This window comes from Lissotriton vulgaris, chromosome 12 (genome assembly GCF_964263255.1).
Source record: "Lissotriton vulgaris chromosome 12, aLisVul1.2, whole genome shotgun sequence".
Lineage (NCBI taxonomy): Eukaryota > Metazoa > Chordata > Amphibia > Caudata > Salamandridae > Lissotriton > Lissotriton vulgaris.
Window position 1 is genome coordinate 650372213 of NC_141700.1, and position 72089 is coordinate 650444301.

A 72089-nucleotide genomic window follows, 5' to 3' on the forward strand; every position below is an offset into this window, starting at 1 on the left:
TATCACCCGAGTGTCCTAGTTCCATGTTGTAGAGTGTGTCATGATACGTAGGTGGGGATCAGTTCTTAGTTTGTAAAAGAATGAGTGCTGGTGCTAAAACTTCTGCTCCAGTGGTTGGTGCACGGAATACCAAGGCTGCGTAGTGTTGAATTCACCTCAGGTCTCTTTAAAACTGCTGCCCCTTTATTTCACTCATGATGGTCCCTGCTTTTTGCTACTGCATACGTTTTTCCATTTGTGTTTTTTCGCTCTGATGATAATGGTCAATACCTAATGAGAAGCAATAAGTGCAGATCCCCACAAATAAGTGCTGGTGAGCCCCACCGGCAACCACCAGCTCAAATTAAGCTCTAGCTGGGGGATTGTGGCTTTTTTAATCCTTGATTCATAAGTGTTTTTCAGCATTATGGGAAGGTAAGCTACATTTGACAAAAACAGACTTACACTTATAACATTGTTGGGATATAGGGTTTCCTCTTAATGATGATGATGACAATGTTCAATATTTAGGCACATTTACAAAAAATTAAAAGATAACATTGCAGTAAAAAATTAGATTTCTTTTTTTCAAAATGACAAGATTCATCATGGGAAAATTACATTTATTTTTTTCATAATCAAAAGTGTGTATGTCATGGCAAAATGTTCTCACTTTCCAAACTGATAAACTGATGTTCTGAAGTTAAGGCTAAGTATAGGTATGTGTCCGATGCCACAAATTAAATACAAGTCTCAGAGACTGGGAGGGAATGGTTTTGGAATTGTGGGCTTGGTATATAAAACTGTGAAACACGAATCCTCCGACTTTCCCCTCATTAGGGGACCGAGACAGGGTTGTCCCTTGTCCCCGCTCCTTTTTGCCTCCTGCTTGCGGCTTGGGTTCGATGGGACCGGTGGATTTGTTGCTTGCGCTGGACACTGGATTGGGAGGACAAAATTTCATTGTATGCTGATGATATCTTGCTTTATCTTACTAATTCAAGGGGATCCCTGATGTATTTCTGGGATATACTTGCTATTTTTGGGAGATACTCAGGCTTCGCAATCAATTGGTCAAAATTGGTTCTTTTCATTCTCAGAGGAGACCCGCTGGTGGTTCCGCATCCTTGCCCGATACAAATTGAACAGGTAGGGTTTAAGTACCTCGGCATTTATGTTACACTTGATCCCAAACTACGATTTGCTAACAATCTGGGCCCCCCTCTGACTCGAATTATGGGCGATGTGGCACGTTGGAAGGCACTTCCACTCTCCCTTTTGGGTAGAGCAGTGCTTTTTAAGATGATGGCCCTTCCCCGGTTTTTGTACGCACTTCAAAATGCGATGGACCCGATCCCGGCTTCATACTTCAAAGACATAGAGACCTTACAGAGGCAGTTACTGTGGGTCGGCAAGCCCCGTATTGCGTTTTCTAAATTAACTCTTCCTTGGTACAATGGGGGGATAGGATTACCGGATCTGCGAAAATATTACTGGGCTTCTCAGTTAGCCGCAGGGAATCACGCTATTTATGGTTCCCCCGGAGACCCGGGATACGCCATGGACCACTGGCAGGTGCCAGGGGGTGACTTTACTAGAGCGCTCTATGCTAGGCCTGGTCACTTCCCCTTAGCGGGGCCCACGCGCAGGCCGTTCAGGTGTGGCATGCGGCTAATAGGCATCTTAAGTGGGAGGGGAAGCTCACACTTGCCACCCCGTTGTGGAGTTCGGAGAAACTGGGAAGTCTTTGAAAGACTAAAGGTTTTGATAAATGGGACCTCATCAGGATCACACTGATTAAGGATATCTGGGGAGGGGGCACGGTCCACACATTCCACTCCCTTTAGCAACAATATCACCTTCATGACCTTGAACACTATCGCTATCTTCAAATTAGCCATGCATTGCTCACTCATATCCTCAAAGACACGCTACTTCCTGACGCTTCCCTTGAAGACCGGGTGTTAGACGGTCAACTCCCTGAAAAGACTATCTCTTTAATATACAGAAAACTTATAAATAATATGGAGTACTCGTTGGTACTTATAAAATCGCACTGGAATGACGATGGGCTGGAGCTTGATGATGAGGACTGGCGAGAGGTGGTTTCCTCTCCGCGGGTGGTAGCGATACAGATGCGGCTCAGGCTGGAGCAATTGAAGATTTTGCACATGTTGTATGTCTCGGGCCGGTTCTGATCTGGATGGGTCGCTAGGAGGATGGAGAATGCAGGAGGGGATGTGGGGAACTTGGAACATTCATACATATTTTATGGCACTGTACGGTGGTGCAAACGTATTGGGGGAAGATCCACGATAAGCTACGGAGGCCCGTAGGTGTATGCTGAATGTTTGGGAGCCCACAGACCTGAATGCACATAGGAAGCAGTGGGTGACATTGGCATGCATGATAGCGAAGCGCAAAATTGCTCAGTTGTGGGGAGCAAACCAGGCGCCCCCGGATAGAGAACTGGGTGGAAGACTTAGATTGGTGTATGTTTAGGGAACGCTCAGTGTATGTGGCTAGGGGGTGTCCCAAGAAGTGGGGAAGGTGTGGGAGGCATGGAACCATTACCATGGGGATGTTTGCGAGCCCCCGGTACGCCCAGAAGAGGTAGAGGTGCGCGAGTCCCCTTGATCCATCTTTTCTATTCCGTATTATTTCCTTTTGATGTCTGGAATCAACTGATGTAACTTTGCTACAGTTCAAATGTCACCTGATGTTTTCTTTTTGTTTTTTGCTTGTTTTTCTCTTCAATAAAAAGATTAAAAAAAAAAAACTGTGAAACACCAGCAGGACTGACTTTAGGCTTATGATGGTTAGTTGTGAAGATCAAGTTCGGATCAACTGATCATTCAATAAATGAACTACATTAAACATTTGCTGTCTGAAATACACTCTCAACATTACTCTCACTATAGGTAAGTAAATATATTGTTCTGAGAATTTTAAAGATACATTGTACCGGTTGAGAAATTGATGGAATATTGTGTTTTTTTTTATCCTTGAAAAATTTAGAACAGGATGAAACCAGTTAGTTGTTTGTCTCACTGTGTGATTTTCTCTCCAATACAAGAAAAGAAGTGCTAGCAAAGAACCAAAATATATCAAAACGATATGCTAAAAGATGTATTACATTCAATGAAAAGACTTTCCATGATGAAACTCTCTGCCGCTCAACTTTGAATGGTGTGCAGCTTCAACAAGCATACCAGACTTTCTGGTCCCCATCCAATACTGATTGGCACATGCACATGGAAAACTGTGGTTACAGAAGGCATATGTAGTGTGCACAATCTTGTATTACCTACTGTAGCTTGTATTTTATGTAGCAAATGTATGGCAGAAACTCTTGGATTTAGGGTGACACTTGTTTGGTTTACGTTGCAAACTACAGGAACCTCCAGCAACCCTTAGAAAGTAGGTCTGACAGCTCTGTAGCCACACATTGTGCACTTCCAGTAATATGCTGGATGACATGTAACCTGTGCCCACCTCAGCCCTTTTGCCCAGGGGGAACGTTTTGGAATGCCAGACGAATCGTGTTATTCTTGTGCTAACGAAATTATGAGATTAGGTGGTCCATGGAAGCAAGCTCGGTGGATAGTAGGTAAGGATCGATCAGGAATCCCTTAGGTCTGTCAGTGAAAAGAGACATTTGGAGTGAAGTGGCAAAACCAATTGAGATGGAGGTTTAGTAGCACTTGAAAAACTAGCTGTGTGAAGGAACACTTTCAGTTTAAAGATAGGGAAGGATGTAGGAAATTGTACATTGACCAATTGGATGTTGCATTACGGCAAATAGCAGAATAAATATTATTAGAGCTCACAGTCTAAGGCAAAGTACGGGTAGAATGAAACACTCAGAAAGAAATATTGAGAAAGTAGTTCTCAAGAACAATAGGTATGCTGACGCAGTGTTCGGCAAGTTTGGCTATCAACCCTTGGCATCACCAGAAAAGGAAGTGGCCAAATGTGCTTATGTAATGACCTTAGGGACTTTAATAAGGTGATATTGGTGTTACCAACTTAAATACCTAAATGAAATGTTGACTACAAAAAAGGATCCACACATTTCTGGCATGTTGGGTTTATCTAGTGCATGGCACCAAATGAGCATAGAGGTGGAGTCCAAAAAAACAAAAAAAGAAGGCCTCAGTAGAAAAAGAAAGTCAAGAGGATAAATAACAGTTCATTCAGGTTATGTCATGGACAGTGAATGTGTGACCTCAGGAGAATGGATTTAGGGTCAAAATTTGCCTTTTTGGAACGTGACATCGGGAGTTTCCTTTGAAGATCATATTATAATGGCCAGGTTCACCTTAGTAAAACTGAAAGGTGTACAAAACAACTTGATTTGTCTAGGGAATGAGGGACATGGAGCAGCAAGTCTCACTAAAGCAAGATGATGGCTGCTTGTAAAATGAAAAGAAGAACTCTTATAATGTGGACTGAAATTGAACTAAAAAGTAATGGCAGTGCTTAAATAGGAATTATAGAAGTGCAGGTACTCAATCTTTAGAGTACCTGTTATCTTCTACGAAGTGTCGGTACTCTCCCATTAAATGTATTCCAGAAGTGCAGGTACTCTCCCTTTGAAATTAAAGAAGGGCAGGTACTCAGTACCGGAGAGTACCGGCTCATTTAAAGCACTGAGTAGCAGAAAATAACTGAAGTGACACAGAGCTTTAAACTACATTCAGGTTTAATGCTTATATATCTATATGCATATCAATATATGTCTCTGTAATTGTTTTAAATTATTCAATTATTAAACATATTTATTATGTATTCCCTTGTTGACTTTTTCATTATGTCTTGAAGATGGCTGCCAGATCCTGCGTACAAATTTCATGATATGCTGATTCCTTTCTCCCCTACCACAAATATACTCAATAGTATTGGTAAGAACAAAGCTCTATAGACATTAAGCTGATTAACTGGAAAACAGTACCAAGGGCTCCATATATGACGCTTGTTTTCGCTAAGAGAAAATTGTGTTTCTTTGCTGAGTTTCCTATTTTTCAGGACAGGGCTTGAAGTTGGCAGGAGGTGTCATCTCCTACCAGCTCAGTTTGTAATTTGCCCCTTGCTTGTGCATACTGTGATTTAATCAGCTTCGCCGTGCCCTCCTTTTAGGTCTGTTGTTAGTCAAGACCTTTTAATTTTAATATAATTTTATGTAATATACTGGCTTTAAACAAGCCCTCTCTTCATTTATTGGTCGGTTATTGTGTCCTTGACATATTCTTCTGCTAACTTTACAACATAGCCTAGGGCAATGGATTAGCCCTCTTCAGTCATTGGCTAACTTCACGGTGAATGACGGCATTCTGGCCTATCACATGCAACACATCCATACACAAAGTAGTTTCTTTCAGTGCAATGGACTGCTATGCCAATGGGTGCTTTTTAAGGATAAACAAATATTTCTGCTTCCAGCTCCTCCTTTTTCAGATTGATAGGCCAGACAGCTTTCCAAAAATAACGTTTTGCAAAACCCATGACAAAACAAAGCAAGCAATGGCAAAGCCAAGGAGTGGTATCCAAGACCAGACTCTGCAATTGGGTATGTGAATGCTTATTTGCACTGTGCCTCTGCTTACAGGGCGGAGTCCGTTGAGGGGCAGTTGAACTAAACTCCGATTAGAAATATGTTTGCCATTCTCAGGGGCTGAAGACTGTCCTGAGTATGAAACCGAGGTGCTGAGTTTATCCATACAGCATTCTGCACTTTTTTTAATGTGCTTGGCAGAAACCTGCAGAGGCTGACACGGGCAACATTTTCTCTGTCTTTGTGTACTTTCAGTCTGCGATCCAAGTAAAACAGAATTACTCGTATTTCCTCCAGCTTAAGAAAAACAAAGCTTGTAAGTATTTATCAAACAAAACCACCATTCCCTAATGTAAAACTGGTTTTTACACTATTTCTGAATCACCCAGTCATGAAACATCCAAACAAACTGAGGGAGTGGAAGAAATGTGCTTTGCATTATCCCCTTTCTTTGGGTTTCCCTGGAGATGTGAGGGGTTGAGCAAGTGCATTTAGAGCACTGATAGGCATGTCACTGGTCAGAAACGACCACACCTTGCTGGAGGATACACAGACAGACAGAAAAAAAGTGGCCCCCATTAGTGAACCGCAAAATGCAGCAGTTTTTAACTTGGAAAAACACGCTGTATAGAAGTTTTGCAAGGTATTCTAGACTGCATACATTTGAGCTTGTTGAAGGCAATGTTTATTTTAATATCTCAGAAATCAATAGTAAAAGCAGGCCCGGATACTGTAAAAAGGGCCCACAAACAGCCCAAAAAATGGCCCACACACCGATCTGTCAGACCAGCCCATTGGGCACTGCTGATTGCCTTATAGACTAGTACAACCCTGGCCACCTTCCCATCATTGCCCTCCAGAAGCCCATGTATGTCTACTGCTCTGTTGAGAATTCACCAAAAGAGAACACTTCAAGTGTAGCGGTGTGGGGTGTGCGACAGGCATGTTTTTAGTGTGTGCGCGCATCAGCATACATGCTTTTCAATGTTATGGCTATGTGTGTTTGCGTTTGTGTGTGTTGTATACGCCAGTATTTATACTTATGTATTTGTCTCTGTATCAGTAAGGTTGTGGGAGTGTGTGATGTGTATCAAATATCTGTGAAAGCATGGCATAGGACTGAGAGGGACGGGACCCAGTTTCCTGAGATGGACATATTTTCTGTATTCTATCTTCTCAATCTCCCAATCTGTCAATGTTCCTTAGTCCCTGATTCACATCCACATATCACATGTGTGCTGACATATTTGTAACTTTATTCGCCCCTTCTCCCGAAAGGATGACAAACTCACACAAACAACCACTTTCCCCAGTTATTCGAGGACTGAGTTGGAATAGTGTTTGTATGTATGTGTATGATATTTATATATCCATGAACTTAGCCAAAGGCCGCGGAGCACTGTACATGGTCAACGAGAAGCATAAAGTCAACAAGTAATGGGAGAGGAACAAGGATTGCATTTGGTCAATGCTCTGTGATGTCATGTTTTTTAAGGAGGTGACTCTTCAATTCTTTCCTAAATTAGAGCATCTTTGAACCGGTCTTGATGGTTACAGGGATGTTGTTCCCGATCATGGGAGCCAAGTTGGAAAAGACCTGCTGTCTTTTCTTTTCTTTTCTTATTTTTTTACATTTCAAAGTCTGTTCACTTTGTAGTCTGTAGTCTGTGGGTTTCGTGGCTGTGGGTGTAATTAACTTGTCTGCATGATACGTGGGAGAGCTGATAGGGATGGATTTGTAAGTGATGGAGCTGGTTTTGAAGATGGTGCAGATTCACAAGGGGAGCCATTAGAACTTCATAAGGAGGGGGGTGATCCTATTCCTTCCAATTTGGAGTCTTGGAGGCCATGGAGCAGGGCATGCTCAATCAATCAGTCAATCAGGTGACTTGCAAAGCATGTCTACTCACCCTAAGGGTCTCAAGGAACTGAGGAGGGTGAGGGGAAACAGCTGATCTGTTGAAATCGCTGTGATTCAGTCAAAGAGCCAGGTCTTAAGGAACTTCCAGAATTGAGGCAGTGACGGAGATTGCCTGAGGTGGAGAAGCAGGGTGTTCCAGGTCTTTGCTGCAAGATAGGAGAAGGATCTTCTCCGGCCATGGATCGTATGGTAGCCAGGGCCAGTTGGGTGGAGCAGAGGTCTCTGGTAGGTGGGTGAAATGTGAGGCAGTGGCTAAGGTACGCAGGTCATGTAGACCTTTGTAGGCGTGTGTGAGGAGCTTGAAGGGGATTTTTTTGTCAACTGGGAGCCAGAGGTCTCTCAGGTGGCTGGTGATGTGTCTGCAGCAGGAGATGTTGAGGATGAGTCTGGCGGAGGCGTTCTGAATGTTCTGCAATTTCTTGAAGAGTTTTTGGGAGATGCCAGCTTAGAGTGCATTGCATAGTCGATTCTGCTGCGGATGAGTGCGTTGGTGGCTCCATCCAGATGCAGGAGCATGAGGCCCTGAACTACAGTTCAGAAGTTGCTTTCACCTAGAAACAACTTCATTTTCATAAGAAGAGAGATTTGGTACCAGGCCTTCTTTGTTTTTTGCTATTGTGTTTCTTGCAGGTGAGGGCACTGTCCAGGGTGATTGCAAGTGACTTGGCATTAGGCGAAAGTTGTAGTTCAACTTTAATGTCATTAAGACCCATTTGTATTGTTTTCTGTTTGTTTTTCTTGGTAGAGGTGTGGCGCAGCAGTCAAGTTGACTGACTCCGGACCAAGGGGTTCACTGTTCGATCCCCAGCACTGGCGGCAGGTTAGCCCAGCACTATGTGACTCTGGGCAATAGCTCGCTTATTCTTCCCGAGGGCTCCCAGCACTGGGACACCTCTACAGAGGTAGCTGTGCACTTTAGAAATGCTGGTATTTTCATTTCAAATAACAGGAATTCTGACATAAACTTTAATATTCAAGGGTATTTCTAAGTTTCTCCTCTTACTTCGTAAGTGGGGAAGCTTAGATAATTACAACATTGTAACACAAGTTTAGACATGGAAGCCATAGTTTCCTTACTGTGTCAGTGGTTCATTGTCACTAAATCGTCCTTTCCTATTGCGTATTCAGCATACAGGAGCATCTCTTGAGCATGAAGGCCAGTGGGTAAACAGAATCCTTCTTTCATCTGCTTGTATGTGAGGGAGCCTGGGAATTTTCTCTCATTCACACAGGAAGACTCGTACTTGGAGAGAGACACAAATATTACCAATGTGGAAGACAAACAACAGCATTGGCAATGGGTGAAACAGAGGCAAACAAGAAGATCGGAACAAGGAGGCCATCACCATGAAAATGGAACAAGGAGGCATTTATTTTATTTATTTAGTGTGTTTTGTATAGCGCACAGCTACCCCAACGGGGTGTCCCGGCGCTTCTGTGTGTATACTGGGTCTCACTGATCGGGAATTTAGCAGAAGAGGAATGTTTTCAGTGCCTTACGAAAAGACAACTCCTCCTGAATCAACCTAATAGAGTTAGGGAGTTTATTCCATTGATAGGAGGCACAAATCTGAAAGGTTTTTCCCCCAGAACATGCTTTTTTGAATCTGGGGGTACACAGCAGATTTTTTGAGCTGGATCGGAGGTGTCTAGCATTGCTGTAAGGGCAGAGACAGGAAGAAAGATATGCAGAGCCCTTTCCCTTGATTGCAGAATGTGCCAAGGTGAGTGCTTTGAATTCTGCCCTTTTTTGAACTGGCAACCAGTGAAGCCTTCGTCGATGTGGAGAGATGTGCTCTCGAAGAGGGATGCCGCAGACCAGCCAGACTGCAGCATTCTGGACTGTCTGTAGCCGATGGCAAAGGCCAGAAGCAAGTCCAAGGTACAGACTGTTGGCATAATCCAAATGGGAGGTTATTAATGCCTGGACAATGGTTTTCCTGGTATTACTAGGAAGGAAATTAATAAATTTTTTAATCATCCTAATTTTAGATAGGCATGCAGCAGTCACCGTCTGGACTTGGTTTTGGAAAAGGAGAGGCTAGAATCCCATCTAACCTCAGATTTCTTACTGAGTCAAGGGGGGAGGATTGGTGAAAGAAGAGGTCCTCGGTTTTTCCCAGCGTTTAATCGAAGGAAGTTATTATCCATCCAGCGTGCAATGTTGCGGAGACAATCTTTTAATGGGTCAAATGTGATCTGGGTAGGGGTGTCATAGGAAAATAAGAGCTGAATATCATCAGCATTCGAGGTAGCCTTGATTCCTGACTGAGAAATAAGCTCATCAAAGGGGGGAAAATAAACATTAAACTAAAGGGGGCTCAATGAGGAGCCTTGTGGGACTCCCCATTTTAACGGACGACTTTCGGAGGTGTAGGGGGGGTAAACACCGCCTGTGTCCGGTTGGATAGAAACGAGGACAGCCAGTCCAAGGCTTTGCCTTGGATGCCTTTAGCCTGGAGGCAGTTAAGTAGGACGGGGTGAGAGATGGTGTCGAATGCTGCCGACAAATCAAGCAGCACCAACACCGCTCTCGAACTCCCGTCCAGCTTCCAACGCACGGAATCAGCCATCTCTATTAGGGCTGACTCTGTGCTATGACCTTGTCTAAACCCGTGTTGTGAATCGAGGAATAGGCCATGGGTTTCAAAGAAGCCCGCTAGTTGCTGGTGCACTAGCTTTTCAAGAACCTTAGCTGGAGCGGGCAGTAAGGAAATGGGCCTATAGTTGGCTGGTTCATCTGGGTCTGCATTGACTTTTTTGAGGATAGGAACTAATTGGGCATGTTTCCATGCCTCCGGAAATGTGCCTGTCTTAAGGGAGTCGTTCCAAATGCAGTTGAGTGTGAGGTTTAGAAGAGGGTCCAGTGCTTTGTATTGTTTGGCCGGCCAAGGGTCAATTGGCGAACCTGATCTGCATTTTAATAGTTCTGCTAGAGAATGTTATAAGGTGATCCCCTCAAAGTCTGAGAAAACGGGAGCAGATTCTCAGTGATCTACGGGTTTATCGTCAGTATTGGGACTGCTGTTACAGGGGAAGGAGTCATAGAGGCAATTTTTTCCTCGAAATAGTCAGAGAGGCGAGTGCAAAGGGATTGTGATACCGGGGATTGGAGTTTGAGGGCCATAGGATTAGTGAAAGTTCTAACTGTGTTGAGGATTTCCCTAGTGCATGGTGCCTGGACTCTGACTTGGGAACATGAAGGCCCAGATACAGCCATCTGAACATAGAAATGTTAAAACTGAGCCTGAATGAAGAGGTTGATACTAAATGAAGAGAGAAAACTCACTGACATTGGGCCAGGGAGACTCTACATTGGAACAATGAGACAAACTATGCTATTGCCACTATGAGACACTGACAGACACGGATACTGGTGAGATAGGTTTTTTGGCATATTGAAAAAGATGGAGGCACAGTCGTCAACACAGTGAAAATGATCCAACATATCTAATATATGGTGACTGAGACACTGGGACACAGAACGAGAGACTATGGGGCACATGCATCAATGAAAATTGCATTCGCAAAGGGTGTGAATCGCTAAATTCGACCGTTTGTGAATGCAATTTCATTATTTGGATGCATCACAATTTTTGTATTGTTCGCAATTTAAGAAATCGCAAAATTGCAATTTCTTAAATTGCGATTGCATTTAAGGAATCTCAAATTGAGATTCCTTAAATGCAATGCATGAAACTTTAAAAAATAGCGAATTCGCACTTAGGGGGATCAAATTACCATGAGGTTGAACCTCATGGTAATTTGCGAAAACTTTGAAAAATGCACTTTTGTGCATTTTTCAAAGTTTCATGTTGTGCACACACATGCCCTTAGGGCATGTGTGTGCACAACATATGTGCACAGATTAATTTCAGGGGTGCAACAGGGTGTCCTTTGGACACCCCTGCACTCTTGAAATCGCATTCTCAATTTGCAATTCGCAAATTGCGAATCGCAAATTGAGAATGTGTTCCCATTCATTCCTATGGGCCTCTAGGCCCATAGGAATGAATGGGGAGCTATTCCTTAATTGTGATCCGCAATTTGCGAGTCGCAATTAAGGAATTTTAAGAAATTGCAATTTATTTAGCAATTTCTTCATGCATAGCCATTTGCGATTCCATATTAGCGATTCCTTATTTTTCGCTAATAAGGAATCGCAAATGGCCATGTTGATGCATGTGGGCCTTTGAAACTGTAATAGAGTAACTTTTAAAGTAGGACTGGGAGACTCAGACAGGGAGCCATGTTGCTCAGGCTGTTAGAGAAGGTGGTCCTTCTAATCTAAAGTGCATCCTGTAATACAGTGAGAACACAGGTTATGAACCTGCCATACACTATCAAATATTAACAGCAAAGGTCTCCTATGCACTTTTATTTCATAAAATTTGAAAAATATCATCAAATGTTATTTATATAACTTTCTTAATGTCTGCTTCTATGAAACAACCCAGACCACACTCCTGCCACTATTCTCTCTTACTCAAGAGTCAAGACTCATCATCTTGTTCTCAAAGAGATTATTTATTCCCTTTATACGCACATTCAGAAACTTAAACTCACCCATTTTAGGTCTAAATATCAAATAGTAACATCAATGTAATAACATTTCTCAACCTCTGATTTTGATTAATGAGGCTTTTTCAAAACTAAATAGTCAATGTGACATTTTAGCTTCTTAGTAGCATACTTTTCAACCCTTCATCAGGACAATTGTTATCATAGAACAATGGTTTAAATTGCATAATCAAACTGTTCAAACAGATCAGATGAAAAACAATCCCTTTGATGTATTTTTAGGGACAATTTATTGTTGAAATATTGGTGGGGTTTACAAAAGTTGTTGATGTTGTACTGTACAATAGATATTGTGTAACAGAGCAAGCTGAAAATATAGCATTGTGTCGAGCGTTCAAGAGGAACTTTACTCCAGAATTGTGCACATTTTATGCTGAGGGCTCGGCCTGCCCATTTAGTTTAGCTACCTGCTAAATTTAATAAAAGTAATTTATTGTGAAAAAAGGAAGAGAGATATTTTTGGACATTTGTCATATACTGTGCACGCAGGATGATGTGTTTGGGAACAGGTAGCCTATGAAGTTGACGTAGATGGTCTGACACAGGATGGAACTTTTTCAAGGTGAGCACACATCTAGTCAAATTCTTCTGGATTTTTTGAAGTTATTTGATACTCTTTATGAAAAGGAATTGAAATGGAAGTGTTGTTGTCACTGAACGGAACAAGTGATCACAAGCCTCTTGGTGGCCAGTGGTCCAACAAATATAACAGCTCTGAGTATGTGTTGTCAAACTCTGCAGAGCACCTGAAGGTTCTATTCTATGTGACTATTATCTGTGATGCAATGAGTCTACACAAGCATTTGTGCAGATGCCATGGTTTGCTATATGATTGCCTGTTGTGTTGTAGACCATTATGTTGTATATAGTTTTCTTTTGCTCATTGCCCTACGCCAGATTCTGCTCTTAATTGATTAGATTTTCATACTGCCATCTCTGACCAGACTGGGTACCTCCAACAAAGGCCTACAGTTGCCGTGTTAGGCAGGGCATTGGAACAAAGCTGGGGCAGGGGACTGTAATGGCCTTGAGTGACAACACACACAGTGGACATATAAAGAATGTGGTCCATTTTTTGTACAAACTGCAAATGTTGAGAACTGATCAAGCCACATAAGATTCTGATAAACAGAGTAATGTTATTAAGAAAATTCTTTAATTCCATGCAAGACAAATGGACCTAAACACACATTAAGAGACAGAAAAAAAAACATACAAGAAGCTAGCATCTGAGAACCTCGTCAAGCTTTCCACCGGAACATGCACGGTGAGTGTCTGGTGGCAGAGCATAGAGACACAGGCCAGAACGTCAACTTTGCCCCCAGATTAACCCTCGCTTACAACCATGAATAAAATCACGACTACTGTAATTCAGTGAAAAAGGCAGATTTCTTAATCAGGGATTCTGGTCCTTAATATCTGCCATAAGCCATGCAAAGAACTGTTAAGCTCGACATACTTCTGCCACTGTTTAGTTACCACATAGAAGATGAAACCCAGTATTGTACTGGTACCATCATCCAGGTGAAAAAAAAATCAACCATACACAGCTCTCAAGTCCAGCCTTGCTCTTCTACCCTTTTATTGCACAGGCCACTGCTCCCACATTTACATCTTTATCCCAGTGGATCATTGGAACCAAGGAGAGTGACTATTAAAAAGAAAGTCAACTGGGACATTTCAATAAACAATGCCCAATTCACAAAATTGTGTGGTGACTAGGTGTGCAGGCTGACCACTTATGCTATACTGGGTATTTCCCATCTTTGAGTTACATTTCAATTGAACAATCGCCCAGACCACATATTCTGAGGCTTCACAAAGGGCTGACTATGACCTGAATGCAGTAAAGGCACAAAGGCCATGCCTCCTTGGTGATACATACATTTACCAGCGGCGAATGGAACTCTGACAAGAACACAGTCTGGGGCAAACAGACCAAACTGCTCTCCATTGTGATGTCCCTGGAAGCCCTGCTTCATAAGTTGAGCTCCAATTGCATATAATAGAATGGTGTGATGAGATAGCTCCATCAGGGGGAGAAGGATCACTTGTCCTGCGTAACCGGGGTATGCAGGTCGAGTATCTGTGTGTCCCAAGTAAAAAACCCTAATGAACGTGTAAAAAAAGTCAAAATGATCGGTATATCTTGATTCTCCACTATTTAAACACGTGTGTGCATAATCATAGGGTTAGTGTGATATGCATCCTCCACCCGGAGGTTCTTACCCATGGTTAAAAGCAGTAGTGATCAGTGATATGGACAGTGCAAAATTAAAATACCCGGACAGCCAGTTTTTTTATTTTATTCGGTCTGGATTCGGGTAGCCTGTAGGCTATTTGATAGAATGGTGCGTCTGGTGAATAGTTATGGATTCATAAGCACTCAAAATTGTTATTAAAAATGGTCCACATGTTTCTGCCCTGTGTAGCCTTGTCAGGTCAAGCGGGGTTTCTTCAGGACCAAGGTGAAAAAAGTGAGTGGTGTATGTGTTGATATAACAGAGATTTTCTTATTATAATCAAGGTGAAAAAACAAATAAAGCGACCTGTTTGTTCTTTATATCAAGAAGGTCTCATTGTACCTATAAAAAAGAAAACAATATAATAATTGTGTTAATGGGGGATGGGGAACAGGGGTTATAAGGAGGCACGCAAAGCAGTACATTACTGCCACATTGAACACATTTTACGAAATGTTCATTCGTTGCAACTGGAAAATGGCAATACTTTATAAACCTCACAATTCATGGCAGTTTGCGCTCTCTCATCTCTGTACAGCGCTATCATTACGATGTCTGGCATATTCAGAATGAAACAGAATGTTTTGAGTGAAGCCACTTGACACGTACTTTTTGTGAGTTTATGTCACACTTCTACGTGCAATCCGGAGGTCAAGGGTGCCTACTGTGAGGATAGACACCTGTTTGTTTTAAAAAAGGAAGGTCAATACTTTACGTTTTTTGTAGCAGTCGGGAGTCTCCGCGTCTCAATACCTGGTCTGCATCGGTTTGTGCGAGCGGCATGAGGCAAGACGACCTAATGAAGCAGAAATGATTACACGGCAAGATTGCTGCCATTAAGGAAGAAAGGAACTAAATCAGCTGGAATAAGGCATCATCTACATTACAAAGGATTGAGAAGCACGTCTTCCCGTTTTTAAATATCAGGAGGTCTCTTCAAAAAAGCTATACCATGAAATGTTCGCCTCCCCTCTACAACTGAAGATAAGGAAGTTTCCCGGAGTGAGGTACTCATTATATAACTCAGGGGTTTTGTCTTCCCATGGAATTGATTATGAAGATAAGCTTAAACTTATTTATATAAGAACCCAGATAGTTCAGGCTACCATCTGAATTCAAGGTACCCTGCACACACTTACGGAAAAGAGAGTAGATACTATTTCTTGACTGGTCCTGAGGAAGGTGGTTTTAACCCACCGAAACGCGCGTAGACCTGGCGTGGACAAGACACAAATTACATCTGTGTCACTAAAACCTTAGAATCAGCCTCTTTGTTGTGATTGGAATAAATGTGGAAAATGTATGAATGTGGTAGTGTGACTGTTGGTTGATGTGTGGATGGCAGGGTTGTACTGTTTTTGCTTTATATCAAGGATTGAAATTCTAATAACACTGTGACAATCAAGGCACTTTGCACTTTGTTTTTAATTGAACTGAATTTAAAATGATATTTATGAACTTGACGCATATACAAGAAATGATTCAAAAAAAGTAAACAAAAAATATATATCTTTTGATACACTCCAAAAAAAAAGAAAATAAACAAAATATAGAAAATGAAATTCTTGTTGTTGTCTCACCTATGCTATTAAGAAGGTAAATAAACTTGCTTGATGTAACTAGTTATGAAAGTAGGAACTGGCCGAGGGGGGATTTCTGTATGTTCATATTGGTTTTTTCTCTCTTTCCCCTGGTCATTAATCTAAATATAGAGAGGGTCCCATTTCTCATGTTACTGCCTACTGTGAGGATAGACACCTGTTTGTTTTAAAAAAGGAAGGTCAATACTTTACGTTTTTTGTAGCAGTCGGGAGTCTCCGCGTCTCAATACCTGCGGCTAAGTCGTTGCTGCACAATTTGTGCTGATGCTGCCTCTCTTTGCCCGGATATGCTCCGGTGCTTCCAGAGGTCATTTTTAAAAAGGAAATGGTATGATTATAATAAAAAGACTCGCCCTGATTGTCGCGAGTCTTTCTTTCAAAAAAGGAATTTTGTGTCTTTGTTTTTAAATCAATGTACGAAAAGCATTGTCATTATCTGAAATGTTTGGGATTATAGCGCACTGATAAAATGATGCATGGTCCCAATGATGTTGTTATATCTATGCAGGTGTCTCTCTCTGCTTATCGCTAGACGAGGCTCCTTAATTGTAGTGTTAGAATTTGTCATCGAGCCATAAATGAAACCTTCTCATTTTTGCTATTTTTTGGTCCCAGAGTGGGTATTGTAAATCTTGGTATTCAATAGGATCCATTGGGTGAACATTTTGATATTATTCAGAGAGGAGGAAATCGAAATTGATGTTCTCGTGTGTCATCTCTTCTTGTCACACAGAGCTCGGCCCTTCAGTTTAGGAGGGGTAATTTACTTGTTAAGACTTAGCCAGGGGATATTGTCACTGAGTCCCGCTAAGTCTGTCTTCAATCTGTGCACCCATCTCTGCTCTTTCTCAAATAAGATCTTTTCTGCATTGTGGTCCTTAATCAGGAGTGTTTCTAACACAATCCATTTTAGTTCATCTACTGTGTGTCCTGCCTCTAGATAGTGATTTGACATCTTTGTAGTGATTTTCTTGCATTTTACGTTGCTGCGGTGCAAATAGCAATATTTTTATTGCCGCGCATCACGGGATTTTAACGCTGAGATAACATGCTATTAGCAACGTTTATCTCAAAAGCGATAAAATTCCTGGCGATAGCGGTAAAATCCGTGAATATCACTGAGAATCAAGCGATATTTCAATGATTCTCGCTAACAGGGTCTTAGCCATTATATCCACCTCCCATTGGATATATTGGCTAAGAATTGGTCTGAGTAGGAGTTCGTTTTTGGAGATATTCGCACTGAGCACAAATATTTCCATCGCTACGGCCGTGTTGCTAATAGGCGATAGCGATGTTAGCGACAGCTTTCAGTCGCTAACAGGTTCGGTACGCCCATGTTGCATGTCATTAGAAATAAATTTTGCTGCCATGCAAAGTGGGCCCCAAACAGCTCGCTATCGCCTACAAGCTGTTGCTAACTGCTGGGGTGGCAGAGTGGGCTAAAGAACGGTGATGGATTAAACCCAGATCAGTTGACTGGGGGTGAGTGCTTGTATTGTCAACGCTCCGTCCATCATTTCCTTTGGTTTTTCTTTGTTCGCCATAAGTTGGCAGGGTATGCTCAGACGTGAGTCCCTTGCTCACTTTGCCACTGGATTCAAGCAAACCGGGCTGAAGATGGCTGAAATGCCAGAAACCGGTCCTCGGTAGCTTGTTTCCGGTCCAGGGAAGACATGGCTTGGCAGTTCGGGCTGGATTGTTCCCATGAGGCACAGGGTCAGACTGATTTGCATATGGCCATGTCTGAACTGGGGTGGCAGAGTGGGCTAAAGAACTGTGATGGATTAAACCCAGATCAGTTGACTGGGGGTGAGTGCTTGTATTGTCAACGCTCCGTCCATCATTTTCTTTGGCTTTTCTTTGTTCGCGATAAGTTGGCAGGGTATGCTCAGACGTGAGTCCCTTGCTCACTTTGCCACTGGATTCAAGCAAGCCTGGCTGAAGACGGCTGAAATGCCAGAAACCGGTCCTCAGTAGCTTGTTTCCGGTCCAGGGAAGACATGGCTTGTCAGTTCAGGCTGGACTGTTCCCATGAGGCACAGGGTCAGACTGATTTGCATATGGCCATGTCTGAACTGGGGTGGCAGAGTGGGCTAAAGAACGGTGATGGATTAAACCCAGATCAGGTGACTGGGGGTGAGTGCTTGTATTGTCAACGCTCCGTCCATCATTTCCTTCGGTTTTTCTTTGTTCCCCATAAGTTGGGAGGGTATGCTCAAACGTGAGTCCCTTGCTCACTTTGCCACTGGATTCAAGCAAGCCGGGCTGAAGACGGCTGAAATATCAGGAACCGGTCCTCGGTAGCTTGTTTCGGGTCCAGGGAAGACATGGCTTGGCAGTTCAGGCTGGACTGTTCCCATGAGGCACATGGTCAGACTGATTTGCATATGGCCATAACTGAACTGGGGTGGCAGAGTGGGCTAAAGAACGGTGATGGATTAAACCCAGATCAGGTGACTGGGGGTGAGTGCTTGTATTGTCAACGCTCCGTCCATCATTTCCTTCGGTTTTTCTTTGTTCCCCATAAGTTGGCAGGGTATGCTCAAACGTGAGTCCCTTGCTCACTTTGCCACTGGATTCAAGCAAGCCGGACTGAAGACGGCTGAAATATCAGGAACCGGTCCTCGGTAGCTTGTTTCGGGTCCAGGGAAGACATGGCTTGGCAGTTCGGGCTGGACTGTTCCCATGAGGCACATGGTCAGACTGATTTGCATATGGCCATAACTGAACTGGGGTGGCAGAGTGGGCTAAAGAACAGTGATGGATTAAACCCAGATCAATTGACTGGGGGTGAGTGCTTGTATTGTCAACACTCCGTCCATCATTTCCTTTGGTTTTTCTTTGATCGCCATAAGTTGGCAGGGTATGCTCAGACGTGAGTCCCTTGCTCACTTTGCCACTGGATTCAAGCAAGCCAGGCTGAAGACGGCTGAAATGCCAGAAACCGGTCCTCGGTAGCTTGTTTCCGGTCCAGGGAAGACATGGCTTGGCAGTTCGGGCTGGACTGTTCCCATGAGGCACAGGGTCAGACTGATTGGCATATGGCCATGTCTGAACTGGGGTGGCCAAGTGGGCTAAAGAACGGTGATGGATTAAACCCAGATCAGTTGACTGGGGGTGAGTGCTTGTATTGTCAACGCTCCGTCCATCATTTCCTTTGGTTTTTCCTAACTGCTGTTAGCGACAGCTTGCTAATAAGGCGATAGTATTATCGTCGCTAATCGGCCAAAAACGGCCGCCAAAGCGGCAAAAGTTGCCTATCGCCCCCCCCCTTGAGAATATACCTCTGGGTGCCTAACACATAGGGTAGAGTTCAGGCATAGAGTGGAGCCTGTGATGTCGCTGTAGAAGGAAACTTGGGCGCTTTAGGCTACAGCCCATTCCGAGGTTGCACCTAAGTCAATCACAATAACTGCGTCTGCAACGTTCTGACGTTGCTCACACTGAGCCTTTTGCTCTGGCTGCAAACAGAAAGCGTGAACAGAGCCTCCTGTAAATATCAGAAGTCTTTGCTGGATATAGAGCATCAGGACAGGATCTTCTGCGCCTCGTCCTCCTCCCACCTGCCTTCAAGCAATGGAACTGTGAGCTCAGCGGAGAGGAGCAAAATCTCTGCAGAAGTACATTCAAGATCTTTTTCTGCTCCAACTGAAGCCCAGGCCACTAAAACATACACGTACATGTTACACTACTATACATGTACAATTTACACTTGCATTCATTGATTTTTACAGTATTTTAATGCACAGGGGATGTCCCAGAACTGTGTCTGAGCATACCCCAATTATAAAGTCATAGACAGTCAACACATTCATAATCAGCGTTCGTTGTTCTTGGTAGTATTTGTTCATTTTTTGTGTTAGGTATTTAATGGTCTGTTGTTTTTGCAGTGCTCACAATAACTTGTGAACATGGTCTGCATCAGGTTAGACTTTCACTATTTCTAAATAGCAAGTATTTCCCAATTTTTAAGGGTACTCATTGACTCACCGTATACACCTTGGAAGCATGAATGGCTGAGTGGACCATGCTGTGTACAGACTCATGATCAGTAGGTTAAAGCTAAGTTTAAGCAAAAACCACTTAACTCACTTAGCCACCCTCCTGGGTTTCATGCACTTACAATAATACTCCCTTCTTTCGTAGTCCCTTCACATTTTCCCTACATTTACTCATTACCCTCTCACAGTATTTTCTTCTTGCTTGCAGGGCCAGTGACATTCCCTTCTCCAGTGTCTATGTCTTCATCTGTACCTTAAGGGCTATATCAGGCAGTTTTAGAAAGGCTGCTCAGCTGGTCAGTGTGTGGGTGGGCAACTTTTAATTTTGGTGCCCGGCTTATTTTCTTTCCTAGTCTGATTCTGAATCTGTACCCAGCAGCGCTTGGCATCTTTCCTGCTTTCTCCTCTCCTCTTTCTATTGTTTTCAGAGCTGCATCCAGAGAGGCTCCCTGGGTTCTCCTTACATACACACCATCCACGAGCAGTGGTTAATTTGTAAAAAAAAAATAAGTGCTGGGGCTTTTGTCAGGAGGCAGTCCATTTCTTCTGTTATTACCGCCTAAACACAACCAACTACAAACCATGAAAGTGTGTGGGGTAGGTGTGGCATAATGGCCAGAGCGGCAGACTTCGTAGATGGGGAACCAGGTTCGGGTCTGGGCAAATCACTTAATCTCCCCGTGCCTACCATAAATAAATGTGTCCTTAACTGGTGCTCATGAAAAGCACCAGTGTTGATGATTAAGTGCCGGTGCTGAGGACTGGATGCCACCTGCTCAAATTAAGCACTATCCACGAGGCTTAGAAAAAATAAAAGCACCACTGGAGAGGGAAGAGTGGCCACTTTAAAACCATAACAAATGGAAATGATGCAAAGTGGACAGAGACATAGGAACAGGTCTTGTGGGATTTTAGCTGTTAGGGCCGATCCCTTAAAAACAGTTGTGCCGGACACTAACCTGGAAGGGAGCATAGCAAAGGAAAAGTCACAATGATCATACTTCCCAACTCCGAACCGATAAGCTATGAGAGCACTCATTTCAAATCCTTGTAGCTGAAGAAGAGAGTAAAAGAAATCCACCGATCCCCCAGCAATATGATCATGCTGGTTGCTCCACTTGTCACCATGTCCCGAGATTAGCCAATGAGAGAGGAGAGTCAGACTTCCTTTCTTTTGCCAGCACCAGCATTGCCTGCCTCACAGTTCACAACCTGCAGCTGAAAAATTATGTGTGCCACACTACGCTCCTCCCGACAGTTCTGGTGTATTTTTAACTCCTCTCAGGGTCTGTCTCATCCCACTGCCTGCACGACTATTTAGTCTTCCCTAGGTGACCCACATCTCTTCTCCATGTTTATCCCTCCTCTCTCTGCCCTGCCTCGATCCCCTCTCTCATTTGGAGAAAAATGTACAATGAATATAAATGTTACTGCAGAGCATTGGTGTTGCAATGATGCAATGGACTCTAAGCCAAGAAAATGGACCCATCTACCTCCTCTTAGACAGTAAAATGTGGTCATAATTGGGGTTCAATGGCCGTTTAAACTCCTGGGCATTGATACCTCTGCTCCTGATCCACTAACGCTGTACAGGGAAAAACACATATATTATCCTGTGCAGGACAGCCATATTAATACTACTTTTTTTAATTCTTCGGTCCTCACCTTGTCCATCACCTGTGACCCTCAAGCCCTTCCTTCTTCCCGGTAATTTGCTCTCCCACGTGCCTACCCTGTTTCCCCTGTCTGCCTCTCGCCCCTCTTCAAGTCTTGTTACACTGAAGGAATGTGAGAAAACAGAGTCAATGTGAACATCACTGCATGGGATACGTGACTTCTAAGAAATGTTGGGAGGCTTGCACTACAGTTATATTTTGTAAAAGACAATTGCTTGTGGGCGCCCTACCCATTTCAGACGGTTGGTATCCCCAAACTACAGGGGAAACGACATTGAAAAGGAGGGAAACAAACAAGCCTGAGAGTAGAACCCTCTCATCCACAGCACCTGAACTGCTATCCCTCTAATATTCTAGCCCCTCTATAATTGTTGGGGTCTGTGTGCACACTGAAACGCACCCACCATCACATTGCAAGTCCCCATGAGATGCTAACAATTTAAAACATAAGCACAGGTGCACCACACGTCAATTTCAAAAACTGAAAAAAAAATTATGTAATCTGTATCCAACATGAATATTCTTCAAAGTTTTCCTTTTATTCCAATTTCTATTGCTTTTAAAACGAGATCATAAACATCAATTTTCGCAATGATACAGCCGACGCGTTTCGTCCTTATAAAGGACTTCTTCAGGGCAATGATAATTTGAATAGGTCAGTCTCAGCAAGAAGAAAGCCATTAAATAGCCGGATCAGCAGCCTATATGTCGTTCCACATCTAAATCACGGTTATTCGATATCAAGTGTATACAAAAAGTTCCTCATAATCATGAAAAACAGAAGGTATAAGAATCAAGGATGCGAGGTAGGTCCAATGATGAGGCACAGATGACTACTCGAAATAATACGTAAAGAGGATCACACCTGAATTGTTCAATGCTGCGTTTAAATATCAGCCAATATGCAGATTCCTTATAATGGAGGGAATATACCACAAATACAGGTAGGACCCCAAGGAAAGGGCGCGCATATGCACATGGGTCTTGCAAGCTTAATTGTTATCACCCTGTAGAATTACATAAAGCACCGTATCATTAGCCCCAACAAAGTAAGAAGCTGACCCAATCTTTGTCACTTCAAATATATTCTATGTGCTCAAAGTCAATACCGACAGCCGGTATTAGGCTGTCATAATGTCTCCAACGACCAGACGTCATGGCGAAAAGGACGGGACCTTGTAAAGGACTTACGGCCAAGAAGCAGGCATACACTGCACAAGAAGGAGACCGCCCCTCACCCCATTTTCTTCAGCCTTATTATTTTAATGACTTCATAAGACTGCTCCTACTGTAACACATCATTCCCCAATACAAAACATTTTTTTAAACGAAGTCCATACCCATCTTCCTCACGTGTCTGGTTTCGCTGCGCCTTTTTGGTCTAACAAAAGGTGAAAGACGGAGGGAATAAAAGGGGGGGGGGATGGCCATGACAACACACCCCTTGTGTCAGCCTTCCAGCTTGACATGCTGGTACGCTAAGAATAACAGAATATTCCATGCTCAGTGGAATTGTTAGTTTCTACAGGGCATGCAACCACTTTGCAAAATTTTGAGTGGGGAGAGCCCACCTAGTTCTTTACACGTCAGTGAAATTAATGCCGGTACGGTTAGTTTCCCCCAAAAAATGTGCAGAAAAACATAAAACTGAACCCCATTTTTTTTCAAAAAAAGTCTTTGAAATGGGTGGAGGTTTCCCAGTCGACCCTCATGTACCGTTTTTCCTCTGTCATTTGCTGGGGCACCACTCAAGGCCCAAATACAAGCTTACGTACCTCAACTAACCAAACGAATACACTCATGCGAAGTGTACTACCCACTTGAGGCCATCTGACACACTATTCATGCTGATGCAGCGACCTTAATTTGGGTCAGTGATTACATGTGGTGGGCAGTGGCACTCTTTCCTGCAGACCTGAACTTGTGATTTTCTCATCATACTCTAGAAAAGTGAGATAAAGAGACAGAAAATGTACAATGATGGAAGAAACATGCTCAAGGTGGACTCAAAACTAGGATGCTTTGGTATATTGTTGCACAGTATTTGGTAGTGCTGCAGGCACCTAAGAAACACTTCTGGCCACTGTACAATTTTTTTTAACAAATTAGGCACTGCAGTGCAGGCACGTTTTGACCACTGCTGCGAGCTGTTGAAAAATCCCACCCACACACTAGATGCATCAACATACTATGCCAGATGTATCAACATTAAGAATTGCGATTCCCAAATGACAAATATATGGAATCGAAATTTGGAAATCACAATTCCTAATGTATGGCAGTGTTATTTTTAAAATAACAGTTCATACTGGGTCGCAAATGAACCTAACTCATGAATATTAATGAGGTTGGTCGCAATTAGCAGAATTGCAGCTATCACAAGAACCGTGGCCTGCTAGAGAAAACAAGCCACCGAGTCTGGGATTGCTTTTAAATAAAGCAGTCTTTTTTTTTAATGCAGCCCATCCTACCTAAAGGAAAATGGGATGAGTTGCAAAAAAATGAAATTATATGTTTAAGTTACATTTTTTAAGAGCAGGCAGTGGTCCTACTGTCTGCCATTAATAAATATTTTGTTTAACAATCTTAAAGATTGGGCCACCACTAATTTTGAAATGGTGGTACAGTGCTACTGCCTTGCTACTGTAATTCAGTAGCAAAACATTAAAACATACCACGGCAATTCAGTATTTAGAAGGGATGACCAAAACATGCCCCTTCCAAATACCAAATCGGAATAGGGTTGCAAACAAAAACTGCAATGCCTTTTGTACATTGAATAAACGTTTTTGGGAGTCACAAACTGCTTGATTCTGCAGATCTGGCCATTTGCTACATCAAAAAAAACTTTGTACATCTGGCCCTTTGTTCCCCACAAAATATACGCATCACAAAAATGATCATAATGTTGCTCTGGAATGAATACACCAAAGTCACAATAGATGCAGAGTCCTGAGTCACAGAGTAAGCTAGTTTTGCAGATAAGCCAACCTTTTCCAAAAATGCTTTGAGACTGAGATAGTGGTAAGCAATTCATTTAAAGGGCATTTTTCAAATATTTTGTTAAAAAGATGATTTCAAAAAGGGACACATGAAATAATCCTGTACTTTAAAATCGGATATAGAATCCAGGAGCATTTCTCCTTGGCAGAAGAAAGTCCATCAAGGTGTCCATTAAGTTGTGTAGTGCCCACTTGAACACTGGACACAATAGAAAATTGTTTCGGTCAATAGAGAATTTCTTAAAACAATGAAAGGCGATGGGTTGAATGCTTGTAAAAGTCTCAGGTACTGGCCCTTGTTCGGCTGCATTCCAGTCTACTGATTTCCACCCCTATGCACTTCAGGAAGGAGGATATTGGCCATATTCCTTAGATAGTTCCTGTTTGACAGGGTGTTGCATCATATCTAAGTTGTGAGATAATCATTTCACAGGGAGTTGGGCAGATGGCCTGAATCTCATAAAACATTTGTGAACCTACATCCATGGGTCTACGCCTGTATTTGGGTGTGCATTATCTCAAAAAATAACATGGGAAGCAGCAACAGTTCCAGGAGTAAAACAAGTGTACACAGTTACATATGATATATGATTTGCACATGTGGAAATGCTCACGTTTCGGATTTTTAAGAAGCAGCTAAAAACGCACCTGTTCAGCATGATTTACTAAACTCCCTGCTCCCTCATTTGCTCTTCTCCGCGCCAGGACACTCATGAGTAACAGTGCGCGCTACAAAAACCATTATAACATAACATAACATTTCTCGCAGCTTTTTTTTCTATATAGCTTTCTCCATGAAGAAATCATTTTTCCATACAACCACTTCTATTTTGGGGATGTTTTCATGCCAATTCAAACCCTGGAAACTGATTTAATCTTGATTTACTCCTCCCCTTGATAGGAGTAAGTTGAAAAACTGTTTCAACAGAGGGCATGGTGATAGGAGGTAATTAGGCGCTAAACAAAAGAATTACAAAATAACATACCATAATGAGTAGACTAGAGGATGTTCTTTCAAGAATTGTAATCATACCTCCCTTTCAATAAAAAGCCAAAGGTTCTATCTGGGCCTGCTGCCAGCCTCTCAGAAACCAGCCTATTGAACCACACTTCCCTCCCCTGTGTAATCTCAGGAACTTAAAGCTAAAATTTCATTGCTCCTGCTTTCAATATTGACATTTTGGCAAAGATTAAACCCATTACCAAGAAAGCAAATGTCTCATTAAATCAGTTAAGGTTCCTTTTATCATTCCATCTATTACTTGGATAAGTGTGTTAATTCTAGAGCTAAAACATGCCTACTTGCTTTCATAATATTTGAGTTTTGAGTTACGCTGTAAGATGCCATTTGATATGTTCTCATGTACATATTTTTATAGATCGTATCCTAAATGGGGTTCATGGATAGAGAGGCACTAACTTTATGAATAGGGTCAAATGATATTTTTATTCAATTCTATGATTAGGTGTCTAATGCTCAGGAGCAGCCCGTGCAGGTAAGAGAGTTGGCGGGGTGGGGGGAGTCAACAGATGACGACTCTCCCCCCACACTGTCTCACCGCTCTTACCTCCAACTGCCTGCTCCTGCTAGTGCTTCAAAGCTGACACATGTTTCACAACTCATTGATCACTTCATTAGGCCTCCATAATCTTTTGTATGTTTATAATAAAAGTAATGGCAAAATACATTCCTCTAAATTTGGTGTTGCAAATTCATCTTAAAACATTATATGGGGCAATTTGCATTTTTCCCCAATTTGAAGAGATGATCCTGTATCTATGCTACTTCGAGCACTATTTTAAATCATTAGTTAGATCAGGACCTTCGTTAAATGGTAGTCCAAGAAAATGGCAGTATCAATTTGAGGGATTGGTACAACAATTTGGTTTGCAAATTTTATTTTATTTTTTTGGGGGGGTTGTGGGTTATATAGCACAAACTCGACCAGCAGGTATCAGAGTGCATTGCATGAGCACCAGTTGTGTTCAGACGGACACATTCACTTTGTTAGGCACATGGAGATTAAGTGATTTGCCCAGAATCATAGGATGATGAGCGTCCCTGCTGAGACTCAAACCATTCCCCAGCTTCATGGTCAACCACTCTAGCCATTAGGGCACATCCTAGTTTTTCAAATGTTGGGACCAGATTGTTGGCCCATACATCGTTTTATCACGAGCATTACATTATTTTGGAGAATCGAACTTAAAGTGATTACTTTTATCATATTTATGGAGCTCTGATGAAGTGACAAATGAGACTCAAAAGTCAAAACACATGTCGGCTGTGAAGTATTAGACACACTAATTTGAAAATTGAATAAAATAAAATATTAAACACTTCAGGAAGTTGTTTCCTTTTTATCTATAAACTGCAATTTAGCTCCACCAGAGTGTATATAGACAGTGGTGCACTAGAATCTGTTAAACGGGGACATTTTATAATCGTGGTCTCCCCACATACTGGTGATAGTTACATAATAATTATTTTGGGGTTTAACTTGAGAGCGAAAATAAAGGGCAGGTAGGGCTACCGATTGCTGCAGGGATGTCACTTTTTTTTAAAGCCAATCCTGGTCAATGATATATTTTTTAATGTACCTTTTATGATATAATTGTATCGAAATAAAGAAATTGAATTGAATTGAATATAAGTTTTCTCTAAAGTTCTAAACACACAAAATGTAATTGTGTTATATAATCACTCTCTTATGCAAAGATTTAGTAAGAACCTGGGGCCACAAGTATCAAATATCCATTTTGCGATTAACAAATAGCGATTTTTTCAAAATCGCCGAAAGCCCCTTAGATGCGAATGGTTTTGCAATAGCTAATTTGCGGTTACCTAATTGGTAATCGCAAATTAGTCAATGCAAAGCCAAGGGTGCCCGGGGCTTAAATCAACGGTAATTGCATTTTCCTAAATGCACAGTTTGCATTTGGAAAATGCTTCATACATGTGCTAAGGGAATCGCAATTTGCGATTCCCTATTTGTAGTCACATTCTTGGGTAATTGCAATTATTGCTATTACCTAAAATTGCGACTACAAAGCCTTTCATACATCATGAAAGGCTATTTTGCATTCACAAACGGCAGATTGTACCGAATCGCACCATTTGCCAATACAAAAAACTATTATGCATGTGGCCCGATTCATTAGGCCACATGCATCATTGTTGCCGTTTGCGATTTCTTAATTGCAAAAATTAAGGAACCGCAATTAAGAAATCGCAAAAGGCTATGCATTAAGAATTCGCATTTTTTTTTGCGATTTCTTAAATTTCCTTAATTGCGATTCACAATTTGCGAATCGCAATTAAGGAATGCCTTCCCATTGATTTCTGTGGGCCTAGAGGCCCATAGGAATCAATGGGAAGTCATTTTCAATTTGCGATTCGCAATTTGCGAATCGCAAATTGAAAATGCAATTTCAAGGGTGCAGGGGGGGGTCCAAAGGAACCCTGAAATTTTACTTTAAGTGCATTTTTCACACACACATGCCCCAAGGGCATGTGTGTGTGTAAAATGAAACTTTCAAAAATGCACTTTTGTGCATTTTTTAAAGTTTTCGCAAATTACCATGAAGGTCAACTTAGGGTAATTTGCCTCTACCTATTTGCGAATTCGCAAATTTAAAATGTTGATGCATTGCATTTAAGAAATCTAAAATTGCGATTTCTTAAATGCAATCACAATTTTAGAAATCGCAACATGATTGCGATTTCTCAAATTGCGAAAAACATGATGCATCCCAATTTTGTCAATTGCATTCGCAAACGGCCGAAAATTGCGATTCGCACCGTTTGCGAATGCAATTCACAATGATGCATGTGCCCGATAGTGTTTGGGATAAAGGAACTTTCCTGACCTAGGTGTCTCGAAGACAGAAGTTCACCACAAGGTTGGCTGGGTTCAAACCAAAGCTTTATGGACAGGGTTGTGGAGCGGGCACCGAGGAGCGGACTTCTCTCTGAACCATCACACAAACTAGTCCTATTACATGCATTGAACTTCTGTGACATTGCCTGCAATATAAGGGCTTTGTTACAATTTCAGGTCCTGTAATGTTCCATAGTTCTCTACCTCTAGGACCCCTTTTTTACTTTTTTGCTAGTAGATACAGTCAACTGCTAATTCTCCATCAAACCAGACCTAAAAATAAGGCTGGGCTAAACTGTGAACACCATTAAAATGTCAAATGAGTAAAATGAAATTTAAAAAAAAATCAAGGAAAAAAACTACCCAAAGCAATACCATGCAGAGCAGCGTGCTATCAGCAGCAAGTCAGACAGGCATGCCTGGAAGTTAGCAGCCAAGAAAGCGTTGATAGGAATCGCACAGCTTGAGAAGTGGGCTGAGTGAGGGAGAGATTACCTTTTCAACACTGCATATAACAAATGACCTGCTACTCTGATCTCTAGCAAAGGCAGGGCAGCAATCCTAGAGACGCCAGATATTCAACAAATGCGTCAATGTGTAGGCCTCCCACTGGAAAACATGCAACACCCAGAATACTTTCTTCCCCGGTTAGGAATATTCTCCTTATGTTACCCAATACCTTCGCTGCTAGTTCTTGTATTTGTGAAAAGGGGTTGGGGGGCTGGAGACTTGCTAATTGTCAACTCTAGGGAAATTAGACGACTGAATTCCAAACAGAGGGCCTTATTTCAAAGGAAATAAAATGTTTTAATAATGTTTTACTCTGGGAGCAGGGTTGAGAGTCTTAACACTGGTTATGAAGACGTCAAGGGGCAAATGGAGGTTTGAAAGGACGCAGCCTGTGATTGGACCATTGGCATCTGAAATGTAATAAAATACAACGAGGAGTGAACCTGCTCCTGTGGGTGGGAAGTGAGTGCTCCAGGGTCGGGATGCCCTGGAAAGTTTGCCAACACCCACGCACACATCACTTTGTGGATTTTCACAAGTTCTTTCAAGGTCCACTTCCACTCTGGAAAGAATGTAATATTTACTCCTATTATTGGAAGGAGTAAATCAGTTTCCATGATGGGAATTGTCATGGAACATCACCAAAATAGAATTGGTTGAACAGAAAAGGGATTTCTTCACGGTCGATGAAAATACACCAGGTACTGATGTACTTAGGTAAACAGTTATACATTCTTAATTATACCCATTGCAGAATTACCATTGTGTAGCTGCTTATACTTATGAGTACTCCTGGAGTGCCATTTCAGGAGCCATATTGACCTAAGGGCCTTATAAAGAGTACAGCGATCCTCAGGACCGCCGTACTAGTGATGGCGGTCTGCTCACCACCATAAGTAGTCTGAGTGCGGCGGTTGGACCGTCACAAGATCCCTGGCTCTGCCATGAAACGGGTGGCAGAGAGGCAACCAAGAGGGCCCTCCCTAGCAGGCCCCCTGCCGGATCTTGGCCTGGGGGGCATGTTGTGCCCTCCTGTAATTGCATCCCCATTCCTGCACGGTGTGGCTACAACATGCAGGAACGTGCTGCAGGTGCTGTCACAGCAGCGGGCTGCATGTTAGGCCCTCCTCTAAGCATAACAACCCACCACCATGAGACTGCAGCAGCACCCCTGCCAGCAATGGATTACACTCATGATCTGGTGGGTGGGCTCACTACAGGCTTGGCGGTCCTCCTGTTGGCGCAGCGGGGGCAGGCCGACAGGAGGACCGCCAAACTCAGAATAGGCTGTGAATGCCTGAGAGGCACAAATGACATATGCTTGTACTTCCTGAGCCCCCAGCGAACTTTGGCATTAAAGAATGAGCAACAGAATCTGGCACAACCCCTTCTTTATTACAGATCATGCTAGGTTGAAATGTGCACAGACGCGTTCCCATGGGGTTTTCCCTCATTTTCAAGGGCGTGTGGTCGCAGAGGCAAATGATCTGTCTGCCGGTGCACTGACTGTGTGCCTCAAAGATGGGGCGCACAGGCAATGTACCCCTGAGGGCGACCCTTGAAAAGAAAGTAAAGGAATCCATGGACCATTCAGACATGCACATGCAGTCCGGTGCATTCACTCACTGTACCCACTGACAGGGGAATCTCTATCTTCTTCAAAAGGCAGCCTCTTTGCAAAATAATGAAAGATGGACTGGCTTCAACCAGCTGATCTGCTTTTCACTAAGGTGTTCCCCAAGTGAAGGTGCGAGTTCGTAGCAGAGCATTAACTGTGATGGGGTCCACTGACCAGGTCTGAGCCCTGCTCACCCATTTAAAGGTACGTTGCTATGCAGACCAGGGCAGTGAGCCTTCCATCTGAAAATCAAAAGCCTCCACGACAACTTCAATGACCAGGCACAGGACTCAGCAGCCACTCCCTCCACCAGCAATGCCAGCCACCCCACCCCACCAGGATACTGGCCATGACCGAAGAGACCGCCTCAACCATGGAAGGCATCAAATCGGGGGCCCCTACAGACCCTGCCCACCACACATCTACCACAGAGCTTACATCACACCGGAACTACGATGTACTCTCAACACCACCTACAAGACCGGCACCTTCCCCGATTACTGGAAACATCAGAAGTTAGACCCCTGCTCAAGAGGCCCTCAGCAGATCCCGTGGACCTCAAGAACTACCGGCTCATCTCACTCCTCCCTTTCAAGGCAAAAGTCGCAGAGAAGACCGTCAACGCACAACTAACAAGGTTCATTGAAGGCAACTCTGTCCTTGACCCCTCCCAATCTAGAATCCGCAGCAACTATGGCACCGAAACTGCCCTACTTGCCGCTACAGACGACATCCGTTCACTCCTCGACCAAGGACACACCACGCCAATGATCCTGCTCCACCTCTCAGCTGCATTTGACACCGTCTCCCACCACACACTCGCCACCAGACTCTGCCACACAGGCATTCAATGAACTGCCTCTCGACTGGATCCGCTCTTTCCTCACCAGCACAACCCAAAGAATCAGACTGCCACCCTTCCTCTCCTCACCCAGGGAAATCAACTGAGGAGTACCCCAGGGATCATCGTTCAGGCTAACCCTCTTCAACATCTACATGGCCCCCCTCGCCATCATCATCAGACAGCACAGCCTCAGCATAGTATCTTGCACCAATGACACCCAGCTCATCCTCTCCCTCACCAAAGACCCCACCACTACCAGACTAAACTTCCAGGGAGGAATGCAGGACGTCGCATCCTGGATGAGAAACAGTTGCCTCAAGCTCAATTCAGAGAAGACAGAAGTCCTCATCCTCGGAACCTTCTCATCAGCTTGGAACAACACCTGGTGGCTCACCTCCCTCGGCAGCCCTCGACCCCTACTGACCACACTCGAAACCTCGGCATCGTACTTGACTCTTCCCTCTCCATGAACCGACAGGTCAAAGCCGTCACCTCCAGCTGCTTCAACACCCTTTGCACCCTCTGCAAGACTTTCAAATGGATCCCCCCCCAAATCAAGGAAGACCATCACCCACTCACTCATAACCATCAGACTGGACTACGGGAATGCCCTCTACGCCTGGATCAACAAGTCTCTACTCCGCAAGCTCCAGACAATACAGAACACTGCAACCAGACTCATCCTCTGCATCCCTCAACACAAACACATCACCCAACACCTACGGGACCTCCACTAGCTCCCTGGCAAGAAGAGAGTCACTTTCAAGATACTCACCCATACCTACAAATGCCTCCACAACACTTGACGCAATACCTCAACGAGAGAATCTCCTTCCACATACCCAAAAGAAACCTCCGATCCACCAACTCTGCACATCCACAGAGCCAGAACAGAAGGAAGAGCCTTCTCTTACATTGCGACCAAGACCTGGAAGGATCTCCAGATTGACATCAGAAGTGCCCTCTCTCTGAGCGTCTTCAGAAAGACACTCAAGACCTGGCTTTTCGGCTGAACGGAGCTGCTCATCCACCCCCCCCCCCCCCGCCCCCCACCCCCCAGCGCCTTGAGACCTTCGCTGGTGAGTAATGCGCTTACAATTTCCTGATTGATTGATTGATTGATACACAATACGCCCCAGCCGTTCTCCTGGACAAAATGTACATATAACCCTAGGGGTAAACCCATGGAGGAAGATTTACAGTCGCTTTTACTGGCCCCTTGGCTTTGAAACAGTCGTCCCATGAAAGACTCTTTGCTCGATGTGGGAAGGGGTAGGCTGCAACACACTTTCCTGTGAAAACCAATAACTAACTGTGGAATCAGACGCATATTCTTGTGTCTGGAGTTTGCAAAAAGGCAAAAAAGATGGAATGGACTGCACCCAGAACAACTGGCATTAGATGAGTCTTTTGCAAGTATTACATTCAATGACTTTCATTGTTTAAACAAATTCTCTTGAGTGTGAGACAAAAACAATTTTCTATAATGCACCCAGTGCTTCAAACGAGCGTGCCATCTTCTGATGGACATCTATATGGAATTCCTGCTGTAGAGAAACACTGCTCCCGGATACCGTATACAATTTTGGGGTACTTGAATATTTCATGCTCCCTTTTTTATGTTGGCAAAATATATTTGGAAAAATGTGCTCACATTCACAAAACATTTTTGGAAAAAGGTTAACTTATTTGTGAATTGTTAACAGAGTAACAATGTGCACATTTTTGTGTGTAAGATTTTTTGTTAGGGACCATATGTGCGGTTAAAATTTTAGTGTAGCTTGCAGTGAGCTCAGGAAAAAAATACGCCTGCACTACAGTGCTTACTTTGTTTAAAAAAAAATGAGTGCGGTGGCCCAAAGTTTTACTCTAATGCCACCACCAGCGCTGCTAAATGCCGGGGTCTCCAAACACCAATGCTGCCCACTATTAATCCCAAATAATTTCTCTTTCTACTGTCACTCTGTACTTCTGAGCTCTTTATCTCAATCTTGCAGGTAACTTTGGTCATGTTCTGCCTCTACTTTCCCCCTTTGTCAATTTCAAGATTTCTCTTCCTCATTCCTTCCCCCTTTTCTGCCTTTCTCTAGCATAAAGTACAAATCCCACTAACTATCAAACATGGTCGATCAAAATTCTTTATTCGGTCACTTCAAGACCATAATAGTGCAGAACAAGATTATCATACCATAGTCCCAAGACTGCATAATTTAAAACACATTTAACAGATATCATAATACACAAATGGAGTTTTAAAAGTGACCTATAGAAATCATAAATGAGCTTTAAAACAGAATATATATCTGGAACGATTTCAGTATAAAAGTTAAGCGAAAATAACAGTTAAAAATATAAATGTGTGATATTCTGCTACAAGTTGTTCACATTTGTGCTCCACTTGCACAACTCTTTCTCACTTTTAAAGCAGATAAAATGTAATTTAAGAATGTAAAAAATAAAACAGGTGAATTCAAATGTTGTAAAAAAGCTAACCCTTCTTGATGTTTACTCAAATTCACTGTACGTGCCATGGGGCATGAAAAGGGAGATCTTAAAGTGCTATACAACCTGCTAAAAGCATAAAAGTGCTTTGTCGATTGAGTGGGCGTTCCGTCACATTGGCAAACTGGCAAGAAAGAAAACCAGGTCCCTGTGTGTGGGAAGGCAACCAAAAAGAGGATAGTACATAATCTCAAACGAGTAAAATAAAATCTTTATTCCGGTTTCTCAATCCAGGAAAGGTAAGGTTCCATATCTGAAGTAGTTGAGAAAGGCACATATTGGTCTATTGAAACTATTTAAGAGACTTTATAATTCCATCTTCTGTCTTCCATACAGAGAACCTGGATTTTTCCACCTCCTTATCATGACCATCAAAAATTCATGGGGTATCAAAAAGTTGACTTAGACCTAGATCACCGAGCGTGTTCTTGACATATGATAGCCAGAGGATGATGGCTTGCAGATTACTTAAATCTACACTGTCCTCTGTTACCTTATATGAGAAACCCATCTCAGGAGTAGACCATATTTTGATTCCCAGTAAAATGGGTGCCCGGCAAACACCATCCTCAAGATAGTCTAGGCCCAGTTCTTGGTGTAAAATCAAGCTTGGAGTTGTTTTAGGAACAGACAAAAGCCTAGACAGGAATTTATTTTCAGCTACCTGCACGCTTGCATAACCCCACACTACTGCCCTATATGAGCATATATTATGTTCGAATATATGACATATTATCGACAGACAGAATATAGACATACAAAAATATCGACACAAAAATATCGACATCAAAAATATTGGAGTTCTATCTACATAAGGGTAAGTACAAAAATATCGAAAGAAAATATTGTAGTACAAAAATATCGAAGTTAAAATTATCGTTTTTTTAAATGTATTAATAATAATGTAAAATAATTTAAAAATACATATAATTTAACAAATTATGAATATAAACATTAAAACATATTGAAAAAATATTAACTAATACATATACATTTAAAATACATTTAAAATTCTACATATAAATTAATATATATACTTACTCCACATATTGCAACAGTAGGGAAAGCGTTGGATAGCATAGGGGTAAAAATTACTATTCCCACTCCAGAGGGTGTAACAGTAGGGAAGCGTTGGTTAGCGTAGGGGTAAAAAATACTATTCCCACTCCACAGGGTGCAACAGTAGGGAAAGTGTTGGATAGCGTAGGGGTAAAAATTACTATTCCCACTCCAGAGAGTGCAACAGTAGGGAAAGCGTTGGATAGCGTAGGGGTAAAAATTACTGTTCCCACTCCAGAGAGTGCAACAGTAGGGAAAGCATTGGATAGCGTAGAGGTAAAAATTACTATTCCCACTCCAGAGGGTGCAACAATAGGGAAAGCGTTGTATAGCGTAGGGGTAAAAATTACTATTCCCACTCCAGAGGGTGCAACAGTAGGGAAAGCGTTGGATAGCGTAGGGGTAAAAATTACTATTCCCACTCCAAAGGGTGCAACAGTAGGGAAAGCGTTGGCTAGCGTAGGGGTAAAAATTACTATTCCCACTCCAGAGGGTGCAACAGTAGGGAAAGCGTTGGATAGCATGGGGGTAAAAATTACTTCCCACACTACTCCCCCTTTAACACACAACACACTACACATACAAAAAAACACAATTAATATAAATATCAATTAATGAATTAATAACAATTAATATTATTACATTGATGTAATTAATAATTAACTAATTAACACATATTAATTACCAATTAATAATTAATTACCAATTAATAATTGATTAACAAGATATTTACAAGAATAAACAATATTTATTAATACATTGTTTATAATTAATATTATGAAATAATTAAAAAAACTAATTACCAATTAATTAATTAACAATGAATTAACAATAAATACCATTAAATAAATACAATTTCTTTAATTAATGTAATTTAATAATGTCACACCCTATTCCCCAATAGACACACAACCCACTACACATTAATAAATCACATAAAAAATGTAATTGTCATGTAATCATTTAATTAGAATTAATTACCAATTAATTATTAATTAACAATAACAAAAAATAATAAATATTACTACATTAACTCTAATTAATTTAAGTAACTAATAAATAATAATTAATTACCAATTAATTTTTAATTAATAATTATTTTTTAATCAAAAATATTTTTTTTAAAACGTAATAATTCATTAATTATAATTAAATTACTTCCCACCCTATTCCCCTATGAACCCACAACCCGCTTTGATACTAAAATGCAAAATGTAAACAAAATTACTCATTTCTAAACATACATTAAAAACATATTTAACAAACATATAAACAACATAATAAAATACATAACACGAAACACAATTTCGATATTACTAACATACATACCTTAATATCGATATTCTGTCTATCGATATTATTGCACATCAATATTCTATACCGTCGAATTTAAAACATCGATATTATTGTATATCGATATTTTAATTTCGATATTTTGTCTCTCTACCATTATGTTTGCATCTCATTAAGAATCTTGTGGCCTAGTTTTTTGGCGAAGCTAATAACTTCTTTCCCAGAGGGCCATGTTTTGTGATCTTTAGACAACTAGCTGGTTGCAAGTCAGGTTTGCATTTAACAAAATACCCAAATGGGTAAAATGAGAGACTTTGGTAATAAGGTACCCTGCAATTTAAAATCGCTAATGTTTCTTGGGCCACTGATCAGGATAAAGAACTTCTTTTGATTGATTTGTAAAATTTAGGCCCCTCATAAAGTTACTAAAACCATCTAAAAGAGCCTGCAACCCATTTACAGTATGTGCAATAAGAGTAGAGTCGTCCACGTAGAGAAGAACGGGGATGATGTGAGATCCTATTTTTGGGACATTTGGGGAGTATGATAATAAGAATGAACCTAGGGCATTGATATAGAATAAAAATAAAAAGGGTGCTAAGATGCATCCCGGTCTTACCCCTTGTGTAAGCCTAATGGGGTTGGTACAATATCCAGGTTCAGTGTATTGTACCTTCATAAATGTGTCCCAATGCAGACACTTTAAAAGATCGAGTAATGGCAAGTCAATAACTGCTACCTCCATCAGCTCCCATCATTTCCTTCTATCCACTAAATCAAAGGCACACAAGAGGACTAGGAAGTATGTCAATGTCCCCTCTCCCGGCCTTGACATACTTTCCTAGAAGTAGAGATAAGTTAAGTGCTTGTTCAGTAATGCCGAATCCCAGGCAAAACCCATATTGTACCTCGGAGAAGAAAGAATTGGTGTACACCCAAGCTTCCAATTTCACCAAGATTACTTGCCCATATATTTTGGCCAAAGAATCTTTTAGCGATATGGGGCGATAATTTGTGGGGATATTCCTGTCATTCTTCTTCAAAATTGGAGCGGTAATTGATTACCTCCATGAATCAGGGGGTCCCTCTTTAATAAAGTCTCTGAATTTTTTTCCATTATTGGTGCCCAAAAAGGAGGATTACACCTAAACATGTAAACTGGAACTCCGTCGGAGCTGGATGCCTTCCCAGCTAGCAAACTCACTTAGTTGCAATTTAGCGAGTGGAGACAACACTGCATGTTCTATATTAAAGTTTTTCTCTTTTGGCAAACTGCCAGGGTTGTAAATGCGCGAAAAATGTTCAACCAATCACATTTTAGAATATGACAGTCAATACCTGAGGTGGTAACTTTGGTAAAAAATGGGTGGCTTATGACATCACAGAAAGCTCTTCTATCCCTCAATTCAGAGGACTTTTCTGAATCTTCCCAGGCTTTGAGTCTAATTTTATTCTTCCTCTTCCAGATAGCTTGTTTATAAGCTATTCTAGCTGCATTAACAATGTGGGGTTGTGTTTGTAGCTTTCTTGAGAGCCTCATAGGCAGCAGTGCATTCTGAGTTAAACCATCTTTGACCTTGTGGGACTTTTGGGTAATTGGTCTTATTTAGCTTACAAGAGACAGATTGACACATCATTGTAAAGCTCTTACAAATCCTAGTTGAAGTGGCCTCCTTCGAGAGACAGCATAAGATGTCCTAATAGTTGTTGGTAATGACATCAGTAAAACCTATGTTAGGGTCAATATATTCTTACTACATGCATGCCTCCTATGTATGATACAGTGTAAGATTATTCTAAGATCTGGGTCTAGGTGAGAGCGGCAAATAATCCTTATTCCCACAGGCCAAAGAATCCATTATGTGGACCGCTCACATAAGAATGGAGATGGGCCTTATGTTATCCACAGGTCTCTCTTGTCTTTCACTCTAGGAAAGCAAGTAATACTAAACTCCATGGAGCTGCAGACATGCCATTTCCCACTCTGCAACTCAGACCTCCCCCTTGTGTCTCATCTGTAGGCGTTCCCAGGCAGAACAAGGACTTCATTACATTTTCATATCTCCTCACGACCTCATCAATCCAACATACCTACACCACCCTCTTGGCTGACTGCAACCTCCCAAACAACATAAGCTAAAAAACACAAAACAAGAAACATTCAACCACATTTATCACAGAACACAGTACAGCATGTCGCACAACCAATGCACTGCAAAGGCCACATCCTTGAACTTGTCTTCTCAATATCACCAACAATCTAATGCAAACCACTCATACTCCTGGGACTAGACCAACCACTTTTTCATCCATATGTCAATGCTTAGCATCCAATCAACAAACCAAGGTCAACACAAAAAAGAAGACAAACCCTTCAGATCTTTCAAAGACTTCTCTACACACAACCTTGTACTTAAACTCATCTCTGTAAACTCTGCATCCGATGCCAACCCCCTTCTAAAAGACTTCAATACGTTTTTGGAAAGCTATGTGAACATCCACAACCAAACTACAACACAGTGCAAGCAAAGCCTTCAGAACCCTGGCATTCTAAATAGCTCCCATGCAATAAACAGTTCTTCTGCATACAGGAAAGAAAATGGACGAAAAAGAGATCCCAAGAACCTCTTGTGACTGAAGTTCTTCCACTAAACATGAAGACCGCTCATCACATCAACCAACACAAAGTACTATACCATCACTGTATCAACACCTTGGTGGACCTCACTTGATAGAAAAGTGCAATGCCATGAACCTCTTCTTCAGTGAAAAAATACAGATGGTCCAACAGCACAACAAATACACCAAGCCTGCTTTAATTCTTACATGCATCCCTTCCCATAGAATCCCTAATGATTATCATTCAAAGCCCTATCTCTCCCAAATGTCGCTTAAATATGCAACTCCCTCAAAGCCACTTCTATCGTACTTCATCATAGTGCTCTCTGGAGATGCTCTCTTACTCCTGCTTAGCACTGTCAATGATTCCCTCATTCAAGGAATCTTCTCAGAAACTCCGAAGCCTAGGCACCATCTTTTCATTCATTCAGAAACCTACAATAGTCCCTGATGACCTCGTCAACTACTGGCCCATCACTCACCTACCATTTATCTACAAGATCATTAAAAATGCAGAATATGTTCATCTCTAAGACCATATCAAAATGCTAACCATTTCATGCATGAATACCAGTCTGGCTTCAGATCTCACTTCAGCTTAGATACCACAACCGTACACATTGTTGATGATGCCCTCTTGTCCAGAGAGGCAGGTCACCCCTAGCTCCTGATATTGTTGGATCTCTCAGCTGGCTTTGACACAGTTTACCATCCCAACATCCCACCCTCACAGGCACCCTGGAGTATCGAATGGGATTTACCAGCAATGTCCTTCACTGGTTTCCAACTACCTTTCCAAATGACACCAGTTTGCTCGCATGGGAACATCAGGTCACAATAGATCTCTGTCTCTGGGGAGTCCCCCAGGGCTTTGTACAGTCTCCTGTCGGCTCCTATTCACAGTGTGTCATTGAAACCTAGTTATACCTGACTGATTAACCCTAATAATGGTGAAACCAGTCTTGGATTGCTTGTTTCCTGGTTCAGGTAGGACCTGGCCAAGCAGTTCACTCTGGACTGTTCCCAATAAAGCAGGAGGAAGACTAATGTTCATATGACTGGGATGCCAGTTGCTGAAACTAATTCAAGCATTCCATCCATCACTTTTTTTGTATACTATTCTAAAATAACAGCATCAAGATTCACCAGTGTGCAATGCCTACTTGAAAGCTCCCTCTGCTTCAGACATCCAACGCCTCAAATCCTGCGTGTACATTATTCAGAGCTGGATGCCCAGTGCCTACTTGAAGCTCACCCAAACAAATATGAAATGCCTGTTTTTGTCAATAACAATACATAAGATACAGTACAAACCTGGCTTAATTAAGTCATCCTTAACTGATTTGAACTCCAACTTTCACCGAATTGCAAGTCACTTTGACTCACTCTGGACACCAGCCTCACACTCACCATCCATTAACACATTGCCAAAATCAAAGATGTCCTGGCACCATCTCTCCTAAACAAAGTCGAACAATTTGTTTCAAAAAGTGACTTCAGAACTGCTGTCCAGGCCCTGCTACTCTTGCATCTGGGCGGTAGTAATGCCCAACTCCATGGCCTCGCAATCTCCACACTGGCCCCCCTTGGTGCACCCTGCAACACATCTCATATCGGGCCTGAAGAAACATTACCACATCACCCTTATCCTGATAAAACTCCATTGGCTTCCCTTGCCAGACCAAATCATTTTCAAGATCATCTGTATCATTTACAAAGCTATCAAAACTGGTAAACTGGCTTATCTTGAAAATAAGTTCACCATCTCTGGTAGATCTCAGCACACCCACAGCCAGGACACCATCAGACTGCAATGTAAGAAATGTAAAAAAGAAAAAATCAAGAAAGCATGCTATTTCCATCTGTGCACTCAAGATTTGGAACAACATCCCTGTATCCATCAGGACTGCCCCAAGGCTGCTCCAGTTTAGGAAAGAGTTGAAGACTCACCTCTTTAACCCCTTGGGTGCTCATGATGGCTCCACGCCATTATGAGTCACAGTAGGCATGTGCTCATGATGCCGTGGAGCCGTCATGCCGCTACCGCTCCGCCACCGCGGCACTAATTCCCCGCATGTATGGGCGAAACAATGAGTGGGCAGGGTCATCACGGCACCATGCCGTCATGAGCACATGCCGCCCGTGGAGCCGTCATGAGCACAGAAGCGCCACGCCCACTCCATAGCCCCCCGCGCCGGGGCGGAATTTGCGGCGTAGGGAAGGGGTTAAAGAACACTGCATCACAACCATCCACAGCTCAGCTTCATCTCCTCTTACTTGTTGATTTATGCTTGCCTTTGTCTGGGATCTCAAAGTAATGGTCAAGGAGAAAGAGGAAAGGCCCAAGATCCATGGATACCATCAAATAGGTGGCCCAGAGCGGGGGGGGGGCACCATGAGGGAGGCAATTTATTTATTTACAAAAGGTCAAAGACCACTTCCTCAGAGAGATAGCCTGAGAAAGGAAGTGAGAATTGGGGGCTTTTAAAAAAAAAACATTTTAAAGGCTCATTATTACCATTAGTGCAGCAAGTGGCATGGCACTATGGCCAAGTGTAATAGGAGGAACTGCGCCCCGTTTATGGCTATCTCACTACCAAAAAGAGAAATGGGGGCCCATGTCACCCTTGCTGTGCAGGGAATAGGACCTAAACAACAGGAGTGAGATGTGGGGATTTTATACCTTTATACGCAAAGGGGTGGATAGCCTGCCTTGAGTCTCAGGTGTAGAAGTAATTGCCCATATGGAGTGTGCAGAGAAGACAGGGATGTAGGTATCATTGGTGCTGAAGGTGCAGTGGCACCAGGGCCTGATGGTGTGAGAGGCCAGTTTAACCACACTTATGGCTTTGTTACTATGCTTTCTTGCTTGTATTTGGGCCCAGTGCAGCCTTGCCGGTGTTGCTTTGGGCCTCAGAGCTGCCCAAGGAAGAAGAAAATTGAAGCTGAGCAGATACCTAGCTTGGACTCAGAGTGATCATGGGGAGGGACTAGGGCAAGAGAGTGGCCCATGTTTTTAACAAAGGACAGCGACAGACCCTTTTTTGAAGTAGAAGCTATTTGTAGTGAAGCAGGTGCAAAGTACCTGTATCTTGGGGAATTGGAGGGCTATTACATTAGTTATGAGTGCCTTATTTCATAAAAGGATCGTGCAGGCTCATTTTCCTCGCTAGCAGTAGGCCAGAGAGACCCCTTGCTGCACAGAGGGTGGTAAGAATGGACAACGCATGGGAGAAAACTTCTGTTTTTATTTGATGCAGATGCTCATATTTAATATGGATTATGAGCTATACAAAAGGTACCCTTGAAATTTGATCATAAGCCCCCTCCACCTCGTGCTCAGCCCTGCCCCTCCTTCTCCCCCAATCTTATCATAACGTTTTGAAGGGGGACATGATGTGCTGCCCCAATGAGTTTTGAATTGTGGTATGCTCCCTGAAGTGGCTCAAGCCACTGGATAATTTAATGATATAGAGGCTGCTAGCCCACTATGCCTTTAATACTGAATAGTAGGCATATTTTATACTACATTCAACAGCATACTCCTTGCTACACATTTAAGCATTTTTGGGTTATAAGGACTTCATGCTGCAACTTTATGCCACTTCATGGTTAATAATGTAGCCAATTCATGCTGACTGTCTAGGAATATCCCTTTGAATTATTGATACAGGTCAAGTTAGACTTTTAAAGTTTTAAGGGCATTTCATCTTTAAAGATTGGGTCATATATGCTTGCATCTCAATTTTATTTCTTCCAAAGTCAAGCCAGTCACCCATCCATCCTCTTTGAGCTGGTAAATTGAGTGTCATCAATTGTAAACTGGCTTACAGTAACACCTTTACTGCACAGTAAAATGAACAACCGCAAAGGTGCACCACTAAATACTTCAAAGAACAGTGTTTTTGAAAAGTGTTTTTGAATATAATCAATTAATTGTCTATCAAGGTTCTTTATTTTCAATAATTAACACCAAACAGCCGACGCGTTTCGTCCGCAAGGGACTTCTTCAGGGCTTATATTTTGGCAAATTGCTTCCAAGTGATTCCTCAATAGAAAAGCTCCAATACGGCTCCTTACACAAAGTTGCTAGCTCATAAATAATGAAGACATGGACTCAATGTTCAAGTGCGACTAATCTTCATGTGAACTGTGAATAATAACGATGTCCTGTAATAGTGTTCTAGCTCTATTAAGAGTCTTGCCACAGATTGGAAATTGAGTTTATAAATAGTCTGGACAACCTATCTTTACTTGTGATGTCCTCTAGGTGTCCAACCATGGAAGCTAATCGAGTAAAGATGCAATGGCGACCTGTCAGGTCGATCGTAATAAATCGTCCTGTGGAGAAATATGTCCAGAGAGCCCTCGCCTCAACCGCAATCCGTATTCCGACTTAGCCTTTACTGCACAGTGCTTACAAACGGCAGAAGTATTGAGTTAAGGATTATTCCTTATTTTATTTTTATTTACTTATTTGACAGCGGCATCAACATTTCCTTCACTAACATTGTAAAACAATAGCTTCCATGATGGTACATGGTTCCATTAAAAATAGCACGGTTACAGTAGTACGGATAGAATATCATTGGTAGTATGCTTTAATTGCACCCTTTTTGTTATTCAGCTTGGCAATGACAACATATTTACTGAAGTTATGACATATTGGTTAGGCTATATTGTAAATTGAATTGTGCATTTTGACAGGGTGTGGGATAAGCACTGCAATGAGTACTATGCATATTTGCAGCAAGTATATGAGGGTTCACTCTCTTTCTCAAGCAGCAACAAGTGTCTTTTTAGCACCATTAGGAAAATATCCGGAAAGAGTAGTGCTAGGGTTGTTTCAATATAGAGGACCTAAATGGTGGACAGATAGGAACTTGTAGGCAGGACATGGTGGCTTTGTTTTGACAAAAAATGTTTTGGTAAGGAGCAGGTGTGACCTGCACAGGTAAGAGCGGTAGGGCAGGGCGGGGGTGAGGAGGAGGACGTCGACAGATGACAGGATAGGTAAATTATAGGTAAAATCAGCAATGCAGCGGCCGCAAGGTAAGTGGTTTTATTTCTTTTTTTATTTAATATTACCTATCCCATCGCCTGTCGACTTTCCCCCTACCCCCACCGCTCTTACCTGTGCCGGTCGCGCCTGGTTAGGCGATCATAGGTATCAAATAGGTGTGCATATGAGTAGCTTGTCAGTGGGGTCGGTTGGAGACAGACCGTTTATTTCTTTGAATGCAAGTGTTAGGAACTTGTATAAGATATGATTTTTGGCAGTGACAATCTGGCTTGGTAACAGTAAGCTGCTTTGAAGATACGTTTCAGCAGATTATAAAGTTTCGGTAAGCAAACCTGCGAAGCTACAAAAAAACTCTTACTATGGAATTTCTTCTTTAAATGAAAGACTCAAATGTGACAGGTAAGGTCTTAGTTCTCATTCATGCTGCCAGTAGGCTCAGTATACACACATCAGAGCATGTTGTAATAATTGCTGATTGCTCTTACCTCCATGTTGTTACATTGGAATTGATTCTAGTATCTGAAAACAAAGTGATAATATGCACTGAAACGACTTGCAACAATTAATTGTGCCTCTGATCACCCAACATGCATATCCACATTTTGAATCATTACCATAAAACAACTCTGAGTTTATTGATGAAGTGTCGATGAAGGACCGTTTGCAGTATTTTGATATTGTTACAAGCATGGCATGCCCTGGGGGTTGCAACACAACCCACTGGCAAGTGGAATGAATTGAACATTTAACTTTACCAATATTTTTGTTTAATTTAAAGGAACCTCTACAGGGAATAGCAGAGTAAACTAAAACTACTTCATCCATTGTGGAGTACATTACAATACTCCACCAGCTTTCATGCTTTAACTCACTAAGCAAGAGTTTCAAGTCAACTAATTAGTCGCCAATGTAAGTCCAGATAGCTCCTGCCTCAAATTTGCAGTCTGATCCTCAGGTTGGGAACAGGATTTCACTTGATTACATGCAATTGGTGGCTCATTTTAAGTCCCACTCTGGGTTGATTCACAAAGGTAACTTACACTTTTGAATACGTTTAAACTTTTGAGTAAGTTTACTACTTTTCGGCATTTACAACCTGAACTTTTGTAGAAACATAAACTTTTGTAGTATATCCAGCACTATACATGGACATCCACTGGTGCTGCAACACCCTCCCATAGAAAATAATGGAGGTAGTGACTTCTTCAAAAGTGTGAGTTACTACAAAAGTTGAAGTTACTACAAAAGTGGAGTTTGTGAATACCGAACAGTAGTACATGTTCTCAAAAGTGTAAGTTACTGCAAAAAAATCAATTTGTAAATAACACTGCAGTTTGTTTTGTAGCACTATTGTAGTAATATGCAATGTACTACAAAGTGCAGTTTTTTATTCAAGCCCACAATCCGGAAGTTAGCACCCTGAATCAGAACTTTGGCTTCTACTATACTTATGGATTTAGAGATTTGCAAGTGAAAATGAGAAATTACTGAAAAACCACGTCTTGATGTAAAAGCTGTCTGTCGATACACCAGCAAAAATTACACAATTGTATCTATGAAGTTTATTGTACTGTTTTGCCTATTTTTACATAAGCAATTAAAATACAGAACACATATATTTGTAAAGCTCACTGAATAACACGTTCATTGCTACCACGCTCAATGGTACACATTTAGAGTACTTTGGAAGGATAAAAGGCTGAGAGGAGCCACCAGATGCAAACCTCTGGTCAGGAGGACAAACATAGGTTTCTGGAGTGGATGCATTAGTACACTGAACACCCAGGCCCAGTCTACTACGACTGTTATTTTCCTAATGGTAATAGCAGTAACTTTGTGTATTTGAGGAATTCTGGTTTTCTGCATTAGTCACATGGTAAAACCACATAGAATGTCCCACTTTATAGATGAACGCAAAATTCCTGTCAATAATAAAAAGAGCAGAAAAAATGGATTTGCTGGGTCTCATTGTCAACGGTATCTTGTCTCATACAATTTCGTAGTCAAATTACCAAGCCTATTTATTCATATATTTGCAACACAATGCAGTTACCACATGGCATTTTAATAAAAATGAAACTTTCCATTTTTCTTCTATTTTGAAATTAATCACCAGGACCATATCTTTATAACCGATTGGTTTACAGTTCCGTTACGCATGCATGACTTGCACAGTAACCTTAAGGGTTCATTTCTTGCTTATATTGGATATTGTTATCTAGGGTGTCTCTAATGTCCACCTCGCCCATTATTACCAGCACAGCATTAGATGAAATCCATGTAAAGTCTGCCTTCTCCTAGGTGCATAGATAAAATCATTATTGCTGTGTAATCTTCCATATTATAGGGACAATAGTTCTAATGTTGAAGAATTTCCCCGATGTCTTAGAAATAAACTAAATTCTGGAACAGTGGTCTTGTGTCTTACTCCCTCAGCTAATGTCAACATTTGCTTCTAGACTACTCAATTCTTTGTGTATGCCTGCAGAACTGCCTTAAAAGTTATGGCACTCAATCCATAGGTAAAATATTGAGATGCTATATAATGTGGTTTATGAGATCAATGTTTGAGGATTTGGTGCCAATGTACTTACTCAAAGTGTTTCTTTTTTCCTACAATTCATATTATCAGTTAATATCAGGGGGTTTCATTTTCAGGGGTATTCGCTTCACTAGTACTGCATTTTGTATACCAGCACATTGCAGGGCATAGTTTGACTGCTTAAAAGAAGGCATTCAACATAGCTGAAAGGTACACCTAAGTGCAACAAAAAGCAGAAAAGGAGAGGGCTTAGCATACACCTAGCTAGCTTGATGCAAGTCCGGCATTTAGGAGCAAAACAGCGGTTTAATATATGTGCTCATGACTAACAGGGCCTGTGCAACAATTATTTTTATTTATTAGTATCGCCTGTAAAGATATCACATCCAGTAAAGACATCATATCCAGCGCCTGGATACCCTTATGAGTGACAAGAAGCACTCTACAAATCTACTGATTGATTGATTGATTGATCTTGCCATCCTCCTTTTCACCTTTGTTGCTTCTGGGGGCATTGGAACACCCTCTGCTAACTGTGTTCTGAATTGGAGCATAGTATTACTTTGAACTAGAACCAACGCTGGCACCCATGATGTTTATGTGACGTCATTAGTAGTCTGAACTGGGTTAGAATTATTACAGTGCATTTAATTGAGCCTGAAGTAATCACTTAAACCCTTGATGAAACACGGTCCAAAAATCCATAGGATGACAATGCTAGAAAGGTAAAAGCAGGAGATTTATTTGTGAACCCTACATGTCAGGAAAGTAGAATTTTATCTAAAAGGATTGGGAACTGAAAGCTCTCCAGTTAAACCATTTCTTGACATGTTCCAAAGGGAGATCAGTCAATTGGAAGTGAGAGCGATGTAGCTTGTACAACATCCCCTGCTTGGCTGCTTCAAAGAACAGTTCACTAAGAAGGCATGACAAGAGGAATGGCTTACCATCAAGAGCCATGACAGAGCAGGGGTTGCTCCTCCATGTGGGCGGAGGTGTGTCATCCCACTGCTTTCTCATGGTGCAGAAACATAAAATGGTATTTTAAATACCATTTTATTTTTCTGCTTCTCGCACTGCGAGAAAGCAAAAGGGTGTGCCTGATTGGGGGTGGGCGGGTCGGAGAGGAGTGGCTTGCCCAATACTGTGGGCCCTTACTGTTTGGTCTGCCTTTAGGGGCCGACTAAATCAGTCATGAACACTCTGGATTTTCTCTACATAGGCTGCATGCAGCCTACATAGGGAAAATGGCCTCCCCATAGGCACCTGGCTGGGTGCCATCCTCACCAATCACAACGCTGCCATTGCACCGTTGTGATTAGCTTTGGGGGCCGGGTGGGAGGCTGCCTTCTTCCTGTTTCTGTTCAGGAAAGCAGCAGGGTTCCAGAAAACACGGGACCCGGCCAGGAGCAGAGGTGGCATGGGACCCGGTAAGGTTTGTTTATTTATTTATTTATAAATGACCCCCACCCCCGAGCAAATCCCAGCTCGAACCCCCGAGTGACCCCCTACCCGCGAGTTATGCCGGCCGCGACTGGACGAAAGGTATGGCTTACCATCAGGAGGCGTGACGAGAGGTATGGCTTACCATCAGGAGGCATGACGAGAGGTATGGCTTTTTACCATCAGAAGTCGTGACGAGGGGTATGGTTTACCATCAGGAAGCGTGATGAGAGGTATTGCTTACCATCAGGAGGCATGACAAAAGGTTTCGCTTACCATCAGAAGGAGTGACGAGAAGTATGGCTTACCATCAGGAGGCATGATGAGAGGTATGGCTTACCATCCGGAGGTGTGAAGAGAGGTATGGCTTACCATCAGGAGGCATGACGAGAGGTATGGCTTACCATCAGAAGGCAGGAGGAGAGGTTTGGTTTTCCATCAGGAGGCATGACAAGAGGTATGGCTTACCATCAGGAGGCGTGACGAGAAGTATGGTTTACCATCAGGAGGCATGACGAGAGGTATGGCTTACCATCAGGAGGAGTGATGAGAGGTATGGCTTACTATCAGAAGGCATGACGAGAGGTATGGCTTACCATCAGGGGGAGTGACAAGAGGTATGGCTTACCATCAGGAGGCATGAAGAGAGGTATGGCTTACCATCAGGAGGCGTGAAGAGAGGTATGGCATACCATCAGGAGGCATGGCGAGAGGTTTGGCTTACCATCAGGAGGAGTGACGAGAGGTATGGTTAACCATCAGGAGGAGTGACGAGAGGTATGGTTAACCATCAGGAGGCATGACGAGAGGTATGGCTTACCATCAGGAGGCATGACGGGAGAAATGGCTTACCATCAGGAGGCATGTCGAGAGGTATGGCTTACCACTTATTCCAGGGCAGGAGGACAATACTTCAAACCCGCTCATGCTATGTCAATTTCAGGGAAGGAAAGGCAAATGGTCTACACAGAATCTTTTTGCTGTCTGGTGTGAGGCTTTGTGGGTGTGTGGAGAACCCACAACACAACTGCACCCCAATGACAATCTACATTTCCCAGCAGTTGTTGAACTCTCACATTGTAGGTAGGTGGCAGCAACAATCTTGGGTTTAACAAGTACAACTTTCCTTGTGTTGCCTTTCTAGGCAGTTGTGCTACACTGTTGCTGCAGCCAGGACTTTGCTATTTGGATTCAGGAGTCGCTTCTTAAAAGATTTTCAGAATACATTTGTGAATGTATTCTGAAAATCAATCAAGTTGTGTTGAGAAAACAAACTTTGAACTATTTAAACATTTGACTTTGAGTACTGCTAGACACTTTGGAAATTATTGCTTTTAAACATGAGGCATGATCATGTGACAGATAAGGAAGAATTGTCATGTCAAAATAAAGTTATACGTGAAATGTGTATATGATTACTCATAAGGTATAAAAAATTCATAGTTCTAAGCAAGTCATATATTTATTAACCCTGGGCGTAGTTCGCGAAGTAGCGCTACGCGTAGCTAAGCAAAGAGCACTTCGCACTATGCGAGCTACGCGAACTGCGAAGTGCACTGTGAAAAATGCTGTTCGCACTGATTGCAAAGTGCTGGATGCTTGTCTGCACTGTGCAATCACTGCAAACTGCATCTTGCACAGTGCAAGTGGTCGTTTTCTGCCGCTCGAGTAGATTTCTACTAGAGCGGCAGCTTTCCCAACGCGGAGTGGTAGTTTCTCATCACGAGCGGTCGCGAGCATACGTGACCACTCGCAATGAGAAACCTGAACTCCCCGCGTTGAGAATCTCACCGGGAGGTTTATTTTCCACACTCGCGATCGCCCACTTGATGTTGCTTATCGTGAACGAGGAAAAAGTCTCGCTGGGATGTCATTTTGCTTGCGCGCGGTTGCTAACTTGACGTTAAGGACCGCGAGCAAGCAAAAAATGAACGCTGCACTACGCTACATGTGTTTGCACTGTGCTACATGCAATTCGCGTGGCGCGAAGTAGCACAAACTTCGTAAATTACGGGAGCGTAGCGTAGTGCTTTGCCAGGGTTAATATTTATCTATATCATATACAAGTGTCTATATATATATTGCTTTATGATAGGAATCACAGAATATTACAACATGTCAATTATGTTTCCTGTGGCACAAGAGTCAAGTAGAAACTAAGCTCATCTTCATCAGAGAGCACAAAGTTACAAAGCTTGATATAGTTATCTTACCAATAGGGGGAAAGTGTTGATGAACATATATAAAGAAACTCCTCTCTTGATATTTTTTTTGTTTCAGTGATACCAAATATAAGATCAGAACAAAGAGTAGTTGCAGTCATGTCCGGCCGCTCTCCTGCCTCCACCAGGAACAGGAAGCCAGACTCCCTCCCCTAAGCCAATCACAATGCTGCAATGCAGCATTGTGATTGGTCTGAGTGCCGTGCCACAGCGCTCAGCCAGGGGCTAGAGGGGTGGGCATGTTCTCCATGCAGGCTGTAATGCAGCCTGCATGGAGAACAGGGAAGTGCGCATGACTGTTTTTGGAAGCCCAAGAGGGCCGACCAAACAGTCATTGCGCACTTTTGGTAAACCACTCCCCCCCTGCCCGGAGAGCAGAGCAGCCCCACCCACTGGCGCGTGGGCAAAGCAGGAGGCCACGAAACATAAAGTGACAATAACTCAAAGTTATTGTCATTTTATGTTTCTCACTGCATAAAAGCAGTGGGGCGACGCTCCTGCTCCTCCGCCATAGCAGAGGTGTCATCACTGAGTAGTTGGTTACAGACATACAGTTAGAGTTCATCCTCTCAGTGTTACAGTTTTTTCAGTCTACATAGGAATAACCCCTACACCACTGTCACTTTTAGGGATATCCCTTCCCTTTCTCACTTTGGAAATGATTTGCTCCTACCCTTTCCCAGGGGAAACATCCTTAACAATGCGGTCAGTACACCGCAATGCTGTTACATCGCGGCCCTTACACCGCCCGCGATGTAACCACGCTGTGCCATTACAACGCAAGTCTTTACATCGACTTGCGCTATATAAAAATAGTGTAGTTTACTATCCCAACACCTTCCCTACTGATAAGTGGACTGGAGTTGGAATAGTAAATTACACTTTTCTAATGTTAGCACGCCACCTAGCGCAAGTCGATGTAAAGACTTGCGTTGTAAAGGCATAGCGTGGTAACATTGCAGTCGTTGTAACGAATGCGATGTAAAAGCACTCGTTGTAAAAACACGCGTTGTAACATCATACAACCCTTTCCCATAGTTAATGTGCAACATTTTCCAGCATGCTAAAAGGTCGGAAACTTGTGGTTGTAAACAAACGTATTAGTTTAGGGGTGTTCACAAAACATGTTCACCCTTCCCCTGTCCATCCATGCTCACAGACGTGCTCACAATTCTAACTCGAACTCGACTTCGACTTACACATTCAAGTAGTTTTGAAAATCTGGTCCTTGGGGTTTGAATGATTTTAACTGAAGGTTAAGGAGTGGGGATCACTGAAGACATTATCAGCTCATGAAGTTAAGCATTCTAGATCCCTTTCGAGTCTGCTCTGTTTTGTTTGGTTATCTTCCCAGACTGCCTCACTTCTTGGGTCTTTCCTAGACCACAGGGTCTCATACCACGGCACAGCTTCTGTCAGTCTGGCCTCATGCACCAGGCCTGCTGCTGTTTGCTCGGCTTCTCACCAGGATTAATTGGGGCTGCGTGTATCCTTCAGATAAAGCGCTGCAGGTGTTCACAGCGCTTGATGTACAAATGATCCCGGGGAATGTTTGGTTTCGAGACAGCTCCAGTCCACAAATCGTATAAAAACGTCTGCTTGGTTTTATTTCGGGAGGAGTGGGCAGACTCTTTTTCACTGCATTTTCTCGCTTCACAACAGATGATACAGAGCCGTGGGGCAAATTTATGGCATTCTGCTGTTTATTGTTTTTACAGGTGAAACGATAAGGTGCCTTATAAATCAAACCACTTCTCACTCCATCATGCACCTTTAGCAGACACCGGCTGTTGCGTGTGTTTTCTTGGCCTCGTGCCATCTTCCTGAGGGACCTCGGCGTGGAAACATTCCTGCGAATCACTCCTCTTTTAACACTGCACAGAGTGACATAATGCAAGCTAATTCATCATTACTTGTGAGGCTATACACCTTGAGACAGGAAAAAGATTCAGGAAAAAGCTGTATCCAGGTCTCATCCAGCCTTCATGGGCGCCATTAAAGGACTTGGCATTCCCAGCAGCCTCCTAGTTGTTTTCCTTGCCTTGACCAATAGGAGGATTCGGGAGAATGCTCAGGCCTCGGATTGGCTTGAGTCTCCTACAAGGCCTCCCCACTGCTTGTCTACTGCCAGGCTTTGATTAAGCAGAGGAAATCAGTGGCGTTGCGTGAGCATGGCCACAGGGCCGGTTGCCCCAGGAGCAACATTCTTAGGGGTGCAAAATGTCTTTTAACATTTTGCACCCTTAAGAGTTTTGCAGGAAGTGCTAATGGTGCATGTGTTAGGGGGCACAATACTTGCCTTGCTTCGGGTGCTGGCAACCCACGCTACACCACTGGGGGACATTCAGGATATTTATATATGAAATATGTGGGGGGTGATGGGGGTGCTCCGCCATACTGTAATGAAATAAATCACTTCTTACTGCACATGATTTCAATGCTTTATTGTGTTGATTCACTTGTGTAATTTAGAAAAGGAAGGAGACTAGTCTGGGTAAACCGTGAGTAGTAGCGGTGCTACTCTGAGCATATTGAGCATGATGTGGTACGTGAGCACAAACTTTTTGTTTGACCAGGGCAGGAGATTTTTCTGTTTATCGCTTGGCAAGCTGATAGGCAAGGTTTTCTCTTTGTATTGCTATTGTTAGGAGGATTTCTGCTTCTGTGAACATCTGAAGTAAAATTCTGCATTTCTCCAAGTGTTTTGCTGAAGGGGTCACATGTGTAATTGCTGTTCTTCGATTATTGTTTGATGCATAACAGCATCATTGGCAAACATTCCAAAAAGAGCTAAATCTTCTTTTTTAACTTTATCGAAATTGATGTCGTCCTCTCCTACAAGAAAGAGGAGAAATGATTCTGATGAAGAGATATTCTGGAAAATTGTTATTGACATCAGTATAGTCTTGAAGAAGAAACCACTGAAGGAGGCTGGAGGTGTGATTTCTGAAACCCCTGAGAGACATTCTTTTTCAGACTTGTCCAGTTCTTATTAAGAGACTGATGCTCATACAGAGGAGCAAAAAGACAAATATGGTGGGAGAGACATCTTACCCAGGCACATTTGGGCCGATTATAATATCGGTCGGAGTTCCCTCCGACCGACATCATCGCAGAATCTGGACGGAACAACCTCAGGTCGGCGGTCCCAACTGCAGAATTAAGATGAGACCTCACATGGTGTGGTCGCATACTCCCATTTTCCTATGGGAGCTTGTGCTACAGTGTATACCATACGTAGCACAAGCTTCCATAGAAAAATGGGAGAAAGGGAGATTTTCATTAAACCAGTTTCCACAACTTTTTCCCTATAAAAGATTCACCAGCTTGACAACTACAACAAGGTGAATTTCTTTCTCCACAAACATTCTGAAATGCAGATGCTTTTCTCATTGCTCTGTACCCTTTTTGGGTTTCGCCTGCCGAAGGCTGCGCTCTGCGCAGCTTTTCGGCGCAGGCGAAATCCATTGTTTACAAAAAGGACTTCGGGAACGTCACCCGGCTCCCATTGGCTAGCTCCATAAATGGAGGCTAGCCATTGGGTGCCGGATCTGTCCGTCAAGGCCGGACCAGATTCGGGGGCGTTCCCGCAATTTTTTCCCTCTCCACCCACTTCTGTTTGTCATCGCGGCAGTGGGTGTGTGTTACTTTTTTTTTTTGAGTCGGCCTGTTTTCTTCATTTTACAAGTGTTTGTTGTTGGAGTTGGCTGCAAGATTCGAGTTCCCACGAGGCAATCAGGTAAGGAGTATTTTGTTTATAAATGTGTTTTCACTTTGTAAGTTTACGTATTTTGTCCGCCGTTCCCGCCCCCCCAGTCCGTGTGTCCGTTCCGCCCCCTCCCCGTGTGCCCGTTCCCGCCCCCCCTCTGAGTGTGCCCGTTCCCTCCCCCCTCCCCTTTCACTCACCGTTGTCTTTCTTGAAACCACAGGTCGGAGCGGTGCACGGGTGTCCCGGAGATGCGCCTCTCCCATGCCATGGAGTTGGAGGGGCAATGGTGGAAGGGGCAGCTGGCTGCGGACATCCACAAGGCGCTGCGCTACAAGGTGAGTTGGAAGCTGTTCATGTGTGCGCGCACACCTCCTCCTGATTGCGGTTCACTGGGCTTTGTTTCCTTTTATTGGTACTTCAGGATGGCAAATTCTGAAAGTTGTTTTGTCGTGTGTTCTTGGACTTGCACGCAAGATAGATCGGAGCTTAAGCCAATGTAGCAGTGCCCAAACCCGAGGAAATGTATATACAGGTCGTATTCACTTACACACTCAATATGGCTGCTGCACGTAGGTATACGCCCACTTGCTAATGCGGTCCTGTGTTAATGGTGCGACGTCTGAGTCTCGCGAGCAGCAGCATTACAACAACAACAACAGACATGGCGGCCACTGTATCTTCCAGGCCGCCTCCGAAGCTGCAGCCGCCTAGCGAGAGCAGCGAGCCTCCTAGTCCCGGAGTGCCGTCTTTGAGGGTGAGAAGAGCAATAGGTGGGTTTGGGAAGTACAAATGTTAGAAAGAATAATGCATTCAAATATCTTTTGAACGTTTTTGTGCTTTCCGTTTACAAGTTATTGTTTTTCTATTGGAGCCAGTGCCTACTACTGCAGCTTACGTGTTTGGTAAAATAAAGCTTACGTACATTTGTTGTGTGCCGTTAATGAAGTGCTGTGACAACATTGGCAGGAAAATGAGCTTATCGGGAAGCGCACCACTTCTGACGGAGGTGCAGAGGGTTGTCAGTAACCTTTCTTAGGGAAATGTATTGCCCATTTGTACGTGTTCTGAGATTCTGGAAGAGATATGAGCTGGTTATTTGAATGCTTTAGTCTTGTTCCTATTGGTCACCGTAGTTCAGCAGTGCTGCGTCATCTTTCCTGACACTGCAACCTGACACTGCAAGTTTGTAGATTTAGTGTGTGGAGTGTAGATGTTTACCCCATTCTCGACCCGCACTTGAGTAGCACTGAAAAGAACGAGAAGGCAACATATTATTCTCGGGTGGCCACCTACATATAAAACATGAGGGTCACAATATCCTGAGGTCACCATGTGCTTTTAGTGTTGAGTTATGCTGAAAAAGGCGAGGCTGAGGGAGTCCTCTTGATAATCCATCCTTTACTCTGCTCTGCAGTATATTGTGGAGGGGTGCACACTACTACCCCTCCACAATCCCCCCCCCCCATCTCCAGTCTGCCTAAGATCTTGCCTTAAATGTAAGATTTTTTCTAAACAAACGAAATTTTAATTTGAATAATGTCAAGCAGAGGCAAACTATCCAAGGGTAACATTATGCTGGAGATGCGCCGCAGTTATTCCAGACAGGATCACTCTTGCTGGGCGACTATAATGTCAAGGATTTCTGTAGCATGGCGGGCTCCCATCATGCCAAGTGGTGTCTGGCATCATTTCGATCATCATCACGATCAAAGCAAGTCAAAGCCAATATTATGCCTGGGATTCCCTACATTTTTTCCAGCTCCTTTCACACAGAAACTCATACTCGCGCACACACACACCCATGCTTCACACGCACATACATGCCAACTCATACATGCACACTTACACACATACACACAATGTCATGCGCCCTGCTCCGCCTTCTTAACCTGAATTCTGGGAGATTTTAGGAATTATTTAGGATGTTATGCACTTGTAATTTGGTCAGGGCCGGCTTTAGGGAGGTGCTACCAGTGGGGGTTGCACTTGGTGCTGACCTTGAAGGGTGGGGGGGGCACTTACCACAGGGAGGCGCTGTGTTTAGCAATTACATAGGATTTAAAAGCACCTGCTGCAGAGTTCCTTGTGCATCCAGCTTTCGGGCAGCAATGAAAATTTAATTATAACTCTTGTGATTAATGTTTCTGCTAGAGAGAAAGATCAGAGTTTTAGCTTGAGGCAGTTTTGGCTGCCATAAAGTAGCACAGAGGGTTAATGTTCCTGCTGCAAAGAACAGATCTGTATTTTATGTGGATACCTAAGAGGAACAGTAAATCTAGCCTTTACCAGGCTTTAAAGCAAATGAAATGTATGTGAGAGAGGCCTATGGAGAGAGGAGGGACACTTTTGCCCAGGTGATAGTGAGGGGATCCAAGGAGGAGGACATATGGGGGGGGGGGGCACCAAAAAGATTGACGCAGTGAGTCCCTCAAGACTTGTCCTCAGTCTCCCTCTCTGTGCAGTGAGTCCCTCAAGACTTGTCCTCAGTCTCCCTCTGTGTGCAGTGAGTCCCTTCAGGCCTCTCCCCAGTCTCCCTCCCTGTGCAGGGAGTCCCTCCAGGCCTGAAATGAGACTCCGCCTTTGCGCAGCTAGCTCATGCAAGTGGGTTCTAGCCTGCACCAAAATAACAGATACAACTTTGTTTTGTTTTTTCTTGCCTTCTGCCTTTTGATTGTGCCTGTGCCTGTTCCCGCCCCCCCTCCCGCTGTCCGTGTGCCCGTTCCTGCCCCCCCCCTCCCGCTGTCCGTGTCTCCGGCCCCACTTGTAAATGCTTGTTTTATTTTTGCAGTATATTTCCTTGGGAAAGCACATGTCTGTAATTGCATTTGGGGAATGAATCTCTGAAACTGAGATCTGTTTTGAATTTGGGAAGTGCTTCTCTTAGAGACAGCAGCATAGTGTGGACTATGAGAGCTGGGAGAGCTGTGTGGGCTGTGAGAGCTGTGTGGGCTGTGAGAGCTGTGAGCTGTGTGGGCTGTGAGAGCTGTGTGGGCTGTGTGGGCTGTGAGAGCTGTGAGGGCTGTGTGGGCTGTGAGGGCTGTGTGGGCTGTGAGCTGTGTGGGCTGTGTGGGCTGTGAGAGCTGTGAGAGCTGTGTGGGATGTGAGCTGTGTGAGCTGTGTGGGCTGTGAGAGCTGTGAGGGCTGTGTGGGCTGTGAGAGCTGTGTGGGCTGTGAGAGCTGTTTGGGCTGTGAGAGCTGTGTGGGCTGTGAGAGCTGTGTGGGCTGTGTGGGCTGTGTGGGCTGTGAGAGCTGTGTTGGCTGTGAGAGCTGTGTGGGTGTGAGAGCTGTGTGGGCTGTGAGAGCTGTGAGAGCTGTGTGGGCTGTGTGGGCTGTGTGGACCGTGTGGGCTGTGTGGGCTGTGTGGACTGTGTGGACTGTGTGGGCTGTTTGGGCTTTGTGGGCTGTGAGAGCTGTGTGGGCTGTTGGCAATGTAAATAACAATGCCATTTATTTATAAGTAAAAAAAAAAAAGAAATGTCATGAGCAATGCCAATAGCTCTAACTTTTCCAAAGGCGAAACCATTGCATTGTAAATGCTTGTTTCCTGCATGTTTACAACTTTACTTTCCCTTCTTTTTCAGGGGGCATCCTCAATAACCCTCCTGTATTCTCATGTTTTCTTCATTGCAACTTCTTTAAGTCGTCTACCTTATTTTTTATTCCACCAGAAAGTTCTAGTCCGGTACCCCCACCCCCAATTCAGTCCTCACTTCCTTTTTTTACTTTTACATTCTCTACCTTCCTCTCCCTCACCACAACTAACACCATCGCTTGCCCTTGCTTTGATTTACTCTCTATTTTATTTAAAACCTGTTTTGAGACAAAGAAGCAACTGAATGTTCTCTTCTTCTAGAGGACCTGAAGATACAGATCAAGTCCTGATCTGATGTTTCTTTTGATATTGTAAGAGAGATAGTGCATGTCGAAGGAGCAGTCATCTCAGCCTGCAGACATCTAAGGTTAAAAGACTGGCATAAAAGCATGTCTCAGAAGTCAGTATCTCCTCATATATTTTTTGAAAGAGTTTGTCTTTTTGAACTAGATTTGCAAAAGCTATTACATCTTTTGCTTAAAGATCAAAAACATTCATCTTCCTTCAGTCATCAATAACACCAACAAGGTCAGACTGGGACTGAAAATAGGGCTGGGCACCATAAGAAAAATTATCCCTATTAGTTAATTAAAAAGCTAAAAAGTGATCTTTATTTGCACATTGGGGCAGGTTTGAACTTGAAAAGACAACCTCTATAAATGTTTTGCAAGGTGTTGAAGACTACATGTATTTCAGCTTGCTGCAGGCAATGTTTGATTTGATATCAGAGAAATCAACAGTAGAAATCGGTCCAGCTGATCATAAAATATGTCTACAAATAGCCCAAGCAACGGCCCATTTACTGATCTGTCAGACCGGTCAATCAAGCATTCCCTGATTTCCCTATAGGCCGGTCCCAACCTGAACATCACTAACCACTTTCAACTGGTTCCACAGAAGGTCATCTGTTCAGCAGCCTTCAAGGAAGCTGCAGCTGCCATCTCAATACCGCAAAAATGAAAAACGTTTCTTAAGTAGAGGCTAGCATAGTAGAAGTCAAGTTTCTGTGGGAAACAAGCAAGGTTCTGAAGATATGCTGATGCTTTTTGGTGGGAGTCATTGCCAGCAATTCTGGAAACTGGGTAAAAACCTACCTCAAATGCAAGGATCATTTACATGGTTCATGCAGGTGTATCAGATAGAGTTTACTGCTTTTTCCCTAAAAACAAGAGTCAGAGACACCTTTTCTGTGGTGTTCGTAAATTTGACAAATCAGACGATTCAGGATATGCAGAATGGTGGGCGTAGTTCGCGAAGTAGCGCTATGTGTAGCTATGCGAAGTCCACTTCGCACTACGCGAGCTACGCGTAGCACTACGCAAACTGCATAGTAGCATGTTCGCACAGTGCAAGGTGTCGTTTTCAATGATTGCACAGTGCGGACAAGCATCCGGCTCTGTGCAATAATTGAAAACAGCATCTTGCACAGTGCGAGCTGTTCTTTTCTGCCGCTCGAGTAGATTTTTACTCGAGCTGCAGCTTTCTCAACGTGGACTGGTAGTTTCTCATCGCGAGCGGCCGCGAGCATGAGCGACCACTCGCAATGAGAAACCTGACCTCCCCGCGTTGAGAATCTCTCCGGGAGGTTTATTTTCCGTGCTCGCGATCAGCAACTTGATGTTGCTGATCGCAAACAAGTAAAAAGTCTTGCGAGGATGTCATTTTGCTTGCTTGCGGTCACCAACTTGACGTTGAGGACCGCGAGCAAGCAAAAGATGACCGCTGCACTACGCTACGCTGCACTACGCATGTTTGCACTGTGCTAAGTGCAGTTCGCATAGTGCGAAGTTGTGCAACTTCGCAAATTACACGAGCGTAGCGTAGTGCTTCGCCCAGGGTTATAGAATGGTGACCCCCCAATACCGAAGGAGAGGGTAAATCGAGTTTATTCAATAATTTTCCCTGTTCAAAACATTTCAGAAGGATACATTATGGTAATAGACTTGAACTTACTGTATCAGTAGGTGATATCAGTCTCATTCCAGATGAAGACACTTCAAAAGATCATTCATTTAAACTCAACAGAAAGCTTTATGATAACTGTGAATTAGATGGATGCCTATTTCCACATCCCAAGCGTTCCAGCACATTAAAAGTTTCTGGTCTTCTATGTTGAGAACAAGCATTTTAATTTCAGAGTCTTATGGTTTGGCTGCAAGTCAGTACCACATGTTTTCACAAAGATGGCTTCCGTGGTTTCCCTCCTCAAGCTAAAGGGTTACAATGTTTACCAGTATTTGGTAAAGTAGCTTCTTCATGCTCCATCAGAGGCATAGGCATTAGAGGGTCTGGAAACTACTTGGGGTTGCCTGAATCCACACAGGTAGTTTCTCATTTTGGAAGAAATGTCAACTTACACGTCCAAAGGATTTGATCTTCATTGAAGCAAAGCCCAGAATGGATTTAAACATTTGATTGTAATTGTGGCAAAAGTCACTTTATCTTATGCATACTATTAGTTCTTGGGGTTCACCTTAATTGGGCTGTGCGTAATCCGTTTAATTTGCTTTAGTGTAATTACATGACATTTCAGAAAAAGTACATTAAATTAGGTATACTTATGTGAAATGCAGAGGCATTTGACCCTCTATTGCCAGCCCTTGCCCAAGTGAAACAAGTCCTGCAATGGAAGGTGGATAAATTAAAGCTGTCAAAAAGGACTTCCTCTTCATCTAAGGAATCTTCTAATGGTTACAATACATTCAAATTCTTTGAACGTGAAGGCACACCGAAAGAACTCGCAATAAAGTGATGTTGGCCTTTGGTAGGAATTCATCGTTCATCACATTGGAAGGAGTTGACAGCAGTTCTCAGAGTCTTAAAATACGTCTGTGCTCAAAGCCAGTTGAAGTATGTTCTATTATGAGTGGACAATATAGTAACAATCTCCTATGTGGTCCGTCCAGAAGGGACTTGAAAACAATCAGTGGACTTGGTGGCTCTTTAGTTAGGTTGATTGGCAAAGAATTACCTCCTGTCATTGAATGCTACTTACATTATTGGGGCGGACAATGACAAAACAGATCACCTCAGCGGAGTTTTTTCACCATCTCAGGAACCGTGGATGTCCCATCACATTGTTTTAAAAACAATTAGCATAGGTTTCGTACCCTGGTTTTTTATATGTTCTCATTCCAGATCAATGCACAAACTTCCGAGATTTTCTAGTGACGGGAGCCTGGAAGCTGGGTGTTTTTGATGTAGTATGCCTTCCCTTCGTTCCCACTGATATACAGATTATTTGAGTGTATCTGGAAAGAGAGACAAGACTGGGAAGTTCTGTTTCATCTTCAGGGACCTTGTTTACCTTTTTATATTTGACAAAGATTATTTCACTGTTTCCTCTTCCTCTGAAATCCTCTGTCCCATAATCCGGCCATTTAAAAAACACCTGTTTTTTGATTTGGATCTTGAGAAGAGAGGGTCATTTCTCTTTCCAGATGTGAGAGTCCATCTATTTTACAATCCTTGCGCCATCAATTTTCTATGAATGTTTACATTTCTAAACTTAGGGGCAAGTGGGCTTCAATTAGAGATTTCAAAGAACCTTGGGGTAATCTGGGAAACGGGGAAACTCTTAATTAGCATATTTTAATTAACTATAATCTGGTTAACTGGATGTCCAGATCTTTAGCCACCTTTTATGGGATTTACATCGGGTTCTACAGAGTTTGCAAAACATCACTTTTGGCTGTAGCAGCTACTGGTGAAATTTGTAGCAATGAAATTGACTTTCTTGATGACAGTAACTTCAGCAGGAAGAGAAAGTGGATTGTGAATTTTGCTGGGTAGAGTCCTTTTTGCTAATGCTTAAGACAGATCCTAACTTTAGGGCAAAACTCATTATTCCGGAGTCATTTTAAGAAAGTGATTTTGCTGGTATTCTTTCCTCCCCTTCTACTCCCAAGGAAGACCCTCTTCACTTTCCAAATGTTGGGAGACCTATTTCGAATTATTTGCCAAAATCTTGATCTTTTCAGAAAATCTGATCACTTCTTTATAACAATTGGATCTGCCGGGCAAGGTGAAAAGACAGCATTTGTAGTAAAAAGTAAGTAGAATAGTTCTACAATTGTCTTAACATATTCTGTGTCTGGGTTACACCTTCCATATGGACGGTCTATGGGAGAGGTTAGACAGCTTCCTGGATAGAAGTAAAATGTGTTCAATTGGCGGTGATTTAAAAGGCAACAACTTTGGCACCTCAAAATATTTGTGTTCAGCATTACAGACTGTAAAGCATTGCAAATGACGAAAATAAAGTTGGCATGGGGTTTGAGTTCTGTTTAGTTCTATTTCATCATAATGTTCAGAGATGTATTTTTAAATCACTGGGTGTTTCATTGATCTTAATGTTTTTTAGTGTTTACTCATGATTAAATCCAAAGCCTGATCTTGTTTGGGTATTCCTCATAATTGATGACCGACTGCGGATGAAAGATGTAGAGGTATTGTCCAGATTATTTACAGTTATTCTTCATTACTTCTAGCCCTGATTGTACCAGTCATTTCGACTTGTCAATCTCTCTTTTGTCTTCCAGTCTTTGGCTGGTTTGGATATGAAAGGAGGATTCTGGGAAAGCCAAGTCATTTTATGGTGTCCGTGGGGGATGGTTTGGACTTGGATTATAGCACTTTCCTGAATGTTTTTCCTGTCTTGAGGTGGATTGCCTCACAAGGAATGACTGGAACGAGGACTCTCAGAACTAGGAATAATGGCCCATTAATTCTGGGCACCATATTATTCCCCATTCCATGCTGGAAAATTTGGGACAGGGATGGAGAACTGGCTGCTATCAGTAACTCCAGGGCCCAGTGGCGGCTGGTGGCATTTGAAAGTGGAGAGCGTAAGAGTTCAGAATGAGTGCCCTCTGGCGAGCAAGCGAGTCTGACCGTCATAAGGCTTGGGGGAGCGGTTTAAGGCGTGGTTCTCGCCTCATGAAAAGTTTGAAAAAAGAGTCTCTCAATGGTGCATTTTTAAGCAAATTTGAGAGAGCAGGAAGGTTAATAAAGCAATTGTGAAATTGTAGTTATGACATCAATAAAGAGATTTCATATGATAATGACATACTGCTTATTCAGAATAACAAGAGACTTCATATAAGACTTTGAGATAATGCAGTGAGTATCTCGCCGATTTCTTTACTGATTGCAAATTAATTCACTATAAATTAAATCTACTGAAGAAATACAAGTTAATGTGATTTGTTGGGCTGGACACAATGAGACAGCAAGCAATACATATTAAAAGGCAGTAGGGTACCCTACAATGCACTTTAAGTCTCATTCAGGTGATGAAGTAATATGATCACATCACCCCCATCCTGCTTGAACTCCCTCAGCTCCCCTTGCTGGTCCACTACATCATCAAAACCAGTTGCATCATTTACAAACATAGGAAATTATGCCCCTGGTTTCCATGATGTAGTGGGCCAGAAAAGCTGTCATGACCTGCAGCACCGTTTTTATCTTGAGGACAAGCTTGGGAGCATCATATATTCTAAATACAAGAGTAATAGACAAGACAGACAGAATAAGAGGATAGAGGTGCATGCGTGGAATATCCTAGCAGACAGAGTACGGTGAAAAGGATCTACAAGATTCCAGATTCCATTGATAGGTTCCAGAAAATCTGAGGACTGAAGAATGGTGCTTGAGATAGACAATCAATTTCATTCTTGTTTGCTTTGATATTGTTGTACTATTGTCAATAACTATGTGTGTTATGTTGTATTTTGTTTGCTAACTGTTTGGAAATATAATGTAGTTTTGACAATTAACTGCATTTCGCTTATAAAATCTGATTTACAAAAAAGAAAGTTGATAAGTGGTGTGTGGGGAGACAAAGATCACACAGCAAGGTGCACAAAGGGGCTGAAGGGCAATCTGTATGAATGGGACAGTGAGTCAATATATTTTCCTTAGTTCACTTTATAAACATTAGGAAATATATGCAGGCTTGATTATATTTTTTTACTACGTTCTCTAATTGTTGGTGTGAAAATGGAAGTAATTGCCCGCATTACTTCGGATCACGGACCAGTGGTTATGGACCTTCCTTGTTTTAATGGTATTCGGGTAGTGCGGCTATTTACATTTAATAAAAAGCTTGTAAGTGATGAGGAATATATATGCCATATTAAACTATGGGCTAGGCAGTTTCTAGAGGATGATAGAGGAAGTGCTACCCAACCAATGCTATGGGACGCTTTTAAACTGGGCTTAGGGGTGAAACTTGTAGTTATGGGTGGGTCAAACAAAAGAAACAGAACGTTTTGATAGCTGGACTGCTTGAGGACTTGAGAAAGGCTGAGTGTGAGCTTATTTTAGCAATTAGTTCTAATGTTGATTTGCGTGCTGCACAAACAAAGGTTGCTTGTTGTAAGGCTAGGGGTAAGTAGACATAATATCGAGTTTTTTATTTCGACTAGACTAAGCATGAGCGGGAAATCCGTTACGCTCGCGGATTTTGCGGATTTTTGGGAAATCCGCAATCCGCGAATTTTGCGGATTTCCCGCAAAATCCGCAAAAAAAAATCCGCGAACGTAACGGGTTCAAAAGTTGAACCCCCACTCATGCAACTATTTTACAATGGCGCCAGCAAGCTGCCAGCACCGTTGTAAAATAGTTACAAAGTTAGCTTGCACAGGAACCACTAGATAAAACGAAGCAGGTGCTTCCTGTGCAAGCTAACTTTGTAACTATTTTACAACGGCGCTGGCAGCTTGCTGGCGCCATTGTAAAATAGTTACAGCCTTACACAGGTCACTCAAGGGACCCCTGCGCCCTTCAGGGCGATTGCATAGTAACACACACATGGTCACTCGAACTAGTTGATGCTCAAATTCGGTGACGCATTCATTAGCCCAAAAACAATCATGAGCGTCTTCGAGGCTGGACAGGTGTGCCTCTTCCCAAATCTACCGTGGAAAATCAGCTGTGATGCTGGGTAGAGTGCGGCCTTTGCATGGTCCCTCGAACTAGTTGATGCTCAAAATCAGTGACTCATTCATTAGCCCAAAAACAATCATGAGCGTCTTCGAGGCTGGACAGGTGTGCCTCTTCCCAAATCTACTGTGGAAAATCAGCTGTGATGCTGGGTAGAGGCCTTTGCATCCTTGACTTTTTATGAGCGCAATCCCCGTGCTGTTCCTGTGACCAGGAGCTTCTTTCTCTTCATATAATTGTGTTCGCACGGGTTGCTGCAAGTTCGCACGCGTTTTGTACAATTTCGCAATATGCGAAACTGTACAAAACCCTCGCGAACTTGCAGAAACCCATGCGAACATAAAAAAAAAAAATTTGGGCAATCCGCAAATTCGCAAATCCGCAAATTTGCGGATTGCCAATCCGCAAAATCCGCTCATGCCTAGACTAGACATAATATCGAGTTTTTAATTTCGACTAGACATAATATCGACTAGACATAATATAGACTACAAAAATATCGACTAGAAAAATGTAATATCGACTAGAATAGCAATAATATCGATTCAAAAATATAGAATGGACATAACATCGACTAGACAGAATATAGACAACAAAAAAAATCGAATTTAAGGTAAGTTAATATTAATGTTGTGTAATATAATTCTGTAGCGGGTTGTGGGTTTATAGGGGAATAGGGTGGGAAGTAATTTAATTATAATTGATTAAATATGTTATTTAAATAATTGTTATTTATTTAAAATTAATTGTTAATTAATTAATAATTGGTAATTAATTAAAATATAATTGGTGATTAATGTTAATTGATAAATTGATAAATATATTATTTTAGTAATTTATTTTCTGTAGCGGGTTGTGGGTTTATAGGGGAATAGGGTGGGAAGTAATTTAAATATAATTAATTAAATATGTTATTTAATTAATTGGTATTTATTTAGAATTATTTGTTAATTAATTATTAAATGGTAATTAATTAAAATATAATTGGTAATTAATTTTAATTGATTAAGTGATATATATTATATTTTTTGTAATTTATTTTCTGTAGCGGGTTTTGGTGTTATAGGGGAATAGGGTGGGAAGTAATTTAATTATCATTAATAAAATATGTTATTTAAATAATTGTTATTTATTTAAAATTATTTGTTAATTAATTATTAATTGGTAAGTAATTAAAATCTAATTGGTAATTAATTTTTATTGATTAATTGATAATTTAGCGGGTTGTGCGTTTATAGGGGAATAGGGTGGGAAGTAATTTAAATATAATTAATTAAATATATAAATTAATTAAAAGTTATTTATTTAGAATTAATTGTTCAATAATTATTCATTGGTAATTAATTACAATATAATAGGTAAATACATTTAAATGATTAATTGATAAATATGTTAATTTAATTAATTTAATTTTGTAGTGGGTTGTGTGTTTGTAGAGGAATAGTTTCGGAATTAATTTAATTGTAAGTAATTACATTGTTTTAAAAAATATATTGAGTTTATTTTGTAAAATAATTTTAAAATTTAAATTAATTGATTGTTAATAGGTAAATTATTAATATTAGTAGGTAATTTATATGATTAAATAATTTGTATTTTACAATTTAATAGATTATTTAATATAATTTACACAATTCTAAAATATTTTGTAATAGATTTTACTATTTATGTTATTTATATTTATATAAGAAGTATTTACTTTCCCTACTGTTGAACTCACTGGAGTTGGAATAGTAAATGTAACCCCTACGATATCCAACGCTTTCCCTACTGTTATACTCTCTGGAGTCTGAATAGTAAATTTTACCCCTACGCTATCCAACGCTTACCCTACTGTTACACTCTCTGGAGTTGGAATAGTAAATTTTACCCCTACATTATCCAATGCTTACCCTACTGTTACACTCACTGGAGTTGGAATAGTAATTTAAACCCTTACGCTATCCAACGCTTTCCCTACTGTTGCACTCACTGGAGTGGGAAAAGTAATTTTTACCCTTACGCTATCCAACTCTTTCACTACTGTTGCACTCTCTGGAGTGGTAATAGTAATGTTTACCCCTATGCTATCCAATGCTTTCCCTACTGTTGCACTCTCTGGAGTTGGAATAGTAATTTTTACCCCTACGCTATCCAAAGCTTTCCCTACTGTTACACTCATTGGAGTTGGAATAGTAAATTTAACCCCTACGCTATCCAAAGCTTTCCCTACTGTTACACTCTCTGGAGTTGGAATAGTAATTTTTACCCTTACGCTATCCAACGCTTACCCTACTGTTACACTCACTGGAGTTGGAATAGTAAATTCTACCCCTCTGCTATCCAATGCTTACCCTACTGTTACACTCACTGGAGTTGGAATAGTAAATTTTAGAACTACGCTATCCAACGCTTACCCTACTGTTACACTCACTGGAGTTGGAATAGTAATTTTAACCCCTACGCTATCCAACGCTTTCCCTACTGTTACACTTTCTGGAGTTGGAATAGTCATTTTAACCCCTACGCTAACCAACGCTTTCCCTACTGTTGCACTCGCTGGAGTTGGAATTGTAATTTTAACCCCTACGCTATCCAACGCTTTCCCTACTGTTACACTCTCTGGAGTAGGAATAGTAATTTAAACCCCTATGCTATCCAACGCTTTCCCTACTGTTACACTCTCTGGAGTTGGAATAGTAAATTTTACCCCTACGCTATCCAACGCTTACCCTACTGTTACACTCATTGGAGTTGGAATAGTAATTTTTACCCTTACGCTATCCAACGCTTTCACTACTGTTGCACTCACTGGAGTCGTTGGAGTACATTTAACCCTCTCGCTATCCTACGGTTAAAATATTGTATATGTTTTGTTAATATTATGTAGATATATATATAAGTATTAATACATTATTTTTTTAAAGTTACATTAAATATTTCTTAATTTTACGTTTATTTAAGTATTTTAAATATGTTTATAATAATTTAATTTACTGTTATATTACTTTTAAGTTACTTTTAACATACTTAAAAAATTCGATATTTTGACACTCTATATTTTTTACACTCGATATAGTGTATATGTTTTGTTAATATTATGTAGATATATATATAAGTATTAATAAATTATTTTTTTAAAGTTACATTAAATATTTCTTCATTTTACGTTTATTTAAGTATTTTAAATATGTTTATAATAATTTAATTTACTGTTATATTACTTTTAAGTTACTTTTAACATACTTAAAAAATTCAATATTTTGACACTCTATATTTTTTACACTCGATATTTTGGAGTCGATATTTTTGTACTTACCTGTTTGAAGATAGAAAGTCGATATTCTGTCAGTCGATATTTTATCCTCGATATTTTGGCATCTCGATATTTTGTCTGTCGATATTCTGTCAGTGATCCAAGGCTAGGATTAATGGGGTTTGGAGCCAGGAAATAGCTATTCAGTTTAAAACATACAAAGCTGAAAGATATGAATACGGGGAAACTACTGGTAGATGCCTAGCTCAAAGAATGTGTGGGGGACAGGCGTCTCAGCATATTGAAACTTTGGAAAACGACCGAGGTGTAATGGTAGAGACTATGGAAGAAATTATGGAGGTCTTTCATGCCTACTACCCAGAGTTATATACTCAAGATCCCGTTGTTCAGGATCAGGTTGAACAATATCTCCATGACTTTGACTTATCTGAGGTAGGGCTTATAGAAAGAGAGGAGCTTGAAACTCCAATCTCCATGCAAGAACTCCAGATGGCACTTGATGACTTAGCGCTTGGGAAAGCAGCCGGACCGGATAAACTTCCTTTGGAGGTATATTGGCTATTGTTTTCTAATATAGAGGAAGATATGCTTGCTACTTTTATAGCCGCTCAAGGTGGAAATCCTCCAGAGTCTTGGGACGACGCTAATATAGTTGCTTTTAAGAAAAAAGACAAGCCCCCCAAACTTCCTGGGTCATATAGACCCATATCGTTAATAAACGCTGATGCCAAAATATACTCAAAAATACTTGCAACTCGACTTGTGCATGTTCTTCCATCATTGGTATCTCGGTACCAGCATGGTTTTTTACCGGGCAGAAGTACGGTTAATTATATACACGGGTTATTTCAACGCTCGATTATGCTACCTCATTACAAAAGAATATTGGAATTATATTTCTCGATGCTGAAAAAGCATTTGATCGTGTCACATGGGCTTTTTTATGGACTTTAATGCGTAACATGGGGTTTGGGCGCCTGTTTTTGTGTGCGTTGCAAACTATGTATAAACGCCCTTGGGCTAAGATTTGTGTTATGGGGCAGGAATCATCCTTTGTATATATTACTAGGGGTACACGGCAAGGATACCCATGTTCTCCGCTACTCTTTGCTATCTATATTGAGCCACTTTTGCAACTATTTGAGTCATCTAATGATATACAACCAATGTTAGTGGGTGAGCATCAGGTGCACGTTCTCGCCTATGCTGATGACATAGCGGTTGTTACATCGGAACCTGTGCAAGCATTGGGCGAGATTGAACACTTGACTCAAGTGTATGGGAAGGTAGCTGGATATAAGGTGAATCTCTCAAAAACGCAGGTTATATGTACAGCGGGTTTATGCCCTGATGAGCCTCGGGTGACGCAAGAGGTTAGGTATTTAGGGATCAAAATTAGGATGTCACTCCAGGAGATTATTGATGTAAACTGGGCTGATATTTTAGGATCAGTCAAGAGACAGCTAGAAAAGTTAGAGTGTTTACACTTAACAATGGTTGGGTGACTGAATGTTTTAAAGATGTGTATACTTCCTAAAGTTTTATATTATTTTCGGACGGTACCGCTAGAGTTAACACATGCACAATTAATGCAGTTACAATGGATAACTGATAGGTTTATCTGGGGGTGGAAGAAAGCCCGTCGTGCTTCAAAGTATATGATGTTACCATTAGCACGAGGCGGTTGGGGTGTTCCAAATTTTAATTTTTATTATTTGGTATACCTACTGCAGAATATGAAGTATTTGGTTATTGGGGGAGAAACACCGTTGTTTGAAGCCCCAAACATTTATCAGATGTTCTGAGGTGCTGAAGTGCAGCAAGTCTTCCTTAGATTTTTTGAGCCCAGCTATTACAAGCGTACAAGATTTAAAACTGTGCTCGCAGCATATAAAGGTTGGAAATTGATATGTAAAATTATATCTATGAACCGGATTAATTACTATACCCCACTTGACTCTATGGAATTATTTCCGTCTATATTTTGGGATATAAAGATGAAGACTTGGAAAAATAAGGGGATTCAATGTTTAGGGGACATTTACAGTGCTGGGGCTCTGATTTCTTTTACGGAATTGTGTGAATTATATACAATACCTAAGAATGACTTTTTCAAATATTTACAGATACGAGATTTCGTACACAAACACTATAGATCACAGCCTATTAAAACTAATGAAATCTTGGAAGCGTTAATTAAAAAGGCTAAGATTGGGGTTATGTATGAAATAATATTGGCAAAACAACAAGATGATATTGATATTCAAGATAGGAAATGGGGGGTTAGATTGTGTAATCCTGGTTTATTTGTGCAAGAATCAATTGATATGACCAATCAAGTTATTTTGACAGCAAATTTGCACACTCAAAATTATAAAACTGTGTTTAATTTATATTATACACCTGTTAAAATGATGAAGTGTGGTGATGCTCTTAATGGAAAATGTTTCAGGTGTCAAACTGAAGATGCATATATTGTTCATATCTTTTATGATTGCAATGCGCTTAGTCGATTTTTTTCAAGCCTTGAACAATTCCTGTTTGAAACGACAAAGGGGAATGTTTTGGTGACCAGAGAGTTGTTGATATTTGGGGTGTGCAAGGATAGAGAAGTCATACAGACTTACTATAGTTTTCGATATTTTATTTTTATGGCGATGGCTGTTGCTCGACTATGTATTGCAACAATGTGATTGAAATCTGAGGTGCCATCTTATGAAATGTGGCGAGCTAAGTTTTACAATGTGTTCCATCTTGAATACAGTCTGTACCGTATCAAATCACTGAAGAAAAAACAACTTGGGGTGAAGATATGGCAACCTATGTTACAGCATATGGAAATGTCGCTGGATTTAGGTTATGACGATGGTTTCTTTGTCTTTATGTAAATTCCTTTTCCGTTTCTCTTTTGGCTCTTCTTTTTTCTCTTGTTTGATTAAGTACCGTTATTGTAGTGTCATGTACATTTATGTATTTGTTTTACATGCTATGAACTGAGTAATAAAGATTTAAATTTTTTTTTTTTTAAAAAAGGAAATATATGCACACAGTTTGATTCTTTTTGCTACTAAATTGTAACTTTTGCTTCACCAGATTTATTAATTTCTCACCATTTATGTAACTCTCCTCCTCCCCCCACCTCGGCCCACATAAATTTGAATACATTTCAACATATTTTCACATTATTTAAGTATTTGGAGTGTCTCTACCCTTGGTCACTATTCTTGGAAAACACTGCACTAGTAAATAAACTGGGTTCTCCTAAGCCCAATGACTAACTGTGAATAAACTGATGTGAAGAAAAATCTGATTGGAGTCAGTCGTATCATGCATCTTGTTATTGGTGCATTATATGATGTAGGATATCCTGTCAGTTAAAGTTTAGACTGTTGCTGTCCTTAACAACAAACAGAGGCGGAACTAGTCCCGAATTTTGGGAGGGGACTAACAGGGGGGCCGGCATGGCTCCCGGGTGGGGTTGCGGGGCAGTCGCAGGGGTGTCACACGAGGTGGATGGGTTACACGAGAGAGAAAAAAAAAGTACCTTTCCGCCGGCCGTGCCCTGCGTCTCTGGTCCTGCTCTTCTGCTTCCGATTTCAGGAAGAGGAAGCAGACAGCCACACTCCCTCCTCTAAGCCAATCACAATGCTGCAATGCAGCGTTGTGATTGGTGTGAGCACTGTGACATGGTGCTCAGGCAGGGGCTGTAGGGGTGGGCATGTTCTCCACGCAGGCTGTAATGTAGCTGCATGGAGAAGGGAAGAATGCGCATGACTTTTTGGATGGCCCGAGAATAGCTGACTAAACAGTCATTGCGTGCTTGGGAGTGGGCATACCACTCCTCCCCTGCCCCATGGGCAGAGCAGCCCCACCCACCCGCCCACCTGCAAAGGAAACATAAAATGATAATAACTCTAAGTTATTATCATTTTATATTTTCTTTTCACAGCTCGAAAGCAGTGAGGTGACGCTCCTCCTCCATAGCGGAGGAGCCTCCACTGGGGGCTAACACTCCCAGCCAGTGCTGGCCGTACCACTGGTTGCACATGGTGCAACAGTCTTTTTGGCACCCCTTCCCATTTCCTCCTTCTCCATAAATTCGCTCACTACCACTCACCAACAATGAACCTCATCTCTCTATAGCACCTTTCTGATAAACATTTCATTTTTTTATAGTGAAACTCATAGTTTACTCACACTCAGTTCTGTGATCTGTATGGTACACTTTCTTCATACCATACACATTAAACCTCTGCGCTATGTGGGTGGCAGGAGTGCCCATATGAGTGCACGTGAGTGATGCGACAGTGTGAGAGCAGGGTAAGAGGAGTGACTGCAGGGTGAGTGAGGTGACCATATGAATTTGGATGTAGATGTAAGTGAGAGTGGGATGAATTATAGTTAGTGATGGGCTCATTTAAATGAGATTGCAGATTGAGCAGTGAGGGAGTTAGGTGAGTGAAGTG